Below are 58522 nucleotides of genomic sequence, written 5' to 3'. Positions count from 1 at the left end.
AGATCCCCCCACCCCGCTGCCTGCAGCCGCCTGTATCAGAGCCTCTTCCCCTCCCGGTGCCTCACCCCGCTGCATCTTAGGGTCTCATGTCCCTGTCTGCAGGCTGGGATCCCATCTTCTCCATTCCCCTTCTCATCCCAATTTCCCTTATCTCTTGCCTCTCCCCGATCCCACCAGTGGCCACCCACCACCTACAACTGCTCATGGTGCCTCAAGGTGTTTTGCAGTGTGTAAACTCCATATTGCAGGGCAAACAAGTGCAGAGCAAACAAGCCTGCTGTGTCCTCTGCAGCAGCAAAGGCCCGGCAACTGCCCCAACACCAGCCACTCAGGACTTTGATTTTCCTGAATCAGATTTTCCCATGTGCTCCCCAAAAAATGGGTCGATGCTTGCTGATGCCTGGAGCGTTTCCTGGTTTGGGGGTACAAGTAGGGAGTTGCTCTCCTCGCACAGACAAACAGCAGAAGGACTGCTTGCAGCACTAGGCATTGCTTTCTTAGGCCAAACACCATGTCTGCATTATGTATTAGAGCAGTTTGATGTATTTTTGGTGCATTGTTTATCCAAGATATTTTGTAGGTCATACTTCGTGCTTACAAATTAGAGGATGGATGAAAATATAATGAGTTTTTTTCTCAACACTATATTGAGAGGCATCTCTTCATTACATGTCACTTTTACATGGCAAAGCTGCAGCTGTGGCACAGTGTGTTCAAGCTTCCTTCTGCAATCAGGAGGACATTTTAAAATGGAGTTTCTCTATGAGGTATGTCCAACCTAGTGCGACGGCATGTGGTGGTGCAGTGCTGGGCAGACTGGGATAGCCGTGCAACACAGCTCCGTGTGAAGGTGTTAATGCAGGTCTGGAACTGATGCCTGGAGAATTCCTTGTCAGCAGGGCTAAGAGCATGGGCTTTATCCATCAACAATGTGAGTCCACTGCTGCTAGGTTTCTAGACCTTACTGAAGTTGTGGTCATGGTGTGATACAGGCATACATGTACTCACTTGAACTTAAGAGACATCCTCAAGGAGAAGCAAATAGCATCATACTTGTGGTAGAAGTATAATTTTTGGAAATACTTGCTTGAGAGAAATTAGAGCTAAGACATTCAGCAATGATTACATGATTTCAAGAACTTTGATTTCCAGGTGTCCTACGAAACACATCTTCTCAAAATCTGCATGGAAATGGGTGCTTAGCATTTTCAGGTACCTCAAGCCAAGAATAAGACAAGTTACTTGCAAATCTTCCTCAAATTATGTGTGATCTAGAATCAGGAAATCCTGGGAGGCAGGTGTGCTGGTGGTGGGTATTAGTCACAGTTGCTAGAGTGAATTTGACGTGTGGGACCTGAAAATTAAGGAAGGAGAATTCCTGCTGGGTCATTCTTTAATCTGTCTGCTAGTCATATTGCACAATGTATGTTTAAGTCACTTCGGAGGTTTCGTTGTACCATTATTGATTGCTGTTCAGAAGAATTCACAAGGACGATGCATGTCTCTTGTGCTGAATCACTGACTTTGCCAGAGGAAAGGAGATTGACACAGAGGTTTAATTTCTCAGACCTGAGTAGCTGCGAAAGCAATCAAAGAAGGAACTTGGAAGGTGGTATGGCAAAGTGACTTAGGGAGTTAACATTGCTTCCCTCTTTCTTGGTCTAAGCACATGGACATACATTGTTGCCCAGAGTAGTGGTGGATACCCCATCCCTGGAGACATTCAAGGCCAGGCTGTATGTGGTTCTGAGCAACCTGATCTAGTTGAAGATGTCCCTGCTAATTGCAGGGAGTTTGGACTAGATGACCTTTGAAAGTCCCTTCCAACCCAAACTGTTCTATGATTGTATGATTCTATGTATGGTAAAGGAGTCACTGAGACATCGATGACTTTTCCTTCTCTCATTCTCCCCCCTCCCCCCCACCTCCCCCAGTTCATTAGCCTTCAGGAAATCTTGGAGATTTATTTATTTGGTTACTAGTCAATAGTGGATGTTTGAAACAAGCTATGCAAAGCTGAAGGTTTCTTACAGAAGAGTCTGGCAGTGGTCACTGCCAATTTGGGCGCAGATATGGTCAGAGAAGGTCACAAAATATTGACAAAACTGTGTACTCCTTCGTTATGAACTATACCAAACATACTAAACTGCAGCTTAGTCACAAATGCTGCCTAAGCACCCAAAAGAGTTTTCCATCTTTTAGTTCTTCCAGAAATGTCCAAGCTCTCTTCTTGACAGATTATTGGTGAACATGAAGAGGAATGTCATAACTGTGTAAATCCCAAAATAGATGACAACGGAAGTGTTGGTATGATTGCTGTTTGTTGGCCAACTTAGTCTCTATGCTGATACCAACATAGTATCCCTCAGCTGAAAGCAGCATCTCTCAACCAGAGAATTTAAAGCTGTCATAATATTTGTGCAGGATGACTGCCAAGGGTCAGTTTATCCCATCAGCTCCTTCCTCATAGAGAGGAGCTAAGTAATGTGTTGGGTGTACTAAATACATCACCACATTAGTCATAGATCACCACGTTGACTGTTCTTGCAAGGGACTGCTTTTGTTTCTTTTTCAAGGGAAACATGGTGCTTGAGGGAAACCATGAGAAACTATCTCCTTGATGTGATGTCCAGATCTAAGTTTCAGCTGCCTAGGACCCAGCTTGAAAACCTGTCAGGAACCTGTCAGAAAGCATCACAAAGAATAGTTTTATATATTATATAGACAGAGTGTACTGTTAAATAAGGCACATATTCAGATAAAATAAAACCAGTTTGCAGTCATTATCTGTATGTCATGAGATGAGGTCATGGTATTGGTCAGTATTAGCTGTCATGCCTGTCTTTTGTCCAACAGTGAGGGGTTTTTGGCCACAGACGAAGGTGCTTGCCTGGCTCATTCTATAATAGATGGGGTGTGCCGGTCCGTCTGGATGCGACCAGGTGCCCTGAGTGTCTAAAACTGTCTGGGTGTGCCTGTCTCCTCCTCTGCACTGAGATTTCCCTAGCACATTCCAAAAATGTACACTTGCATTGCTCAATTACTATTATTATTATGATGATGATTATGCAGCAGTCACATGCCTCATAGGGATATTTTAGGATCAGTGACTCACTAACCCGTAACTTTCTGCTCAGAGGTTACCTGAAGAAAATCGTCTTTGCAGGGTCCTGTTCATGGCTAGGAGATATATTCCTGGGTGAAACTGTAAAAACTGAGAAAGGTGCTGGAGACAGAGCTGTGAGATCTTCAGACTCTAGCTGTGATTGTTTCTGTCTACCTGAGAAGATGATGAATTTACAGGCAGATAGGACAGATTTCATACATTTCAGGACAGATTCATCTCATTGCAGGACAGTGCTCTAAAGAAACTGGAAAAGCATATGAGGAGAGCTGAGGAGGCTGAGCACCTGGGCTCTGGCAATGCATTTTTCTAGCTGGATGTGAAGCTGCTGTAGCATTTATGCTGCTGGGTGAGATTTTTTATAAATTGAAACTCTAAGGGCCACAACGAGGACTCAAGTCTATAAACATTCAAAACCAGATATCAATTTGGAAAGCAGTGTAGCCTTTCAGGCCTTGCGCCAGTTCTCCTTGTGCATTTATTGGCATTGATAGGACTGTTGGCCATGTGCGACTTGTTTCATCAAGCCCTTCATGAACACAGGGGGCAAACTGCAAGCTTCACCCTTTTCTGAATGGGCCAGAACCAGATTGTGATGAAAATGGTATCAAGCCTTTGTGAACAGGAGAAGAGACCACTCACCGCCTCCGCTCAGCTGCAGAATTCCCAAGCTGCAGTCAGCTTCCAGCATACACAGCTGCTGCTGCTGCAGTTTGTCACCAGGTTAGTCAATCATCCATTATTTATTTCCAAATCATATGTAAAGCTCTGCACCATAGCCTTTTGTCCATGCACAAGGAAAAGACAGAGCTTCTGCAAAACCTGGAAACACAAAAGCAGAGAAGCGTCTGAAATCCTTTGCTTTGGAGATTGTCTTATGTAGTTATAACCAAGGAAGAGAAGAAAAGGAAATAACATAGTATCCAACAAAAATTTGTTACCTTCATACAAATTCCTTTGATCTCTCCATATCATTTGTTGCAGCCAACAATTCCTTTTAGCACAACAGATCCTTTGTTTATGAGTATTCATCAAATGCAACACACTTACTGTGCATGTTTTCTTCCATATCTGGGTTGTGTCATCAGTCAGTTGATCCTGCTGAGCTGTTTGAAGCCTGATGATTGCCTGGTTAAAAACAGTTAATCTGGACTACAGTGAATTTCACAAGAGTAGCATACAATAAAAGGAAGAACAGTCAACAGAAGTATTTGCAGGCAAGTAGGAGTGCCTCTGTAGCAATCCATTCCTAGGATGCGTGTATGAGCAGCATCTTTCTCACAGAAGTGTTTACTGTTCAGGAATATTAAGAAGTAGATGGTTAAACAGAAGAGCTGTTTGAGATTAAAATGACTATTAAAAATTCTAGTTTTAGCATACTGGTTTCTTTCTGCCCTTTTCATAAAGATGATAACAAATTGCTAACTAAGAGGTTTAGCCATGGAGGCTAAGGGACCTGGGACAGGCCAAATCAAAACAACTTATCATCATTCAGGTTAGGCAGTGTCTTGAGCAACCTGGTCTATTGGGAAGTATCCCTGCCTGTTGCAGGGGGGTTGGAACTAGATGATCCTAAGGTCCTTTCCAACCATTCTGTGATTCTCAGTGTTTCTTTTTGCACTTTAATTAAAAATGAGTACTTTGATTTGCAGAATGGTCACACTGGGAAGGAATGCTGCCAACAAATTTGAGAAACACTTTCAATCTCATAGAATCGGTTGTTGACAGTCCTTCTGCAGGCTGCACTTATAATATCTGAGGTAAATCCTAGTGTTCTGAGAAAGCTTTTGCACTTTACTCAGGCTGGACTGAAGAGCAGCAAGGTTTATTCCTCTGTTGTGTGTGAAAAGAGTAGATTTGGGAAAAAAAAACACCCACCTTTCTTTTCAGGCAGATATTGAGGATTGCAAAGTAAGCACTCCTCTATCTTTCAGCCCTCATTTTCCCCTCTATCTTACCTACCAGCATCCAAGGCTGTCCTAATTCTGAAGGCACATCTACACCAGGCAAAGGAGCATGGTGTGAGGGTTTTGAGTTAGCTATAACCTAGGTCTGAATTGAGAACAACGCTTTTAGCAAGACCCTGAGGAAGCAGACCCTCACTCCATTGTCCCAGTTACTGCTGCACCAGGGAGACCTGCAGAACTGCTTAATGCTTTTCATGGCAGTATGGGCTCGAGTCACTGTGCATCAGCCACTCCACCATGTCTGGCAGGGTGCCTGTTCTGACCCTTTGTGAAGGTGAAGACACTCATTCCTCTAACAGTGAAAGACTGCGTATTATGCTGCATTAGAGGGGAATAAGGGACTGCACAGAAGCAGTTTCTGTAGGGTTGCTCCTGTCTAGCATCCTCTTACTGCCTGGTCTTATGGTGAGTAATTCAAGGTTAGTAAAGATCATTTAGCTCCAAGAGGTGACACTTGGTGTCCAGATCTGTACAGGAGTGTGGAAAAAGTCATTTGAGTCTAATCAGGCAGCATGTGAGTGTAACTGGAAATTGAATTACTGAACAATATAAAAAGAACCCTAAAATGCACTCACTGCCCATAAATGTTGCTGGCACTCAGAACTGAGAAACACCATCCAGTGACCCCCAGCAGTAAAGCCTGCTCAGTTTATGTGAACATTAGGACAGCTACATAATCTTTATGTCATTGTTACACCTTCAGGATCAAGCAGTGATTGCAACTGCACTCCAGGATATGTGCATATTTATTATTACTTGCCCATTACCTACATAACTAACACCATCATCCTTAGGTTGAGTTCACACATATGGCTGTAACTCTCATTCAGCTGAATTCTTTCATGGTAACATATAGACACACATCAAAGGTGCATCTAACTACCCCTAAGCTCAAAAAAACGCCTCTCTCTCTCAGTTTTGTAGCTCAGTCTGTGTTTATGAGTCTAAAAATGAAGCGTGGGAGCAAATGGGGACACTTGTGCTTCTAATTGCTTGCTTTGTGCAACAGCCAGATAGTGTGAGGCACAGCTATTCCCAATCCTTCTTACAGCTGAACTGCAAGAGGAAAACTGTGAGCGCCCATTTTACAGAGCAAGCAGACCTGCTAGAGAAGTGGCTGTCTTTTTAATATCTGTTCCAGTGATGTGCAAAGGAGCTAAGACCCTGCAACAAGCAGAGTTGTCTGGAAAGTTCCCAGTTTGGGGAAATTTGACAACCAGGGCTTACATGAATTGTCTCAAGCGTGGCATACGTTTTTGTTGTCTTACATGTCATGGAGCAATCTTTGCTAAGGTGAAGACTCAATGCTTACCAAGGTAGTCATGCCTTATGGGCACCAAACCCTGGCCTCTGGGGAGGTTCTTGCTGTGTGAGATGTATCTGACTGGGCTGATGTCAAAGGGAAAGTTTCTACCATTTTCCTGTCTTGTCTCATAACTCCCTGTAAGTTGTAGATGGTGATCAGTGGCCTCCAATAAGAAACAGGCTATTTCAGGAAGTGTGCCTGATGATGCAGTAAATGGTACTCTTCCCTAACTCTCCCCTAAGAGAGTACTTAGCCACTCTGTCGGCAGACTGGCAGGCCCTGCAGCTCAGTTAGCTATGCTATCTTTGGAAGAGAGGTGAGATGAAGGTGTTTTATGCTCCTGACCTTTAATATGCTTGTGCTGTTATTGAGTTTGAAGTGTGAGCTGCAGGGCGTGGGTAAAATTTCAGTGTAAGTGCATTAATACTTGCTCTTCCAGTTGGATATAGTTATTCTGCTTGCTTTTCTCTCTCTCCCAACATGCTGAAGGTGCTGCAGTGCACAGCTAAGCAGATGGCTCACTTCATCCTAGAGGCAGATCCATTTATGAGCGTAGGGATCCTTGTATCTAAAGAAGTGCTTGAGTAAAACCACTCAAGTGTAAGCTGCAGTGGAAACTGAAGATTTTTAAGGTCATTTACCACATGTATGGGTGATTTGTTCGTGAGAAAGTAGAAAAAGGGAGTAAAAGCTCTGAAAAAGGAGCACTTCTGCTGCATCCCAACATTAATCATCATGCAGCCTGTAGGGTTTTCCTGAGGACATGCAATCCCAGGTTTGCTAGGAATAAATTTGTGAGGTCTGGTGAGTGCAAAGCCCTGGGCAGCATGGTCACAGTCTTACCATGTCTGTGGGATCCTGGTAGCATCAGGTCTGCAGTTCACATGTGGCGTTCTCAGCTTTCTTCTTTTGTTGCAAAAATGGTTACATTCCCCATCCAGGCAGCTTTCCTGAGCAGACTTCATCTCCCCGGACACTGCAGTGGTGGAAGATGGCCAGCACGGTGTGGTATCAGTATAACTCTGTCTATACTGGGCGCTTAAGTGAGCTTTAAGTGAGGAAACATCACTGCTCCATCCTGCAAAGAGATGAGAAATTCTAATGGACCTTGATCTATGAAAGCCTTTCAAACTCATTTAGAGGGGCCACGTGGTATTGCAAATGTAAGGTCCCAAGTGTGGACACATAGAGATTAGTGCCATCACCATTTAATCGAAGCTCACTGAAGATTTCACTGGGGGAAATTTTTGTTAGTGGTTCCTGCAACACACTGTTGTTGCACTGTTACAAACTTTGAAAAGGTATTTCTTTCCCTATGAGCTGTTGTGCACAGCTTCTATAACACCCTGAGGAGATTCTGCAGAGCAGGCTGTATGGCTCTACTTGTCTGTACACAGCTGCCATGATGATGTCTTAGCCTTGATCAAGTGTCCTGGCAGCTCAGCTCAGTAAAGGAAGGCTTCCTGATCTTGAGGAGATTATGGCTGCTGCCTTGGCATTTAAGTTTTCTCTAATGTTTCAAGACTTTTTTCCTTGTTGCTCCCTGCCTTGGGCCTTTTCTGTGCCTTTTCTATGATTTCCTAATTCACTTCTGACAGTGAAATGTTCCCTGGCCTAGTGACTTGGCTCCCAAACGTCATTGGCAGGCAGTATATGAAGACTTTGGATGAAGTGTCCTTGGTTAATGCAGAAATGCATGTCCTGCATATTTATATGTGTACATGTACTTACACACACAGGAATCAGAGTCCTTAGCTAAATCAGCAGCAACGGGAATACTATCCAAAGACTTTGGTTCTTAAAATAAACAGTTGCCATTATAAAGTATCATTTTCAACGTTACTCTCTTGGAGCTCTATTTGGGCTAGTTCTAAATTAGGCCATCTAAAATGTGGACAAGCTGTAATATGGGCCTGTTTTGCCTGGGAGAAAGTATTCTGTACAAGTTGTGTCCCTCAGGTAATACAAGGTTAAATGACACAAAGCTTGAAATACTTTGTATATGACTGCTAGGGCAATATTAAATACACTTCCTCAGAACACACCAGGTAAAAAAAAGGTAGTTTCAATACAGTGTTACCAAATTCCTCACACAAAGAGGGCCAAGGTAAGCTATATTCTCTACCCTGCACTTACTTGCCTTAGAGAATCAGAGTATGAAAACCACTAAAAAATACAGCATGTGTTGTCACGCAACTGTGGGAAATTGCTGCTTTGAGCATGTAGAGCTGGAAATTTCTCTGTCTTGGCCAGCAGCTATGAGCTTCCTGTCTTGATATATCAATATTTTGTTTCCTCCTTCATAATGTCTTATTTAAAAACTTTAGCAAATACAATACATAGTATTTACTAAAACCCGAGACATAGTCCTGATTAATGTTGGATATGGAGGCTGGAAGTAATTTTTTATTCAAATGCAATGTTTCTGTAAAATACTGTGTGGTTTCAAGGCAGGTAACAGTTAAATACTAGGTAGGTAAAGTGGGAAATGTATTTCTAGCAGAGATTTGAAAAATGGAGAATCAGTGGTCTAGAAAGCATCGGATGGATGCTCCAGAGAAGTAGCTGAACAGGAGCTTTGAAATCAGAGGCAGTGAGAATATGAAAGAACAAAGACAGAGTGGAAAGAGCATGTCCTGGGTTCAGCAGTAGCAGTCATGTTTTTTCCTTTGTGTTAACTGGTGCAGTGCTGTGTTTTGACTTCTAGTTTGAGAACAGTGTTGGTGAAGCCGATGTTGTCGGTTGTTGCTAAGTGATGTTTACCCTGACCAAGGACTCTGTGAGGCTCATGCTCTGCCAGGGAGGAGGGGAAGCTGTGAGGAAGCAGAGACGGGGCGCCTGACCTGGGCTAGCCAGGGAGGTATTCCATACCACAGCACGTCATGCCCGGGGTGGGGGGTAACTGGGAGTTACCCGGAAGGACAGGAGCTTCCGGGTGGAACTCGTTTTCTTGGCCGGTGGTATCGTATTCTCTTCCCTTGTTATTTTCCCTTATCATTGTTTTAACTGATAGTAGCGGTGGTGATTTGTTGCTGGACTGTTCTTGTCTCAACCCGTAGGAGTTGCACTCTCTCGATCCTCCTCCCCGTTCCTCCGGGAGCGGGGAAGGGGAGAGCCCTGGTGCAGGGGGGGGGGAGACGGACACGGACCTTGATTGTTGTCAGCTCGGCACCACTCACTGGGAACATTCAGAAACAAGTTTTACTTGTAAACAGGGAAAATCCTAGCCATATTCCAAGGCACCTCTCTGGAATATGCAAAAGATGAAAAAAAGGATGCCATGGATGAGGAAGAAAATGGAAAATACTACAGTAAAACCAGTACCTTTGCACTTCAGTGAGGAAGCAATGGATGTTTGAAGATGGAGCTGGTGGCTGGAACACCTGTAACAAATCACGATTCCTAGGGCAGGGACAAGCAGAGGCCACAGCAGCACAGGAGTGAGGATGCAGAGCTAAATGTCAGCGGTGAAAAATCCATGTTGAGGCACAAACAAGCAAAATGTACAAATCCCTTTTATCTGTTACCACCCTACAGGTTGCATTTGGTATTCAGGTGAATGCTGTCTGGATAACCTAATTTAATCCTAAATAATGTAAAAATGGTCAGCCTTTTTACAGTAACCCTTGTGACAGGAATAGCGAGCAGAATTTGTCTGAGCCGTGACTCACTGTTTTCTCCAAACGTGTGAAGTGACACACCGTGATTGTTTTCCAGACTGCACCAGAGGTGGATTGTAGTCTCCAAAGGTATGGATCTCTGCAAATGAAAGAAGGAAATACTATTCCCAAATGAGTAACTAAACTTACTGAGATAGGCACAATGGAGAAAGTTGGTTAAGGAGAAAACTCTTTCTACTCAGGGACAAAAAGTTTTAGGGGCTTTATCTGGTCCAGCTAAAGTCAGTAAAACACCCCTTTTACAAAAGATGGACCTGCAAAATCCCAGTGGCATAAATTTAGAGACTTGTGCATGTACCAGTGAAGTATGTGGCCCTATGGGACAGACTTTCTGAGATTTTGTTTACAAACCTGCAAGATAGAGAGTAGATAACAGATGTTGCAGGTCTCTAGGATTTTCTTGTGCCAAAGTCAGGTGCAGTTTATGAGAAATTAATCTGAAACCATGATTTTCTTGCCCTCAATATTCTCATAATATCTATTAACCAAATATACACTGATTGAACAAGAAAAAAAGACATTTTTCCTCTAAAATGAAAATATCTGTGTTAATATAGATTTATGAAATTACTCATTGACCATGCCTCTGTTTGATTCTCTGATTGCATCTCCAGTCAACTACCCACTTCAGTATCCAGAGTTCATTTAATTCTTAGCCCATTGGCTTTCAATTAGAGATGGTTTTCTCATGAAGATCAGCCTATAAAAAACTCCCACTGGGCTGTTGCCTTCCTTTATGAAGCTGCACAATCATTGGACTGTTTTCATCACAGTGCTAGGCTTAGAAATACAAGTACTGAAAAATGCAAAGCAGTTAGAAGAATAAGCTATGCTTGACCTTATTAGCAAGATCGCGCTTTCTTTATTGGGAGGCTTTGGGGATGGAGGAAGTTCTGCCAATCTGCTGGGAGTAACAGGGTATGTTGCAATTGTCCTTGTGTTTTTTGCTTCCTAACCCATTTAGGATTTGGGTTAGTTTGTTGATTATTTTCTTTGTGTTTAAGGGTTCTTCTTACTGTAAATCATATATATATACATCTTACATTACTAAATGTGAAGTGCTCCACGTAAACCAAACAATTCACACAAATTATTCGTAGATGATGCCCTCTGTAGTTTGGTACCCATGACAACAGGAGAGACTGCCACCAACCCATCAGCTGATACACAACATGGATGAGCACATGCTCATGAGCAGCACACAGCTCTCGAAGCTGCTGATTTTAGAGACTGACTCCTGCTGCATGCCAGGGCATTAACCTCAGGTGGCAGGGTTAAAGTCCAACCTTTTAGCAACAGCTTTGTAATTCTCAGGTGAATTACATTCCCACCTCTGTCCCCTGAGTGTCTTCCACTTACTTCCTGTGACACAGCCCCTCTGACGTCCCACAGCAGCACCTGCTGTGGTGAGGATCTTCAGCTGCATCTATCCCAGTGGCTGGGATTAAGGCCAATATCAGAGTACGCATGAAGCCACCTGACAAATGTATGATGTATTTTTAGCATTTTCCTAGTGAATGTTTAGAATTTTCCAGGGGGAATGCAGAGATTACAAGCATGGACAAAATACTTGGGAACTTGCTTCTAAATATTTACCATATGCATTAAGAGTGCTATAAAATGAAGATGGATGCATAAATTAGATATCTGAGCGGCATTAAGGATATAGGAACTTATATAATTACTTAGTGTCATGCTCACATTACAAATCAGGTCACTGTATAACAGAGTCTTCTATAGATTTAAGCAGGTCACTTACATAGCAGCAAATATTTATGGAAAGGTTGGTTGGTGTAAACAAACTGGGTAAGCAGCAGCACCTTTGTGGCTTCATTGATGGGTTTTTTCTTCTGTCTGAGAGGTGATATTCTGACAGACCCTTGCACTCATGAATCCAGTGTTTATCTGCTCAACTGACTGAGTTTTCATGGTTACAGAAATAAGAAGCACAGCTCTTAAAAAGAACTGTATTCTCCATGACACTGAGACAAGCTGTTGCACTGAAAACTGATATAGGAGATGGTGCAGTTACGATTTGGAAAAGGAATGTTGTATATAATCAGTAAGGCTTCAGTACCATTCACAAATGGGAAAGTCAGAGTCTCCTGACCTGAAGGGTGTGAGGTCTTTGGGATAAACTCAAGAATTTACAACATTTAATATATTCTGCATTTTTCCTGTAGACAGAATGAAAGAGATAGTAAAATGTAGTGGTAAATATGATAATGACTGTAAGACATAGGTAGACATATGAATTTTAACAAATGAAATTCATATAGATAATGTGTGATGAATACAGCTTTTCACATCCACGTTTGTAAATGTATAAAGGCAGAGGAGACATTTGCTCAGCCGCAAAAGCCAAAAAGTGGATGAGAAAGTAGAAAACCCATGAGCAACACAAAAATTCAGGCTAGAGCTTTTGTATCCTTGATACTCACCTGAAATACAGTTTGAAATGATCAGTTATTCTGCCCAGAATGGAAACCAATGTTTCATATCAAAGGCTAGTAAGTCATAGAATCACAGAATCATGGAATAGTTATGGTTGGAAAGGAGCTTAAGATTGTCTAGTTCCAACCCCCCTGCCATGTCACCCAAGTTTCTGTTCAACCCAGCCTTGAACACTGCCAGGGACAGAGTATTCGCAACCTCCCTGGGAAACACATTCCAGTGCCTCTCTACAGCAAAGAATTTCCTCCTTATATCCAATCTAAACTTCCCCTGTTTAAGTTTGAACCCATTACTCCCTGTCCTATCACTACAGTCCTTAATGAAGAGTCCCTCCCTATCATCCTTATAGCCACCCTTCAGATACTGGAAGGCTGCTATGAGGTCTCCACACAGCCTTCTCTTCTCCAGGCTGAACAGCTCCAACTTCCTCAGCTTATCTTCAAAGGGGATCTGCTCCAGTCCCCTGATCATCCCCGTGGCCCTTCTCTGGACTTGCTCCAACAGTTCCATGTCCTTTTTATGTTGAGGAAACCAGAACTGCACACAATACTCCAGGTGAGGTCTCACAAGAGCAGAGTAGAGGGGCAGAATCACCTCCTTCAACCTGCTGGTCACACTCCTTTTGATGCAGCCCAGGATATGGTCAGTTTTCTGGGCTGCAAGTGCACACTGAAGCCGGCCCACGTTCATTTTCTCATCAACCAACACCCCCAAGTCCTTCTCCGCAGGGCTGCTCTGAATCTCTTCTCTGCCCAACCTGTAGCTGTGCCCAGGATTGCTCTGACCCAGGTGTAGGACCTTGCACTTGGCATGGTTAAACTTCATAAGGTTGGCATCAGCCCACCTCACAAGAATGTTGAGGTCCCTCTGGATGGCATTTCTTCTCTCCAGCGTATCAAATGAACCACACAGCTTGGTGTCATCGGCAAACTTGCTGAGGGTTCACTCAATCCCTGTCCATGTCACCAACAAAGATGTTGAACAAGATCGGCTCCAACACCGATCCCTGAGGGACACCACTCGTTACTGGTCTCCAAATGGACATTGAGCCATTGACCACAACTCTTTGCCTGCGGCCATCCAGCCAGTTCTTTATCCACCGAGTGGTCCATCCATCAAGTTGATGTCTCTTCAATACAGAGACAAGGATGTCGTGTGGGACAGTGTCGAACGCTTTGCACAAGTCCAGGTAGATGACATCAACTGCTCTACCCCTGTCCATCAGTTCTGTAGCCCCACCATAGAAGGCCACCAAATTGGTCAGGCAGGATTTCCCCTTAGTGAAGCCATGGTGGCTGTCACCAAGCACCTTATTGTTTTTCATGTGCCTTAGTATCCCTTCCAGGAGAATCTGCTCCAAGATTTTGCCAGGCATGGAGGTGAGACTGACCGGTCTGTAAATCCCCGGGTCATCCATTTTGCCCTTCTTGAAAATGGGGGTTATATTTCCCTTTTTCCAGTCGTCGGGAACTTCACCTGACTGCCGTGATTTTTCAATTATGATGGACAGTGGCTTAGCAACGTCATTTGCCAGCTCCTTCAGGACCCATGGATGGATTTCATCAGGTGCCATAGACTTGTGCACATTCAGGTTCTTAAGATGGTCTCAAACCAGATCCTCCCCTACAGTGCGCCTAGGGTCTTCATTATCACAGTCCCTATGTCTGCCTTCCAAGACCTGAGTGGTGTGGTCAGAGCCTTTGCCAGTGAAGACCGAGGCAAAGAAGTCATTCAGAACCTCAGCTTTCTCCAAATCCAGGGTAGCCAGTTCTCCTCATAGCTTCCGGAGAGGGCCCATGTTGTCCCTAGTCCGTCAACATCCCTGTATTCTTCCCAGGCTGCCTGTCCCTCTTTACACCTTTTATAAGCCTCTTTTTTCTTTTGAATTTTGCTCAGCAGCCCTCTTATCCATCTAAGGAGGTCTCCTGGCCCTCCTGCTGCAGTTCCTTCTAGTTGGGATGCAACACTCCTGAGCTTGTAGCAGGTTATGCTCGAATATCAACCAAAAGTCTTGGGCACCCTGCCCTCTAGGGCTATATCCCATGCAACCTTACAAAGCAGGTCCCTGAAGAGGCCAAAGTCTGCTCTCTTGAAGCCCAGCGCAGTGAGTTATAACTAAGGTATAACACAAACCACTGCTGCTGCCACCCATAATAATAACGATAAGGGAAATAACAAGGAAAGAGAATTCAACCGCTCATCACCCGCCGACCGATACTCAGCCTGACCTGAGCAGTGATCTAGCCCATCCGGGTAACCGCCCCCAGTTTATATAGTGGGCATGACGTGCTGTGGTATGAAATACTCGTTTGGGTCAGGTGCCCTGTCTCTGCTTCCTCCCGGCTTCCCCTCCTCCCTGGCAGAGCATGAGACTCAGAAAGGCCTTGGTCAGAGTAAACATTACTGAGCAGCAACTAAAAACATCGGTGTTATCAGCGCTGCTCTCGGGCTGAAAGTCAAAAACACAGCACTGCACCAACTACTAAGACGGAGAAAAATGACTGCTACTGCTGAACCCAGGACAACTATGACCCATTGATTTTTCCTGGCAGCACCAGTAGTGATCTTCTTTACCAGTGCATCAGCTGGTTGTTCATGTTGCAAGTGTGTTTCCTTGTTAGCCCCCTGCAGAACTGCAAAGCGGCTCTGGGTGGGGACATCAGATTAGGAGGAAGCCCCTTGCTTTTAATTGTCCTCTTCCTCTTTTTTGGGGGTCGTTTTTTTCTTTGCTGTTTGTTTCTTTGTTTTGTTTTGGTTCTTTTGTTACTATTTCCCAGCTTCTTGGGTTAACGGCCTCCTTCTTTCCTCCGTGAGCTACAGGGGCCGCTCGAGGCCCCTGCACAGTTTGGGCCTGGAGCAAGCTGCCCTGCTTCCTCTCAGCTTCCCTGACATCTCGCTGTCTATTGACAGCCTCCTGCAGCTCAGCCCCTGCTGCAGGAGGACCTCCACCAGGGAGCACCGAGTGCAGCCCTGCCCATTGTGCACCCTCCCCTCACCAGACCAGTGCAGGCACTCTCCTCTCTACACCCCGAGCTCTGCACCGCAGCCTCCCCTCTCACTCATCGGCTCTGTCTGGGTGCCTCCGCTGGCACCGCCGGGGCAGCCAGAGGAGAGCTCCCGGGCCGGGCCCTGCTCACACGCCGAGTGCTCACCATCCCGCCCGCCAGAACCGCCCCGACCCGCCCTGTTCGCCGCGCTCCCTGGGGCAGGTTTTTAACCAATCAGGGCTGGTGCCGCTGCTCCTGGCTCCGCCCCCTGTGAGTCAGCTGCTCGCTCTCGTCAGCTGAGCTGCCGGCTCTGAGCAGGTCCTGTCGAGGACTTGAGGCTCCCTCGGTGGCTCTCGCGGCTGTGAGCTGAGGCTCCTGGACGCTGATCTCCCCCCGCTCCGGTGTTGAAGGCGCCCTCTCTCGAGCCGCTCACCTCAGTAATACAAATAAATATAAGTACTATAAAAAATAAACAAGGACAACATTTACTCTGCATTTAATGATGTCACATGAGATTAAAACTGCTCAGAATGTGTTGAATTATTTTGATGAATTATCAGCTGGCTCTGCTCAAGGGAGATTCCCCAAGAACATCCAAAGCTACTGCTTGTTGGTCTTCAGGAAGTGCTTTTTTGGTGGATTTTGACTCGCCAGCAGGTGTTCTCCTTTAGGAGCAGCTGTATTTGAAATAACTTCTATCTTCTTCTGTGTAATTGGGCTCTTTTCCTCCTAAGCCATGGCACTATTTGCTGTCGATAAATTATAATAAGGGTTACTGCAGCAATAAGGTAAAAAAGAGTACTAAATAGTATTACTCCTCTTCTTGCTCTCCGAAGGAGCCCCCTGACTGGAGGAGGTCCACTGTCAACACTACCTCCATATCCTTTCAATTTGCAATACGGAGGAGCCCAGCCATACCTGCAGTGGCAGTTCTTATGATTGTTACATACTCCTCTGTCATGACACTTTGTCATGTTACAGTTGTAGTTCAGCAGTGATACGCTGGCACATGTCCTGTTGATACAAAGCATATCACGACCACATGGCGCGCCATCTTCCACAGCTCCCACATCATCTACTGGTATCCCTACATGGTAGTCAAGACCCCAACACTTTTTATGTCCAATAGGGGTTTGGACTAGCGTTACGTGGTCCGGCAAGAAAGGCAATTCGTTTAGGTTTTCACACTGGATCCTACCACATAAGATATTCTCAATACTGCATTTTGTAAAATGGGCACTGTCACGAATCCCACAGTTCCCAAACCGGTCACCTTGAGTATTCACTGCTTTGAAGCAATCTAATGAAGCAGCTCTGGCCTGTTTGCCAAAGAGACGCTGGCACTGTTTGTGGTGGGTAGAACATTTTCCTCGATAACAATAAGCCCCGTCTTCACAAGGGGCTCCATCTTGTATGTACGAATCTTGTGGGCACTGAGGGGAAGTCCCATTGCAATACTCTGGCAGGTCACAGACACCAGTACTTGCTCTGCAGACCTTTCCTGCTGGAAGGAAATGACATCTCTTGCAGCATTTTCCAGAAGCACAGACTGAATTTGCCGTAAACGTACAATTTGGGTGACAACAAGGATCCTTTCTGCAGTTTGATTCTGAGCCACAGTCACACTGCTCTCCGTTTTCTACTATTTTATTCCCACAGTATTGACGCTTCATGGCGTAGAAAGTACCGGGCGCTGGTGGTTGACGAATGCAGTTGGAACCACGTGCAACAAGGTCAAAGTAGTCTTTGTAACTGCAGTCACTGAATGCATCTGTGTCAACATCAGTTTCGTACATAACGCATCTCTTTCGCCTGCATTTACAGCCCGGTTTATCATGGTGCATCCCAAGATTATGGCCCAGCTCGTGGACAAATGTGATAACAAATGAGGACAACTTCCTATTACTGAAGGAATCAACGGCTGCTGACCACTGGTTATTACATATGGACCCTAGGTACGCCAATCCCAGGCTCTTTCCAAAGCCCTGAAATACAAATAAGTGAGCAACATCATGACGCATCCGTGGAGACAGGTCTGACCTTCGCCATTTGTTAAAGGCATAAAGTACATGACCAATAGAGTTAGTAATGTTTATAGGATTGCTTTTGGTCCAGATCTCCAATCCCACAAGAAACAGTCGAACAGAAAGCTGTTTGTACAGAGAGTCCCCAGTGTTGATGACTTCTAGGACTTGCCTCAAGACCTGGGATTCATTCCTGCCTGACCTCACAAACCATGCATTGTCCACCACCACTGCTATCTTCACGTACCTGACGTGTGTCCACCATCCCTCCAACGCCTCTTCGTCCGCCTGCACTGCCTGGGGCTCCTTGAGCCAGGGCAGCAAAGCCTCTTGGTGCTGCAGCTCCTGCGGGGTCAACCCGCAGGTGGGACCCACGGGGTTGCTGGCCTCCATGCAGTAGAGGATGTGCCGGAAGGCCGGATCGTCGGGGATGGGCTCAATCTCATAGATGTCATCCTCAACCCAAAGCATGCCATGGAGACCCCTGCCGCAGTTGCTGAGCGCCACCATGGAGCCAGGGCTCCCCTGCACCTCTCCCTGGTAGAAGCAGTTGTCATGAACGAAGGGGTGCTCCTCCCAGCGTGTCCCATCCTTGCCGTAGGTGACCAGGGTGAAGGGGTGGGAAATCAGCCCTCGCCTGGGCCACAGGCGCAGCACCCAGGGCCGCCCAGCCACCTCCAGCCAGTAAGAGACAGCCAGGGGTTTGGTGTCAGCCCGAGCACTCAACTGCCGCGGCACCGTCATCCACATGGAGGTGACACGCAGACCCCCGGGCAGGTCCCCTGGGGCCGGAGGGAACCCCACCAGGCCCAGCAGCATCAGCAGCCTCAGCAGCAACGGCAGTGCCTCCATGGCTGCTGCCCGGCACTGCCCCACACCCTGCTTTGTGAGGGTATGGAACCTAGAACCACGCCCAGGTAACCACCCCGAGGCCTCCAACGGCTCCTCGGCAGAGAGGAGCAGTATCATCGTCACAGCTCACTTTGCCTTCTCCCTGTGCAAATCTTTGCCTCCTCCCTGTGCAAACGTACCCCCAGGCAGCAGGGTGCCATCTCATTAGCTTGAGACATCCATCCCCTCCTCTTTGAGCAAGTACAGAGGTTCTTGTGGGGAGGAAGACCAGAGATCTTGGTCAGACCTGATCTCTGCTCAGACCCATTAGTTGGTTAGCCTGCCACAAGCACGTTCACAGCTTTTGTAATCTTAAATTTCAAATTAATGGATGTTTCTCCTTTCTGAGCAAATATAGCAAGGAGGGGCCCCAGCTCAGCTTCACACTCCTGGTCAAAGATGTTTGTGTTGAGCAAAGGGATCGTTTAATTAGACCATCTTGTAAGCCATAAAATGTTCCTCTCCACTCACCTTTCCGTTTTAGGAAGAAACAATCATATTGAGCTGCATAGGTGGATAATACGGATGGAAAAGATACTCCGGTCAACCTGGAGCTTAAGTCTGAAGGATATTGCTGTCGCCACAGCTCTGATAGTGGATTTTCAAAGATAAGGGAATTAATTTAACCCAACCTTCCTTAAGTCAAAATCTTTTTATAATTTGTAAACAAACAAAACAAAACAAAACAGAAATTAACATGATTCAGATATTTGGTAAAGCAGCAGAGACTAAACAGGGGTTATTCTGGGGCTGGGTGAACAAGACCGTGTAGCTTGGTAAGGCTCCTGATATCCTTTTTCAGTACAAAGCCCAGGCTTATTGTGTAAGAGCATTTTCTGTTGGGCAATGCTTACAGATGCAGTACTTCATCTGTGAATGAAATACTTTACTGCTGATTTGAGCCATACTGAGGAAATCTGTCCTGGATAAACAGCCCTATTGACAGAGGGTGCTCGTTGCCCTGCCTTACCATTTGTTCCATCAGACAACAATCCCTCAGATTCACGGCACTGAATCAAGCTATGAAGGCCAGTCATGTGGTGTATTGCTGATGGTAAATATTAATTTTTGACAGATTTGTAGGACATCTAGCTTGTCTGTATTCATCTCCTCACATTCCTGTTATCATTATTTAGCGCTGGATCATGATAGCTTCTTAGTCCCAGTGGAGCCCCACTGTGTTGAGTACTATAGAAACACATTCCTGGCTCTGCTGTTCTGGCTTCACTCCAGTAGATCAGCTATATTTGTGTATCGCCTGCCTTGCTATTCTGATTTTTCTCCTGCTCAACAAAGGGGATATTTAAAACACTGGGGAGAGGAGAGTGGGGAGAATGAACAAATAAATTCTTTTGCTTGTTAATCTGTAAGTGTCCTTGCTCCACTCTCTATTGCGCTGATAGAAAAACATGACTAGTTCTTTGCTGGATGTGCAACTATCCCAGCATATTCTGTAAGTTGCCACATACCTACAGACTTCATTGTGACCTGCAAAGCAGAATGGTGCTTTCAGTCATACAGATGAAGCTCTGGTATCAGTGCAGGTTTGTCAGTTGTTTGGAGCACAGGCTGAATCTCTGTGATGTGAATTTACTTTATTTAACTATTCCTTCCTGTCAAAGTATGGTGTATAATACTGGCCCACTTCTGGCTGTTGTGGTCTTACGTGCAAAATGTACTGGCCAGTGTCTTCCTGCTAATTGAGATTGTTTCCAGCTTTGTACATTGTGAGGTCAGGGTTACAAGTACAGCCTCTAAGTTTCTGTGAAGTGGCATAGCAAGACTAATCTCAGCCTCTGATGATGTACAGTGCAGCACCAGCATGATGGGCTGATATTGTTCTGATATTGATCAGAACAATATCAACCTCACTTCTTTGGGACCATACTGAAGTAAAAGATGAGATAATCTGTACTTGGGGAGCAAATTTTAATTTTAATGTGGCTTGTGACAGGAATTTTACAACTACTACTCCTGCAGAGGGCAGATGCTCCTGAGTATGGAATTCCTTTGCAAATTGCTGCACAGAGCTATTTGAGCTATGCCCCTGTGTTAATTCTCAGAGCCAATGCTGAGCATCGATTCACTAGAAGTTTCCTCACAGAAGACCTTGTAACTTAAAGTCTATAGGACAACAAGATGAAGCCTAGGTGACACTCTCTGCAGCAGCTTCTCAATGCAAAGGAAGAGGAACCCACACCTTCTCATCCACATTTGCAGCAACTGAGTAAATCCCCCCTCTGAAAAATGCCTTGTGCAGACTAAGGAGGCAAAAGCCCCATGTAGTTGTTGAGCTGAAAGACCCCATAAACTCATGTCACCTCTACCAAACCAGAACTTCTGTCTCTCCAAAGCAGCATCCAGTTACCTTGCAAATAACCTTTGATAATGCAGCATTATCCAGCAGAGAAGGAACACTTTGCTATAGCTCATTTTTCACAGGCCCAGAAGATGGACCAAGTTCCGTACCTTAGGTTAGCTCAGTTGTTAGCAGTAATTCATGCTCCCTCTGGGCCTTGGGGATGAGCAGTCAGGGTGGAAATGACGGATTTTTTTATCAGTACCTGCTGAGGGGGAGCACGTAAAATTCCTGGGAAGGAAGCAGAGGTGTTAGGGTTACCAGGCAACCAGCGCTAGTAAAAAATAATGTGGAAGACGCACAGGGAAGAAGGGATCCAATCAACGACCTGCCTGGCCAATTAGGTGCCTCAGACAGTGATGAAGTGAGCACACTAAGATTTCGCAGTAGATGAGGAAATCTGGTTTAGGTAGACAGAAGGTGCAAGAAAAATACCATATGTGACTAAATGGACAGAGTAGAGATGAAAATCCTTCACTGGCATTAAATAAGCCCCTTTATTTTAAGCATTATAAGGCCTATTGTTCAAGCAGAGGGTTTTTTTTAGGGTTTTCATTCATGTTCTGCCACCGATGCTGCTCGTTGGATTTTGCAGCTCCCTCCAATCTTGAAACGCCGAAATTAACCATTTGTTTTCACTTCCTCATCTGGTCAGCCTGTCCATGTTTTACATCCTCCCACTGGGTAGCACAGGGCTCACTGTCAAACCAAAGCCCTGTTTTTTAGCAGAAAATATCATAAATCATGAAAGCAAATCCTGATTTTGTTCATCAGACTGGGGAGATGCTTTGTTTTGTTAAAACCTTCTATCAGATCAACCAAATGCCTGACTGAGGGCATAAGAAACAAGTACTTTGCAATTTGGCTATGTTAGGGTATATAATATACAGTAAAATGATGGCATTCAAAGCTTACTGAGAGTTATTCTACAAACACTAAATCTGTGATACAGTCCAGAGATTAGGATTATTAGGCGTGTGCAATAAGGAGGATGCTTGGGAAGGCAGTTGGTTTGCTTTACTTTCTTCCCTTTCCTGGGCAAGCCTTGGCTGTCAGCAGTCACTGCTGACAGCAAGCAGTGCCAGGGCTCTGCTCCAGGGCCCTGATCTGCCCTTTGAAAACTGCATGGGAGTAAAAGACCAGTTGATTCTGAATTCAGTAAACAAATGCAGACAAGTAGAGCTGTGCAGGACAGAGACCATGATCCAGGGTTACCTGACTGCACAATCTTCCTCTTCCTGGACATTGATCTGCATCTGACCCATGTAGCTCTCAGGACAGGGGGCAACTTCTGCTTTTCCCACCAGTCCCCTCTGGGTGATCCAATACCTGCAGACTGGACTTGTAGCATCCTTCTTTGCTGTGGGCTTTTGTGTTGATAATGCCAATGCAGCAGCAGAGATGCTAAGATCAGAGGTGCCTGAAGATACATAAAAGCCAGCATCTAGAGCTTCAGCATGTTTATAATAGGTTATCATGTGCGAGATGACATATCTGGTGCTTCTTTGCTTGGGACCTCATCTCCCCTCCTGCCTGCAGTTTTAGTAGCCATGTAGCATCCTGACATTTCATCTTTATTAACTTCTTCACAGATAGCCATTTGGGGTTTACTGGGAGATTAATTGTTTTCAAGAAGCTTTTAGACTGTTAGCAGGGTTTTGTCTTTTTTTTTGCCCCATCCCTTCAAACAGATGACTATAATAAAGCACTGTGAGATGTATTAAAATGCCCCAAGAATGCCAGGACTCTTCTCACTGTCCCCCAGTTTTTCTGTTTCTTGCAGCCCAGAGCTGAGAGCAACAAGGGAGGGACCCATTTTTTGAAGAGGGCACCAGCTGCAGCTATCATTACCGTCAGTTTAGTTAGATCTTCCCCATGGCATTTTTCCAGGAGAAAAAAGAGCACACAAGCCTGGCTATTTTTTTCTATAGTCAATGCATGTGATTAGGGGTATTTATAAAAACTGTGCAGAAAACAGCATCTCAGGAAAAGGAAAAGTACAGGCAGATGCACTGAAGGAAAGAAGAAATTAACAGACTTTGAAGTCAGCAAAAGTGCCTGATTAAGGATTTAAACACCAGAATTTTACAATTTTGCTGTGCTGTGGGTTTCTAAAGCACAATTCAGTGATGGCTTTTGAGGTCTGTTGGAAGATATTCTGTAAATGACTGTATGTGTAGTGCCATCTGAAAATACTGGTAATGTTGGCTCTGTTTTCAGGGTGGAAAGAAGGAAACTTCACCAGCAAAAATGTTAAAACAAAATAAGGGAGCTCAACTCAAAGCAGCTCACTCAAACCTTTCCATTCCCTCCTTTGAAATGTTGTGATTTCAGCATTTTCCTTGCACTGCCCATAATTTTCCATCACTGATTTGTTCATTTTTTTATGTCCTCCCCCCAAACCAAAGGTAAGCATTTAAAAAAACATTTTCCTATTTACTATAAAACCAGTAGTGAATCACTCATTTTCTAAGTAATTCAAGGCCAGCAATTTTGCATTAGTGTAGGAATGTGAATTTCCCTTGTGCTTCACTGCAGAATTAGATTTGCCCAGAACACAAAATGGGACTTGGAGCTTTTTACTATTAATCTGAGATTTCACATGCAGGTTGGTAGAATCCAAAGTGCTGTGATTATATCCTTGTTCAGCAGCCTCTAATGCATTTTGGAAACTGCCCAGAGTATAATGAAAAGGATACATGCACAATAGTTTTCACCTGATGGAATATAGCTAGTTTATTTGTTCCATCTCTGCAGACTGCTAGAGGTGCTCACAGAGAGTTTTCCTTCCATCTGCAGACATAGTCCTCTCAATTTAGCTGTGTTTATTTGAGACTATAAAGGGAGTCCTTGGTAGCATCCCCACTGTACCCATAACGTGGTTGGAGGGCTCAGTGCTACAATCTTGCATCCTGGAGCTAACAAACATTGTAAATTAAGGGCAGTGTCTTTTGGTATATGTATGTGTAGTGCCTACAGAAGGGGGGCATAGGAAAATGAGATTCCCCATTAGTTCTGATCACAGAAATATATAAATATAATTTCACTGGGGGGAGGGTGACACTAACATCCAAACACTGGGGCATGAAAATGTGCCAGTTTTTATCCAGGTATTTAATTATTTTTAAAACACACAAATGTGATGAATACACCTAAATATTCATTGCCTAATATGCCTTTGAGATGAAAAGCAGAGTGCATAAATTCCTCATATTACCTGATAGCTTCCATTAGCTCTCCATTTGTAATCCACACCTCCTGCTAAAAAGGACAGAACTCATTAGAACTCTCCCTTTAGAGGAAGCCAAGCAAAAAATTCCCAGAGGTTTATGCTATAGAAGGTGAAAATGTTACCAGATGAACAGTTCTTCCCAGTGCTTCACTAGTCTCACCATGTAATTGAAGATTTATTGTAAGTCATTGAACACTATTATTACCCATCCAAGAGTCTTTGCTTTTCAGTCCCTCACTCACCCAAAGACATCCTTGCTGAGGAAAAGTGCAGAGTCAGCAGGAAAGGTGGATAACATGAATAATTAAAATGGAGGTTGAGTTCCCCTTTGCTACTGAAGAGAAATGGTTTGCACAAAAATAGAAGGGTGGCTGCATTGTCTGTGGCATTTCTGCTCTCTGGGGGGATTGTTCAGGGCAAAGGTATTTAAATATTTGATTTAGAACAGCAACCTAACATAATAATACTATAATATTATTTCTAAATAATATTATTTGGAAGCACTCTGCTGTGGATAACGCTAAAGTGGTATGTCTGGCAAGGGTAGAAACTGCTAACAAGTAGCAGTTAATTAATGAATGGAGATGTGCAGTGTGCACATGTGTATTTATCCGCTGGCAAAGTATATTGCACAGAATATTATCTCTGTAACAAAGACAAGCACTCAGAAATGAGAAAATTGGAAAATTAGGGTTAGCTTTGATTTTTAATATAGTTGGGTCATTAAACACTATCAAGTGCCATTTTTTCATAGCTTTCTTCTGCCTTCAGTGTTAAGGATGGACAGTGCTTGCTGCTCATTACTTTGTTTTATTCTACTGTTCAAGCATTTTTACTTATTTTTTGCACATCAGGCAAATCCTTTTTTGAAGAGGGGATTATAAATTTCCTCATGACACTAACCACCCCAGCATCATATTTTGCAGAGATTATAATATTTATTTTCATAAGCCACTGAGAGCTAAGGAACCTGTTATCATCCTCCTTTTAGAGATGCAGTCTTGAGGCACAGCGATAACAAAAATCTTATTTTAGGTGCTTAAACTGAGAGAGATTTCAAAGAACTTGACTTCTCAGAGTGCAGAGTTATAAAACACAAAGAATGACCACTTTGCACCAAGGGCTTAGCATATCTATAAATTGGATCACTGTGTCAGTCTCCAGCAAATGAGGAACTGAAATTACCAGACAACTGTGAAATGTTAGGTTGAAAAATACTTAATATAATGTATGACTATATCACTGGCAAGAATAGACTTCAGTCCTCCAATGCAGCATTATTCTGCCTTAACTCCTTGATCTTGTCACTTTCTGTAACCTTCCAAAGCTCTTGTCACTTTCTGTAACCCTCTCCAAAGGCTCAGGTGAGGAGGATGCACAGAGTTCTGCTGTCGGGACAGGGGGCCATTGGGTGCTCTGTACAGTAGATGAGTAGATTGTGGTTGTCAGTCTAGATAAAAAGCTCATTAATCCTCAGTGTATGAATGTTGTTCTTCATGCTATAAATGACCAATGATACCACTAAAGAGTCAAAATTCCAAGGACCAAACCTCAGGATAGGATCCATGCAGTGTTCTGATTGTATGACCTCAAACATCCCATGTTATTCCCACATGGCAATATAAATCAGGGCTACCCCAGCCAATGCAACCAAGATGGGTGTGATGCTCAGCGGGAACCTGCAGCCCATGTCATTTTCATTATGAAAGTGACTGGCAATTGCCAGAGAGCCATGGTCAGTTGAGGATGATTGTGGAACACCTGCACCTCTGTTTTTGAACAGACAGCTCAGAATTAGCATTAAAAATGCATTCAGTTTTCATCACTAATGCCATCGTTCTGGTTATGCAACACCCATGGGTGAGGAGCAGGTCACCTTGCACTTGTAGTGGGAGGCTGGGGCAGCACAACCCTTCGCTGCATGCTTATGTTTCCCTGCCCAGTAACTGTGAGCAGGGACAAGGGATGTTTTCCAATCCCATCCCATCCCCATCTCCATCCTCATCCCACCCAATCCCATCCCATTCCCTCCCCATTCCCCTCAATCCCATCCCATCCTCATGCCATCCCATCCCAACCTATCCCATCCCATCCCATCGTATTCCATCCCCACCCCAACCAATCCCATTCCATCCTCATCCCAACCCACCATCCCATCATGATCCATCCCAACCCATCCCGTCCCATCCCATCCCACCCCATCTCACTCCATCCCCACCCCACCCAATCCCATCCCAGTTCCATCCCATCCCATCCTGTCCTGATCCATCCCATCCCATCTTGCTCCATCCCCACCCCACCCAAACCCATCCCTGTCCCGTCCCATCCTATCTCTTCCCAACCCATCCCATCCCGTCCCATCTCACACCATCCGCACCCCACCCCATCCTATCCCATCCCGTCTCACTCCATCCCCACCCCACCCAATTCCATCCCATCCTCATCCCCCTCCCATCCTGTCCTGCCCCATCCCATCCCGCCCCATCCCACTCCGTCCCCACGCTACCCAATCCTGTCCCATCCTCATCCCCGACCCATCCCATCCCATCCAGTGCAGTCCAGTCCAGTCCCACTCCATCCCCACCCCACCCAATTCTAACCCATCCTCATCCCCATCCCGTCTCGTCTCGTCTCGTCTCATCCCATCCCATCCCATCCCTACCCATCCCACTCCATCCTCACCCCATCCCACCCCATCCCTTCCCGTCCTGTCCTTCTCTATCCCCATTCCACTCAATCCCGTCCCATTCGATTCCTATGACCATTCCCCTCCCTATCCCCGCCTTCACGCCGGCTGGCCCACCCAGCTGCCGGAGGCCCCGCCCTCGCCCCGCCCCGCCCCGCCGGGTGTGGTGCCGCTCTAGCCTCCCGTCTCTGTTGCCGGCGCCGCTCTACCCCTCTCCCCATCCTCACCTGCTCCCAGTGCCCGGTGCCGGGCGGAAGTGAGTGGCGCGGTCATGGCGGCTGTGGACATCCGAGGTAGGGCTGTGCCGTGCCGTGTCGTGTCGTGTCGTGTCGTGTCGTGCGCGGGTGCTAGTGGCTCCCGGGACGCGGCGCTGCTTGCTGGCCGGGCATCACCTGCTCCGGCACCTCCATGTCGAGCCGTGCGCCCTGCCCGGCGGCCGGGGCTGCTCTCCGCCGCGAAGGGGTGTGCTCCCTCCGCGGGCAGAGCGGGCGGGCCTGGCTGCCCTGAGGTGGTTGGAGCTTGCTGTGCTATCGGCGTTCGCTCCCACGAGCCTCCCAGTTACGGGACGGTGCGATGTGGCCAGAGGTGTGAGGATAACAGAGCTGCTGCCTTTATTAGTGCTCTGTAGGGCAGCGGAGCTACTGAGTTGTATGTCTTTGGAAGCTCCGCACAAGGGGTTTAGTAGCGTTGGGAATGTATCTGTATCCCGGTAAGGGACTGGGATCAAAACCTGTCCAAAAAGCAGTTTTGTCATGGGCTGGGAGGGGATGTGTGTGAAAACAAGCATCCCTTCTGCTACGAAGCTTCCTTTTCAGGTGGAATGAGGAGGTGACATGAGTGATCTGCCAAAAAAGAGTTTAGTTCTGGAGTGTGAAGGGAAGTGGGAAACACTGTCATGTGTGGGGACCTGGACAGGACCAAAGCAGTGAGTTAGGCTGGTGATTTTAACTGGGTTTCGGGTGGATGGGATGAGCCAGGGCGGGTGTTAGTTAAGTCAGAAAGAAGGCTGAAGTAACTGAAAACAAGAAAGGTTTGGGTAAGAATTCAGGGATATTAATGGGATGTTTTGAAGAAGGGGTGGTACTTCAATGAAGTATTAAAGAAGGTTTATGCTGTAACAAAATACAGCTTAAATTACTGTGAAGAGTTTGAACTTTGTGGGTGAAAAAGGGGGTTGAGAGGGCATGGCAAAGGAAATTGTTGTTCTCTGAAAGGGTGTCTGAATGGGATCATACTGAGACTCTCTTGTCGTGGAGTGTCAGGGAATGGCCAAGAGCAGGTATGTAGGGAATCTTGTGAGGGTTTAATTTTGATCATGTCATAGAGATTTCTCCCTTTTTCTTCAAAGTCTTACAGTCCTGTTTGCTTTTCTGACTGCCTTGTTTGAGATACAGCAAGGACAGTTGATGGAGGAGTGCTGTACTAAGTTATTAGCTGCTGTGAGAACCTTCTGTCTTAATCCAGATAATTAAAGCTCCCTCAAAGTTTTGTGGTTTTTGTTTGCTTGTTTTTTTTTTTTAATTATCTAATATGGTTCAATATATTAAGTAGATTTTGAGGCATATTTACATTCTTAAGCTATAAAACTATTTTACTGTTCCTCTCAGTCTATCAAAGCCTCATGTTGGGCTATCTATCTGGCAAGGCCAGGCACAGGACATTGTGTGAATTGCTCTCCTCTTTTTTTTTTTCACCATGGTTTGCTGGATCATCTCCCAGATTTTCTTGATGTTCATGACAGATTGGCAGTATTGTCACAAGCACTTTCGCATCTCTGATGCAGGAACACCATCCATTCTTTCTTATACCCAAAGTAAAGAGAAGTACTCCCTTCTTGGTGGGAAGGAGTGTCAGATTCAGGTTTGGTTTTGTTCTTCCTCCCCTTTTTTCCAAGAATAGTGTAAGAGAACAATCTTACTTGTTATAAAGCAATTATAGATACTGGCACTAAGTAGCTATGGATAATTGAGCCTTTGAGCCCAGCTTTATATTCTTTTTTATAATACACTTAACAATTTATATGCAGCATTATAGCAATAATAAAATAAAAACAATAAAGCCTGTCTGACATCCCTCTTGAGAAATGCAGTCATTGTTAAACACACAGGCAAGAAAAGTTTGTATTTGAAATGCAGTGTGAACATTTATTGTGGCAAGAATGCAAGCACTTCAGATTGTGGGGTTTGTTTGGAAGGAAAGCTTTTCTTATGGTCCTGAAAAGCATTTAGGATAATCAGCACTAGCACAATCTATGTACTTAATAGTGAATCTCAGTGCTGTGATTCTGAGATTTCCTTTTTTATAGTGAGGAGAGACAATAGTGTATGTGACATAACATGAATGGCTCTAGATTTTTGTTCTGTGAAAGATGCTGGCAATGCTGAGGTTAACAAGGCAAAAATGATCCATGTGTGACTATTTGCACTGCATTTTCCTTTTGCTAGGCAGATAGTGTTACTTTATTAACTGTTCCTCAGAGAAGCTACTAATAGTGTATGAGCTGGCATTTTTGGAACTGATCCAGTCATCCTCGAGCATGCTGAGTTGTCACAGAAGTAAAAACATATTCACAATGAAATGCTAAGTGGGAGTTCTGGGTACGTGTATAATGCTTGATCATATAATGTGTTCCTGAAAGAGGGGAATTTCAGTTCAGTCATTAATCACTTCTCACCAGTTACGTTTTTAATTCTAAGCCTTTGTTTCCTGCTTTCTTGTGTCTTGGAAATTCTTGTTTACTGCTGCAGCAATTGAAAATGGTTGAATTTCAGAGTGCTTTTCAAGATGATTTGTGGATCTTCAATGTTAGTAGATTGTTGACTGTGGAACCCATTGCTGGTTTCTTTGGTCTGGAACATGATTTTGCTGCAGTATGATAGTAAAATCCAGGGATTTTAATTCACATGTCCCCAAATCTGTAGGAACTGAACTAGCGTATAATGATTTGACCTTTACAGAATATGTTTCATTCAAAAAGCTTGCTTTTTTATGCAATTGTTTTTACTCTGTAATTAGATTTCTATAATACCACTGAGTTATGGAATAAGTAATTAGCTGCAGGCAATTTGGCAGATTAATTGTAGTCAGGAATAAATCTCTTGTTCAAGATTACTGGGAAACATCTGCCCAGAGATAGCATCTTTGTCTGCTGTTTTGGTTTTTTTTTGTTTATTATAGACTTCACCTACATAAAAAAATAGCATCTTTGAAACGTAACAGTATCAGCTGCTGTCATATCATAGTGATATATGTTTTAATAACAGAACACCTTAGAAATGTTACCAGTGCCACTGTTTTGCTTCACTCAGTAGTTTGCTCATTTACTTTAGCAAAAGAAAACTCTTTGTTTAATTAGTAGATCTCTGCAGTGTTTTACTTATTTTGTAGCATTGTTTTTTGCAGCTTTGGAACTATTTTTTCTCAGAAATAAATTGTTCTAAATATGACCAGGCTGAGGTTGGTCACATTAGGAGGGTAGGCTCACCCTACCCCCCCCAGCTGGTTCTGGAAAGAAAGAAAGAAAGAAAGGTGCAGTAATTAAGAAAAGACTGTATTTCTGTTGTGTATCTACAGCAGATCTGCAGAAGGTTAAAGAATATCAGTTATTATTTGAGCTCTCTGAAACACATTTTTGATTAGAACTGGTTTGTGTGAGGCAGTGTTGCACTTCCTTCCCCTGCTGTAATCAATAACTGGTAGCAATATACTCCTGGACGTATTTGCAGTGCTTCTGGCTGCTTTGGTACTCAGTGTATGTTTCTCTTCTCAGATAATCTCTTGGGAATTTCCTGGGTTGACAGCTCCTGGATTCCAATATTAAACAATGGGAGTGTTTTGGACTATTTCTCAGAGCGAAGTAACCCATTCTATGACCGAACATGTAACAATGAAGTTGTCAAAATGCAGCGGATGACCTTAGAACATTTGAAGTAAGTTGTCATTTAGAACTGCTTCCTGTACAGCATCCTTTGTCCCTCCATCCAGAGACTTTGATGATTGAATGGAAGCATGCTGGGAACCTCTTCTGTTCTGTGCTTTTTAGTCCTACCACTTGCTAGGGAGCCCAGCTTTTTTTGTATTTAGATGTCTTCTACTTCCTCATATGCCATTTAAAGGAGGTGTTCATCATGAAGCAATTTATGCATGTTCTGAGATTCCAGTAAATCGCCTTTTAGATGTTTGCTGTCTTCTCTCATCCTTCCAGCTCAACAGAACCTGAGTAGCATTAATAGAGTTAAATGTTTTTCTACGGTGAATAGGGTTTCTATTAGGGGATACTTTGAATTCAGAAACAGTTTGTGTTTCTGTATCCTGCTGGCTATGTGCCATACTTAATTTCCTTCAAAGAGCTAGCTTTTTAGTATGGATAACAAAAGTAGTGATTGTTGTAAGTAAACTGATCACAGATGGTTGTGTAATGAGATTACAGCATGCACAAGTTAACTTTCTTTGCAGTTCCCCATCTGCTACACTAAGCACAAGTGAGATGTTTGAGAACTATGTAAAGACTCCACAGTATGATGGGGAGTGTGCAAACTGAGCTAAAAGTTCATTGGTAAAGTCATTTATGCTCATATGTGGTTGTAGAAGGGTTTACACTTCAGACACACATGTTCACATCATATGCCGGTCCTTTGTGTTTAAATGACATCTTTGTGATGACAAGATTGTTATCTTTCTTGCTATTTATTTGTTAACATGTTCTACTTAGATACTGTGTTAAGTTGTACTGACTCTTTTTGTATTTGCAGCTACGTTTTGATAGCTACCTCAGAAAATTCTATCCCTTTATTCACTGCACATTATATAGAATTGCTTCTAGAGCATCAGAACTTCATCCGTTTACCGCCAGGCCCTTTGGTAGCTCTTCACATTCTACAGATTTTGCTTTGAGGAAGATAGTTATTCTGGTTGCTTCTTTTTCAGCCAGATGATTGGAGTGGAGTACATCCTTCTTCATGCTCAAGAGCCCATTCTCTTCATTATCCGAAAGCAGCAAAGGCAGTCTCCTACACAAGGTAAGGTCACAATTCTGGTCACCGTTGAGAAGGCTGATCAGTTAGTTGCTTTTGTCTGTTCCTTATTGGTGTTTAACCACTGCTATCTCTATCTTAAATCTGAATAAAAGGGTATGAGGATTTCTGGTGGAGTGGAGATACTTCTGTCTAGCAGAGTGACCTCTAGTGCGCTTATAGCAGAGATTGCCACCTTGTGGTGAAATATGAAGAGTGCAATGAGAAATTGCAGCTCTGTGGTATGTTTTGCCATGGAAAATGGATAATAGCATTCACACCATATCGTATTTATCTGTTAGGCTGTGCAAAAGCTTTCATTTTAATTATTTGACTATAAGGCTAACTATATCTTTGCGTGGGGCTGATGAGCTTAGTTCAGTTTTAGCTAATCATCTGCAGTGGCTAGTATGTCATTTATGATTCTTCAAAACATAGTATCATTAGGTTGGGAGAGGGATCATTCATGCTTCCTTGTGTGTCATATCACTTTCTTGTTCTGCACTATTTCCAACTTTAGCTGTGGGTTGGCTATACTGCTAAGTAGGTTCTTACAGTAGAAGAGGGTTTTTTCCCCCCTTCTCAGTCTGTGGCTAAGGTACAAATAAAACACCTTGAAGGAAAAGGTTAAGAATAGAAAATTTGGTCATGAATATTGTGATTTCTGCTGTTAAAACTGAAATTCAGCAACAAATACCTTGTCTTCAGCCACAGCTTTTAAACTGATCCTGTCTCTTCTTTTTTTTTTTTTATTTCTTCCTCCCCACAGTTATTCCACTGGCCGACTACTATATTATTGCTGGAGTGATTTATCAGGCACCTGACTTAGGGTCTGTCATTAACTCCAGAGTTGTAAGTGTTTCGTCCATTTGATGGACACTGGTTTGTACCTGCTTTTACTTCTGGGTGTTCCTCAGGCTGTTTAAATCCTTCCTTTGCTGTTTTGAGGAAAGATCTTGTGTAGTACACAGTAACATAAAACAACACCACCAGTGAATATGGTGTACATCCCACCTGGAAATGGAAGATCTTGCAAGCGTGCAGTATGGTCCAGAAATTAGGATATGCTGTTTAAGGATGAAGGATCAGAATTAACTGAAGCTACACAATTAGCAGACCAGCATAAGGTTTGAATAATCAAAAGAAAAATTACATCACAAATGCATGTGAAATAGTAATTAAATACATAGTGAAGCTTGCTTTGGAATGTCACTGTTAAGGGAAGGTAATACTTCTCTTTAAGTGAGGCTTATGTTTTTAAGTTGATGTGGTATTTCTGTTTGAATTGGGCACTTGTGTTTGTTTTGTTTTTTTCCTTGTTCTAGTAAGCAACTGCTTTTGTCAGTTTAGAAAAGCACTTCAGAAAATGTCTTGTAAGAGCCTATTGAAGAGACTACATTCTTGGTCCAAATGTCCCAAGTTCCCTTCCCAGAACAAAAATAAATACAGAATACTAATTTTAAAATCCGTTTTTTCAAAGTTTTATACTGTATTTTTTCCTTGAACTCTGAACACTTCCTTATGTTCTTGTTCTGAAAGCTCACTGCAGTGCATGGAATTCAGTCTGCTTTTGAAGAAGCCATGTCCTACTGCCGCTATCACCCATCCAAGGGCTACTGGTGGCATTTCAAAGACCAAGAAGAACGAGGTATGAATCCTAGTTGTTCCTGTGTACTTTGGTGGGGGAAGGTAATGTAGAAAACCTTGAGGCAATGCAAAGTGATGGTGTAGAGATAAGGTTAAGTGTCTGTCTGATGGGTAAGTTAGTGCTCCCTGTCAGGAATCTTGCTCTTCTGTGCTGGTGGGGATGGACATTGAGGCATGGGTGGGAGATGAAAATTGTGAGCTGTGTGTCAACAAAGTGGGGAAATCTTCAATCCACTGGAGACCAGAGTACATCTTCAGAAGCCAGACCAGTTTATTAGGAAGTAAGAATTGTCCTTAATGTGTCTTCCACAAAAAAAAAAAAAACTGATGTCAAAGGGAAGACATAGGTGAACTTTAGAGGAGGGATGAATACCAGCTTGTCATACAACAAAGTGGACAGAACTTCTAATACAGCTTTCTCCTACATTTCTGTGACTTGTAGAGAAAGCTAAACCAAAAGCCAAGAAGAAAGAAGAACCAAGTTCTATTTTCCAAAGGCAACGGGTAGATGCTTTGCTTTTAGACCTAAGACAAAAGTTTCCACCCAAATTTGTTCAGGTATGATGCTTACAAGCCATAGTATTTCTGTAACTTAGAATGTAAGGCAGTCAGAAGCACTTTAACAGCTGAAACTGAATGGGAATTCTGTGTGCTTTCTGCAATGGTAGCATGGGTTAGATAATAAATTTGAAATGTAAGGCTCTGACTGGAGCGTAGGATTCCCCTTTGTAATTGCAGGAGTCATTTAAGACCTTGGCAAAACTGTGAGGGTGAATTTTCTTACACAAATTCCTTACCTAATCACAGAGGGTCTGTTCTTGTCAGCTATGGGGTTTTGCTCCTGCTTCCAGTTTCCTGCTTTGTGAGCTAAATCAAGCCACCACAGCTATTTTGTTTTAGCTACTCTATTGTTTTTGAGGCTTATTAATTAGTGTGGAAATTCTTGGCATTCTGTGAAGTTGTAATTACCTCTGATCATCTCTAGTAGACGTTTGTTCCACCAGGTCTTCTGCTTGGGAAGAACAAATGATGTTTACAGCAACTCACAAAACTGTTTACTCCTCAGATGTGGGAAAGACTGGCTGTGTAATTTTTGCTTTAGTGCTTTTCAGTTGTCAGCAGAAACTGGATGTTATAAAATGTTAATTGGATTTTGTTTAAAGTGTATTTAGTGATTCATTCTACCATCAACTGTTATGTATAAGAGTGTATTTGCTTGGTATACGTTCCTAAATGAATAGTAGGCAGGTTTAAGAACTATTGCCTTGGTCCGGCTAATGTGTTGTTTTATTTTTTCTTCCTCCCCCACAGCAAAAACTTGGAGAAAAGCCTATCCCAGGTAAAACTCTAATATTCTCACAAGACTTAAAAAATAGGCTCTATATAGCAATGTCTTCCAGTTGCCATATAAGCTCCTTGCTGCTGCTGAGCTGCTTAGGAATTCTGGCATTCCTAAACTGAAAATTTTCATTGAGAAAAATGTATGTTCAACTCTTGCCCTTTCTGTCTGTAAAACTGTATTGCCTGAAGGTCCAAATGCAGGAAATGGTCTTTGAAAGCAGAAGGAGAGAAAATAAGGGAACAGTTTAGTCAATCCAGCATCTTAGTGATTTTTGAATGGTGCTATAAGCTCAAGAAAGCATGTGAAGGCTTTGAGTTGATCATAAGCAACCTCAAAACAGGAAAACAATGAACTGTATCTCTTCAGTCTGTTCTGCCTTTTTACCAGTATTGGTATGAATTTAATCTTTGGTTATTCTTAAACCTTTGAAATTAATTTTGGCTCTTTGACATCAACTGTATTTTCAAAGTACTCCGAGTCGTGTTTTGGGAATAAAAATTGAAGGTTTAACTTTCTTTTGCTGTTACTTCTTAAGTGGATCAAATCAAGAAGGAACCAGAACCAGCCCCTGAAGCTGTCAAGCAAGAGGAAAAAGAGACTGTAAAGAATGCTCAGCAGAGTGCTGGTGCTAAAGGACCACCGGAAAAACGGATGAGACTCCAGTGAAGGCAGAAGTTGTTGCACGTCTGGATTGGTACCTGGAAAACAGGATATTCTTGCTCCCCTTTCTTTATATTTAAGCCCTCCACTGAGACTGATGATTCAGGGCCTGAAGTCCCTGTAACATCTTTTTCTATAGAACCCTGCCACTCAGATGTTAATGTCAGGTTGTGAGATGCCTCAAAGAAGGTGTTTTCAGTCTCTTCATCTGATTTTGAATGTTGGCTTCTGAGAATGGTTTTTACACAGACATGTTTTGCAGCTTCCTGAAATCTTCACAGGCTCTTGCATCGCTTGTGTCTTGGTTTCCTGTGTAAAAAAAACTTTTATATATATTAAAAAAAGAATTCTTGGCAAATAAAAATGCTGGTTGCTGGAATGCCTTTCTTAAATGCTTACTTTGTTCGTAACGAACGTGCCATATGTGCTAGCAGCTTTCTTTCGCTTAGATTTTGGAATATATTCTGTGCTATTCTGAGGGGAAAAAAGTTCAACTAGAGGATTTAGGCTGCCTGCTATAAATTGCTGTGCCTTTAGTGTGCTTGGAATACAGGTAAAAGATTTGATAACTGGAGGCTCAAATCCATGTAATTTGATGTCAGACTGCCCTCAGTCTCTAAATGTTCCTGGCCACTCCTTTTACTTAATAGCTAAGCTGGTCTTTTATTGTAAAAGCTAGTAGTCTGTGAGAGATATTTATGATGACTTAAACCAGGCTAAAATGTCTTGCTGTTGCACATTCAGTGACATTGTTTATATTTCTTTTTCCAGCGTAACTCGAATATATGTTATGTCTGTTCCTCTGTATTTCTAGCACTTTCTTGCTGCATCTGCTCTGTGCATACTGCATCTGATCACCGTGATTTAGTCATCTGCTTTTTAGACCTGAGGAGGTAGGGCAGTTGAAGAGAAACATCACTGACAGCTATACACTTTGCTGTTTTAGCATGTGGCCTACACAAACCAAAGAGGATGGGCTTCTGGTCTGATCCCATTTGAGTTAAAGTGCCAACATCTAAGCTATTGAGAGGATAGAAAATGGTTTCCATACATGAAACAATGCATTTGAATGTGATAAGCCTCTTCTGGGGAATGATCTTTTCCTGAGAGAATAATACAGTGATAAAATCATAAGGGATGTTACCAATGGTCAGTTTGTTAGTAGGTGTCCTTCAGTGCTGAAGGTTTGCCATATGAGGGGATGAGGAACTGAAATATCTTCTATTCTGTTACTTGCTAACAAGATAGTCCAAATAATTTTATCAGCTAAGTGCACTTTGTTATTAACTGAAGCGACGTCAGATATTACTGTTAAATTCAAAATAATTTACTGTCAAAAAGCTATTAAGCAGCTATCTTGTAGTCAGTAATGTTTTTCAGTGTGTGAGATCCTAAGCCTCTGGTATTTATATACTGTCTCTTGGTTTGGAGCCTGAGTTCTGAAGTCCAAAGTCCTTCAAAGGACCTTCAGTATTTGTAAATCTTACAGATAAAAGAGAAATAAGTAAGCAGTTCTGCAATTTGTCCTGTGTGTCACTTTCCTTTGCATAAAGGAGATTTGGTTTTGGTTGCACAGGAGAGCTGTCTCTACTTTTTGCTCTTACGTAGTAACAATTCAGACTTCAAAAGGGCTTTTCTTGGCTTAAATCACAGGGTAGCAGGAGCTAAAAATTACCTAGAACTCTAACATAAATCTTCTCCTGAGAGCCTGAAAGTGCATAGAAATGTGTATACACATGAACAGGTAGGTATACAGGTGTATATATACACATACAAGCAAAAGTCCAGCCAGATTGTCGGAAGAACAGCAGTCTGGCTACCTCAATTCACTGTGTAAAGCTAATGGTGTCTCATATACAGCAGAAATACCATTGTCTTCAAGTTTTCACTGAGTAAGGTCTAACCAGCCTGTGTGTTTTTCCTGCCTGTTCTTCTTTGCTGCTCTCCCCACATACTTTATATTTTTATAACCTTTTCCTAGCAAAGGAGTAGGATGCTGTTTGGACAGTCAGTACATGTTGTTTGCCAGAGCAAAGTTAGAGGGTATAGGCAATGGGAGGGACAAGGCAAAGGGGGAGACATTAGCTTTATTTTGAGACATGGAGGTTCCCTGTGAGAAAAATGGTGAAGATGTATTACGCAAATAGATTGTACCTTCACTGAACCTACAGATGGCTTTTGAGCAAAAAGCCAGTGTGATGCACTTCTTTCCTTTTTTTTTTTGATACGTTTTTCAATGTCAAAGCAAATGCTAAGTAGGCATTCAAGATTCAAGTCAGTTTGGGGTTGTTTTGTTTTGTTTTCTTGGAGAGGAAGGTGAATTTTTTGGTGAAGTGTTGCTTTGGCCCTGTAATCATGCACAGAACAAAGAAATAGTCCCCTACATGACAAGTGTTCTTCTGTAGCCTAATGTGGATCATAGATGGAGGGGTGATGGAAGAAATTTTCTCGCTGGCATTATTTATGATGTATAACTGATCTCCCAACAATAAGAAGGCTTCATTTCTTTCTGCCAGGACAGTGGATTTCAGCCTGCAGTTCACAAGGCTGCTGGGGTTTTGTGTCCAGTTCCTAAAAACATAAGGTGAGAAAAGTAAACCTCTTGCTGGTAGGATTAAATTCCATAGAAGCTTGCACCTTCACTGAAAGTTTTAGGGGACTACAAGACTGAAAAACACTGATGCATTGTGAGAATGCCAGTTACCCCTGCTAGATGTTTCTGCAGTTGAAGTATCTATGGATTGCTGTGATACCTTTTTGACTGTAAGGTGAGTCATTTTTCCCTGCTGCCATCTAATGGGAATCCTTCCCTCTCTCCTCTTTGATGTTTACCTTATCAGAGTACAAAAGTGCAAGGCTCTGGTAATCTGAACACAACAGTCTATCTCTTTTTATGTAACCTCAGTGCTGAAGGGCTTGTTAAAGTGCTCAATGCAGTGTCACAAACTTAGGCTGACGCTTCCCCTCCAAGAATAACCTGACATGAGTTCGACAATGAAACCAGAGTACTCTCTAGTCCTAACTATATATAATTATGTTCATATTAAAAGAGAAAGTAGCAGGCAACCTTGGGGGGAGGAGGGATAAGACATGTCTCTAGCAAGTTGGCAGAGTGATTTAGTAGGGCCTTTCCTATAACTTAAGGAACGAGCATACAGCAGAAGTATGCATTTAAAAATAGCATTCCAGACACTGCACACAAAGATTATGCAACAGGATTTTTCTATGATAGTTATACTTGCTTCAAAAGACATAATTTGATGTAGTTCAGAGCTCTGGAATGAAAAACTGATACATGAAAAGTAGCAGACAATTATTAAACAACTAATTGTTTCTGTACTTTTAAAATTAAAACCAGTAACAAATCTAAGACTTACATAGGTCGTGAGTTTGTTCAATTTTAGGTAAAGCAGTAATAAATTTCAAATACACAATTATCAGTATCTAGGAAGGTACTAATAGAATCAGGCATAATCCTGTTTTCATTCGTTTTATCTGAGGTACTGTATTACAAGGTGTCCACTACTCACGCTGGCCACGCTTGCAATGAATGAGCAAGGTACCAGTTCACAACATCTGAAACCCTTTTGGTCAACTGTTGGTAGCCTCCACGTCTTCTGGTTAGGTCTGCCATGTGTCCAGCTCAAGGTACCAGCCTGCTCACAACCCTGGGGCAGGAGGGAGCAGATGGGGGTTGTGAGTGGTCTGCCAACTGCTTCTCTCAGTGCTTGGCCTTCTAAGAGGCAGTGCCTGTCTCAGGCTGTTTACAATGTTAAGTGCTGCTGCCTGTACCAGGGTGATTGATGGTCAGCACCCAGAAGCTGGTGCCAAAAGGCAGGATCCCTGAGATGGAGATGGGGTTGTGAGAGGCTGCACCTCCTGCAGCTGAGAAGGGTAAGGGCCATAGCAGGTTTGACTCGTCCCAGATATGGTCTCAGTGCTTAAAGGAAAGTTGTGGAGAATACCCAAAAGGTAACAGAGCTGTGGCTATGTTGAATCCCAGCACTATGTGCCTAAAAAACTGTGCAGAGCTGTACCGCACAGGAGATCGTGTTTTACCACAATCCAGATCACTGTCTTATGATATGATGGAGCTGCTCCCCAAAACATGGATGGCAGCTAAGTGGCAGATGTACCAGTAAGCTCTCTTGCTAGTGCTCTGCGAGCACTTAACTTTTAGAAAGGCCATGATACGGAAAAATGGCTGTTGCATCAGTGCTAGGCTTTATACGTTCATCCTTCATGCTGTTAGTTAGCCTCTATGTTACTGAGGACAGTGGAAGTTAATTCCTCCCTGGTTCTACCTTTCTACTTGGTGTGGATGTGTATAGCAGCAGTAGCTATAGTAACGTACATGCTAAGAAAAATGTTCTAAGGAATTCTATGTCCTAGTAACCAGTTAGGAGACTAGTATTTCTGTACTTTTCCATTTCAGACAGTAAGATTGTCCAAATACTCTTTTGAGCTTGAGAAACAGTCTGTTCCTGATTTCCACTCACAAATTACCCTTTAATAAAAAAAGCGAGCAAAGCCAGAACTAGACTTTGAGCTATCAAAACAGGTTTTACTCTCTGTGGTCTAATTAAACAATCCCTTTGCTCAACACAAACATCTTTGACCAGGAGTGTGAAGCTGAGCTGGGGCCCCTCCTTGCTATATTTGCTCAGAAAGGAGAAACATCCATTAATTTGAAATTTAAGATTACAAAAGCTGTGAACGTGCTTGTGGCAGGCTAACCAACTAATGGGTCTGAGCAGAGATCAGGTCTGACCAAGATCTCTGGTCTTCCTCCCCACAAGAACCTCTGTACTTGCTCAAAGAGGAGGGGATGGATGTCTCAAGCTAATGAGATGGCACCCTGCTGCCTGGGGGTACGTTTGCACAGGGAGGAGGCAAAGATTTGCACAGGGAGAAGGCAAAGTGAGCTGTGACGATGATACTGCTCCTCTCTGCCGAGGAGCCGTTGGAGGCCTCGGGGTGGTTACCTGGGCGTGGTTCTAGGTTCCATACCCTCACAAAGCAGGGTGTGGGGCAGTGCCGGGCAGCAGCCATGGAGGCACTGCCGTTGCTGCTGAGGCTGCTGATGCTGCTGGGCCTGGTGGGGTTCCCTCCGGCCCCAGGGGACCTGCCCGGGGGTCTGCGTGTCACCTCCATGTGGATGACGGTGCCGCGGCAGTTGAGTGCTCGGGCTGACACCAAACCCCTGGCTGTCTCTTACTGGCTGGAGGTGGCTGGGCGGCCCTGGGTGCTGCGCCTGTGGCCCAGGCGAGGGCTGATTTCCCACCCCTTCACCCTGGTCACCTACGGCAAGGATGGGACACGCTGGGAGGAGCACCCCTTCGTTCATGACAACTGCTTCTACCAGGGAGAGGTGCAGGGGAGCCCTGGCTCCATGGTGGCGCTCAGCAACTGCGGCAGGGGTCTCCATGGCATGCTTTGGGTTGAGGATGACATCTATGAGATTGAGCCCATCCCCGACGATCCGGCCTTCCGGCACATCCTCTACTGCATGGAGGCCAGCAACCCCGTGGGTCCCACCTGCGGGTTGACCCCGCAGGAGCTGCAGCACCAAGAGGCTTTGCTGCCCTGGCTCAAGGAGCCCCAGGCAGTGCAGGCGGACGAAGAGGCGTTGGAGGGATGGTGGACACACGTCAGGTACGTGAAGATAGCAGTGGTGGTGGACAATGCATGGTTTGTGAGGTCAGGCAGGAATGAATCCCAGGTCTTGAGGCAAGTCCTAGAAGTCATCAACACTGGGGACTCTCTGTACAAACAGCTTTCTGTTCGACTGTTTCTTGTGGGATTGGAGATCTGGACCAAAAGCAATCCTATAAACATTACTAACTCTATTGGTCATGTACTTTATGCCTTTAACAAATGGCGAAGGTCAGACCTGTCTCCACGGATGCGTCATGATGTTGCTCACTTATTTGTATTTCAGGGCTTTGGAAAGAGCCTGGGATTGGCGTACCTAGGGTCCATATGTAATAACCAGTGGTCAGCAGCCGTTGATTCCTTCAGTAATAGGAAGTTGTCCTCATTTGTTATCACATTTGTCCACGAGCTGGGCCATAATCTTGGGATGCACCATGATAAACCGGGCTGTAAATGCAGGCGAAAGAGATGCGTTATGTACGAAACTGATGTTGACACAGATGCATTCAGTGACTGCAGTTACAAAGACTACTTTGACCTTGTTGCACGTGGTTCCAACTGCATTCGTCAACCACCAGCGCCCGGTACTTTCTACGCCATGAAGCGTCAATACTGTGGGAATAAAATAGTAGAAAACGGAGAGCAGTGTGACTGTGGCTCAGAATCAAACTGCAGAAAGGATCCTTGTTGTCACCCAAATTGTACGTTTACGGCAAATTCAGTCTGTGCTTCTGGAAAATGCTGCAAGAGATGTCATTTCCTTCCAGCAGGAAAGGTCTGCAGAGCAAGTACTGGTGTCTGTGACCTGCCAGAGTATTGCAATGGGACTTCCCCTCAGTGCCCACAAGATTCGTACATACAAGATGGAGCCCCTTGTGAAGACGGGGCTTATTGTTATCGAGGAAAATGTTCTACCCACCACAAACAGTGCCAGCGTCTCTTTGGCAAACAGGCCAGAGCTGCTTCATTAGATTGCTTCAAAGCAGTGAATACTCAAGGTGACCGGTTTGGGAACTGTGGGATTCGTGACAGTGCCCATTTTACAAAATGCAGTATTGAGAATATCTTATGTGGTAGGATCCAGTGTGAAAACCTAAACGAATTGCCTTTCTTGCCGGACCACGTAACGCTAGTCCAAACCCCTATTGGACATAAAAAGTGTTGGGGTCTTGACTACCATGTAGGGATACCAGTAGATGATGTGGGAGCTGTGGAAGATGGCGCGCCATGTGGTCGTGATATGCTTTGTATCAACAGGACATGTGCCAGCGTATCACTGCTGAACTACAACTGTAACATGACAAAGTGTCATGACAGAGGAGTATGTAACAATCATAAGAACTGCCACTGCAGGTATGGCTGGGCTCCTCCGTATTGCAAATTGAAAGGATATGGAGGTAGTGTTGACAGTGGACCTCCTCCAGTCAGGGGGCTCCTTCGGAGAGCAAGAAGAGGAGTAATACTATTTAGTACTCTTTTTTACCTTATTGCTGCAGTAACCCTTATTATAATTTATCGACAGCAAATAGTGCCATGGCTTAGGAGGAAAAGAGCCCAATTACACAGAAGAAGATAGAAGTTATTTCAAATACAGCTGCTCCTAAAGGAGAACACCTGCTGGCGAGTCAAAATCCACCAAAAAAGCACTTCCTGAAGACCAACAAGCAGTAGCTTTGGATGTTCTTGGGGAATCTCCCTTGAGCAGAGCCAGCTGATAATTCATCAAAATAATTCAACACATTCTGAGCAGTTTTAATCTCATGTGACATCATTAAATGCAGAGTAAATGTTGTCCTTGTTTATTTTTTATAGTACTTATATTTATTTGTATTACTGAGGTGAGCGGCTCGAGAGAGGGCGCCTTCAACACCGGAGCGGGGGGAGATCAGCGTCCAGGAGCCTCAGCTCACAGCCGCGAGAGCCACCGAGGGAGCCTCAAGTCCTCGACAGGACCTGCTCAGAGCCGGCAGCTCAGCTGACGAGAGCGAGCAGCTGACTCACAGGGGGCGGAGCCAGGAGCAGCGGCACCAGCCCTGATTGGTTAAAAACCTGCCCCAGGGAGCGCGGCGAACAGGGCGGGTCGGGGCGGTTCTGGCGGGCGGGATGGTGAGCACTCGGCGTGTGAGCAGGGCCCGGCCCGGGAGCTCTCCTCTGGCTGCCCCGGCGGTGCCAGCGGAGGCACCCAGACAGAGCCGATGAGTGAGAGGGGAGGCTGCGGTGCAGAGCTCGGGGTGTAGAGAGGAGAGTGCCTGCACTGGTCTGGTGAGGGGAGGGTGCACAATGGGCAGGGCTGCACTCGGTGCTCCCTGGTGGAGGTCCTCCTGCAGCAGGGGCTGAGCTGCAGGAGGCTGTCAATAGACAGCGAGATGTCAGGGAAGCTGAGAGGAAGCAGGGCAGCTTGCTCCAGGCCCAAACTGTGCAGGGGCCTCGAGCGGCCCCTGTAGCTCACGGAGGAAAGAAGGAGGCCGTTAACCCAAGAAGCTGGGAAATAGTAACAAAAGAACCAAAACAAAACAAAGAAACAAACAGCAAAGAAAAAAACGACCCCCAAAAAAGAGGAAGAGGACAATTAAAAGCAAGGGGCTTCCTCCTAATCTGATGTCCCCACCCAGAGCCGCTTTGCAGTTCTGCAGGGGGCTAACAAGGAAACACACTTGCAACATGAACAACCAGCTGATGCACTGGTAAAGAAGATCACTACTGGTGCTGCCAGGAAAAATCAATGGGTCATAGTTGTCCTGGGTTCAGCAGTAGCAGTCATTTTTCTCCGTCTTAGTAGTTGGTGCAGTGCTGTGTTTTTGACTTTCAGCCCGAGAACACCGCTGATAACACCGATGTTTTTAGTTGCTGCTCAGTAATGTTTACTCTGACCAAGGCCTTTCTGAGTCTCATGCTCTGCCAGGGAGGAGGGGAAGCCGGGAGGAAGCAGAGACAGGGCACCTGACCCAAACGAGTATTTCATACCACAGCACGTCATGCCCACTATATAAACTGGGGGCGGTTACCCGGATGGGCTAGATCACTGCTCAGGTCAGGCTGAGTATCGGTCGGCGGGTGATGAGCGGTTGAATTCTCTTTCCTTGTTATTTCCCTTATCGTTATTATTATGGGTGGCAGCAGCAGTGGTTTGTGTTATACCTTAGTTATAACTCACTGCGCTGGGCTTCAAGAGAGCAGACTTTGGCCTCTTCAGGGACCTGCTTTGTAAGGTTGCATGGGATATAGCCCTAGAGGGCAGGGTGCCCAAGACTTTTGGTTGATATTCGAGCATAACCTGCTACAAGCTCAGGAGTGTTGCATCCCAACTAGAAGGAACTGCAGCAGGAGGGCCAGGAGACCTCCTTAGATGCATAAGGAGCTGCTGAGCAAAATTCAAAAGAAAAAAGAGGCTTATAAAAGGGGTAAACAGGGACAGGCAGCCTGGGAAGAATACAGGGATGTTGACGGACTAGGGATAACATGGGCCCTCTCCGGAAGCTATCAGGAGAATTAGCTACCCTGAATTTGGAGAAAGCTGAGGTTCTGAATGACTTCTTTGCCTCGGTCTTCACTGGCAAAGGCTCTGACCACACCACTCAGGTCTTGGAAGGCAGACATAGGGACTGTGATAATGAAGACCCTAGGCCCACTGTTGGGGAGGATCTGGTTTGAGACCATCTTAAGAACCTGAATGTGCACAAGTCTATGGCACCTGATGAAATCCATCCATGGGTCCTGAAGGAGCTGGCAAATGACGTTGCTAAGCCACTGTCCATCATAATTGAAAAATCACGTCAGTCAGGTGATGTTCTCGATGACTGGGAAAAGGGAAATATAACCCCCATTTTCAAGAAGGGGAAAATGGATGACCCGGGGAATTACAGACCAGTCAGTCTCACCTCCATGCCTGGCAAAATCTTGGAGCAGATTCTCCTGGAAGGGATGCTAAGGCACATGAAAAACTACAAGGTGCTTGGTGACAGCCAGCAAGGGGAAATCCTGCCTGACCAATTTGATGGCCTTCTATGTTGGGGCTACAGAACTGATGGACAGGGGTAGAGCAGTTGATGTCATCTATCTGGACTTGTGCAAAGCGTTCAACACTGTCCCACACAACATCCTTGTCTCTGAATTGAAGAGACATCAACTTGATGGATGGACCACTCGGTGGATAAAGAACTGGCTGGATGGCCGCAGGCAAAGAGTTGTGGTCAATGGCTCAGTGTCCAGCTGGAGACCAGTAACGAGTGGTGTCCTCAGAGATCGGTGTTGGAGCCGGTCTTGTTCAACATCATTGTTGGTGACATGGACAGGGATTCAGTGCACCCTCAGAAAGTTTGCTGATGACACCAAGCTGTGTGGTTCGGTTGATATGCTGGAGGGAAGGAATGTCATCCAGAGGGACCTTGACATGCTTGTGAGGTGGGCTGATGCCAACCTTATGAAGTTTAACCATGCCAAGTGCAAGGTCCTACACCTGGGTTGGAGCAATCCCAGGCACAGCTACAGGTTGGGCAGAGGAGAGATTCAGAGCAGCCCTGTGGAGAAGGATTTGGGGGTGCTGGTCGATTAGAAAATGAACATGGGCCGGCTTCAGTGTGCGCTTGCAGCCCAGAAAACCAACCGTATCCTGGGCTGCATCAAAAGGAGTGTGACCAGCAGGTTGAAGGAGGTGATCCTGCCCGTTTACTCTTTCTTGTGAGACCTCACTTGGAGTATTGTGTGCAGTTCTGGTGTCCTCAACATAAAAAGGACATGGAACTGTTGGAACAAGTCCAGAGGAGGGCCATGAGGATGATCAGGGAACTGGAGCACCTCCCGTATGAAGAGAGGCTGAGGAAGTTGGGGCTGTTCAGCCTGGAGAAGAGAAGGCTGCGTGGAGACCTCATAGCAGCCTTCCAGTATCTGAAGGGGGCCTATAGGGATGCTGGGGAGGGACTCTTCACTAGGGACTAGTGGTAGGACAAGGGGTAACAGGTTAAAACTTAAACAGGGGAAGTTTAGATTGGATATAAGGAGGAAATTCTTTACTGTAAGTGTGGTGAGGCACTGGAATGGGCTGCCCAGAGAGGTTGTGAATGGTCCATCCCTGGCAGTGTTTAAGACCAGGCTGGATGAAGCCTTGGGTGATATGGTTTAGCGTGAGGTGTACCTGCCCATGGCAGGGGGGTTGGAACTTGATGATCTTAAGGTCCTTTCCAACCTTAACTAGTCTATGATTCTATGATTCTGTTCTGCATCCAAAAAGGGCTGGTTACATTATGACTGGATACTAAATACAAAGGATGTGATTTACAGTTCTTCATGGCTTTCTGTCTAAAGGGAATGAGTCTTTAAATTGTTATCTATATTGTCTGGGGAAATGAGGTAACACATTCTTTCTTCATCAGGCTACCCTTATTGTCCTGAAACAATGTGGATGGCTTCCATTAGATGAACAAAACTTAATCCTGTGTTTATTCAAAAGACAGGATAACTGTCCCTTGACTCACTCCCCAGATGTATTCCTTATAACCAGAGACTTTTTGTTTTTTTTTTGGGTGGGGTGGTGGTTGTTCCTCCAAAAACTAACCGTCAAACTAACAATGTTGAAAGCAAGGTGACAAACAAGGGGGATGCAGATGAGGGGAAAGATGGAGAAAGTAAAAAGTACTCCAAGCACTACAGCCAGCACCTTCCAACTGTAGCAATGCACAACTAGTAAAGACTGGCAGACTTATTTTATTTTGCTTTTTAAATACATAAACATCAGTGGTTGAAGTCTGAAGCTGCCACCTTGATGGCCTGCTCTTGCTCATTGATAGTATACCATAAATTGCTGAGCACAGGTCTATGCTGAGATCAGAGAAACATTTAAGAGAGAGTTCTTATTTACAGACCTGCATACTGAAGAGACAAAGATGTAAATAAAAGCACAGTTTAGCTTATAAAAGCTTACTTGCAAATGCAGTTTTGAAAGAGACAAAGCAATAAAACGCCACAATTTACATTTTTCTCTCTGTTTAATGACTGATCTAAAAAAACAGGACTTAAATGGGAGGAGGCTTTCAGCAAGCTCTGGACAGAAGTATTTCTGTGCATTTTGTTGCTTTTTCTGCTTAGGGCCATGTGAGCAAGATGAGCATGAGTCCCAACAAACCTAGCGTGTGTTGTATAAAATGTGCGAGTTCCCTCCCTAAGTTTTTCCCATTGAAATATTGTTGTATCTGATTTCACCATAGCACCCAGGCTGTCTCTCCCTGTTAAATTCAGGAGTCCATAAGTGCAAAGAATCTTGGAATGAATGCAGTCAAAAAATATTTGTTTATCCGCTCTACAATCTAGAACAAACAAACTGCTAGGGTTACACTGACGATCAGAGCACCTGGTCCTCATTTTCATCAGAAAAGTTCCTGTGTAGATGTGGCTGTCCTAATAGCACCAAGCAGTTAGGTGATTAAACTGCACCAGGCCCTCTTCATTGCTTCCTGTTGTCATTGTCTGTATTGCTACGCTTGCAGCTTATGCTGAAATAGAGGAGGATAAAGTTTAATAAGGAAAAAAACAGGGTAAGTTTTGCCTTGCTATCTTTTTCCTAAGAATTCCCTGAGATACAGGAGTCCTGGTTTAAGGAGCCTCTGGTTAAAGTGGTTCCTCTGTTAAAGTTGAACTACTTTGCCATTTATATGTAGGTAACTCCCTGTTCTGTAGAGTTTTGAGGAAATTTCCCAAATCCTCAAAGTGAGCACCTTCTGCAAGACATAGTTAAGTATGTATTGTTTCCAGCATTGGTGGTCAGTACAGCAGTTCAAGTGCTATTTGTGGTTCTGAATACAGGGCTACTACTGCATTGCACTGCAGGATAACTAGGAGTTGGCATAGATGCTGTCCATGATACCTGTCTGCATTGGGCTTTTGCTTCTGCCTGTAACTGTCTGATCTGATGTAGTGGAATAACCATCTATGGAAATGTTCAAGAAACATGTAGATAAAGCTCTTAGTGGCACGGTTTAGTGGTGCACTTGGCAGTGGTGAGGTAAAGGTTGGACTTGGTGATCTTGGTGGTCTTTCCAACCTATTTGATTCTATGATTCTGTTTGCTGCGTGGCCAGTTAAGAGGTCTGGGAGCAGGGCACATCTCTCCTGCTCCTTAACCTGTGCAAGCAGCCCACCCTGGTGTGGGGAGCAAAGCGGTGCCGGGCAAAAGTGATGTATGGGGCAGGAAGTCGCCGTGCCGTGCTCCCCGGTAGGCAGGGAGGGCTCCCCAGGGCACGGCCCTCTCCCGCCTCTGCCGGGAGACCCATCACGGGCTCTGGAAGGAGAAGCCCCGTTCCACAGGCCATCCCGGGCCCTCCGCCCTCAGGATGTGCCTCTCTCCGGGCGCGCACCCGGCACCGCTCCCGATGGCGCAGCCGCCGCGGCAGCCCGGCTGGTTCGGAGGGCCGGGCCCCGTGGGCAGAGGCGGGTGCTGAGCCCCGGGGTTCCGCGCCGCGTGCCCGCAGCGAGCCGGGCGCTGGCTGGCAGTAGGATTCCGTCAGCGGGCGGCACGGCCGGCTGCGGACTACAACTCCCAGCGCTCCGCGGCGTGGCCCTCCGGCGGCGGCCGAGGAAACGAAAGCGGCCGCCCCAGGAGCCGACTTCACCTTCAGGCCGCAGCATGAACGGCAGCGTGGCGGGCGAGGGCGGCGGCTTCTCCGAGGAGATCATCAACCTCACCCGCAGATCCTCCGGTAAGCCGGGGGCAGCTGCCCCTCGCCGGGGCCTCGGCAACGCCCGGGCCGGATCAGCCGCGCCGAGGCCTGCGCAGCCCCCGGCGGGGCGGGGAGGCCGCTTTGAGAGCGCGGCGGCAGTGGGGCTGGGGGAGCATTAGCCCCGTTGGAACGGCGGTGGCCGGAGGGTCCCGGCGGTGCGCACAGTGCCCGTTCTCCGGCACCAGCGCGGCAGCCCGGACGGTCCCGGTCCCTGCGGCCTCTCCTGCCGCTGCGTGCCCGTGGAAACGGCCCGTGGCGGAAACACCGCTGCGGGGAGAGCCGTGACGTGCGTAAAGAGAGCTGGCTGGGGCAGGCTTTTGTCTTCTGCGAGCGGTGTCTGCGGAGGAGCAGCTCACGGCTGGGTTTCCCGGGACCTGCCATCTCCGGGGCAGCTCCTGTTGCTCTCAAGTGAGGTGGCAGGCGCTCAGCCTTGTGGACACCCGAAATAAGGGGGCGTTTTGAAAAGCATGAGTGAAAGTGATCATACCCTATGCTTTCAGCGTTGTGGGGTTTGGGGTAGCATTAAGGAGGGCTTCAGGGCACTGAGTGAGAGGAGTGCAGGCTGGAAGGGAGAGGGGATAGGGCAGTGTGTGGGGCATGTTTTTGGCTTTGCTTTTCCTGTCACAGCAGCGTGTGCTCTCACGGAAGCCTGGAGGAGCCTGTCCACGCTTGTATTTTCACAGGATTTATGATGCCATTCGAATGGCATTTCCAAAAGTGCAACAAGTTAGCACCAAGTGTACAGCTCCGGAGCAAAAACCTGGCTCCAAAGAACCGCAGGCTCCAGCGAGGTTTTGGAGCTAGAGCTGCACATCGGTGCGTGAGGCCTGCTTAATTAAAATGAGCATGAGAGAAAATGTGGCAGCGCTACTGTCTGCACCACTCCTGGGCGCGGCTGCTGGCTGGCCTTGGCTCTGCGGGTCTCCCGGGGACCTGCAGCACCCACATTGTTGGTGTATGTGCCATTTTCCTCTCTCGGGAGTGCAGGTAGTTCTGTGCAGGGCTGGGATCGGTCCTGGCCCCCGTGCCAGCAATAACACCCAAAGGGTGAGCCTGGCGGGCAGCCCTCTGCCTTCTCTGCTCACGGCAGTAGGCACCTGTCTGAAGGCTGCGTAGCACTGCCTGCACAACCTTGAGCTCAAGCCATTGAAGCTATGCTTGTCAATGAAAATTCTATGCTAAATGAAGCTGGTTGTGATGGGAAAGCTGTTTCCATACATTTTGGAGCCTAAAATTTTGAGCTAGTTGAAAAGTGTTGAAGGGTCATGGTTTGAGAAGTCTTGAATGCAGCCATAGCAATTGAAATCTTATTACCAGGAGTACCATTTGTCCCATCATTAAGATGGGCTGTGTCTTTTTAGTTAGGTTTCTAGCTATGTTACTTGATTTGAAGGTCCTACAGCCCCTTAAAACCTTGATACTTCTACTGTGTGAGCTATATCTCCTTTCTGTGAAGAAACACAGCGCTGTTGGTTGTAAAGTACAGCGTAATCCCAGAATCTCTCTAATTGGAGTTTTGACTACAGTTTTTCAGAATAGGTCTGATACTAAATATCCCTGGCAAAAGTTTGCTGAGGAGGTGAATGTATGTACAATGGCAAGGCAATGTGTGCATGTCTCTTCACTGTTTCAGACTTTTTCTGAAGTACTAGGCTGAAACTAGGCAGAAAACTCTGGTTTTATGGAAAACTAAGTAACTTCATTGGTTCAATTTGTAATCTTGTTCCCTAATCCTGCCAATCATAATTTTGTAAATTTCTGTTTTTGAGGGATTTTTTTTAAGTTTAAGGGGTTTAAATGAGGCATAGGGAGGTCTGTAGCCTCAGGGAGGGTCAGTTTGGCCCAGAGCCTGCTTTTAAAAACTCTGCTGTTTCACTTCTGGCCCCTTGTAAGCATTTAAATCCCTTGTAGGGATTTAGCACTGTGTGCTCTTTTCTTCCTCTTGCTGCTTTTCTCCTAGTTCTGCTATATTGCTTTTATAGGTGCATGAACTGGAAGGAGAAGAATAGCAGAGCACTCAAGGAATTATATTTTTAGGGGAGAGCAGAGCACTCAAGGGGAGATATTTTTAGCCAGACTGGAAGTTTAAGTGCTGGAAAGGAAATACACAGTGAACAAGCCCTGTGAATACTTAACTTAGTCTAGCATGAGCTGCTGCTTCTTTTTGTCATGAAGATCTACTTCTATCTCAGGGTGCCTCTTCTGATCAATGCTGTGACTTTTAATTATTTATCCAACTGTGGGTGAAAACTTGCAATATATATATGTTTTCAAGGGGCAGTGGGTTTAAATATAAACAGGAGAAGTTCAGGTTAGGTATTAGGAAGAAGTTCTTTACTGTGAGGGTGGTGAGGCACTGGCACAGGTTGCCCAGGGAAGTTGTGAATGCTCCATCCCTGGCGGTGTTAAGTCCAGGTTGGACAGAGCCTTGGGTGACATGGTTGAGTGTGAGGTGTCCCTGCCTATGGCAGGGGGGTTGGAACTAAATGATCTTAAGGTCTTTTCCCACCGAAACCCTTCTATGATTCTGTAATTCATATGTGTATATATATGGGTTTTTTTAATATATGCAAGAGAGAATGTATTCTAAAACTGTTTCCTTCTTTCTGGCTTTTTCATAAGTGTTGATTAAACTGCATACTTTCTGCAGTATTGATTTCCCCCTCTTCCCAGATTATTGGTTTTATGGCAAATAATTTTATGTTTGTGGATTTTAAGATTTATTTTTTAATTCCCACCCAAGGGTGTATTATTGTGCACAGCTGTCCCTTCTTGGAATAGTTAATATCTACCTGAAATGTCAGTGTTTCTTCAGTCTGCTGCCTCTTCTATTTTCTTCCTTATTTGAAGCTTCCAGGAAGGAGGTGGGGGAGAGAGGGGGAGGTGTGGCAATATTGCTGCTAATATTTCTTTACTTCCCAGCTTTAGATGCATGCTTAAAATAGCATGACTCATCTAGTACATCCTTTGATCTCTTATGACTGATTTAAAGTGCTGCTTCCCAGCAAGGCACCAGGTGGTTTTACTTTTATTTGCAACTCTCCTCCGAGTTTCAAGTCCCAACTTTGAGAGAAAGTAAAAAAGAAAGAGAAAATAAATCAATCAACTTGGCTGAACATAGGGAGAATTCACCTTCAGCTGTTCTTGACAAGAGGTTTTGGATGACTGGTTTATATCAGAAAAAAGAGGGTTCCCTCTCCCCGTCCCCCATTTACTTTGATTGTATATTTGTTTTGGTGAATTTTTTTTGTCTTTTCTTTCTTCATTGCAAGCCTCTTCTTAGGGAATCTTTCCCATCCCTTGTCATATATAATTATTTACTGAGAGACTTAGCTGCATGAAAAGTGGGTAATGTGCTCTCATTCCCTGTGGTTTTTCAATTTTAATTCAATTTATTCTTCTCAATTTTGATGAAACAAGAAGTCTTAATCTTAACTGCACTTTAATCCAGCAGCTGGTTCCAGTTAGAAATCTGTAATCAAGGCTTACTTTAAAGAACAATATGAAACATAACAGAAATGTGGACATCAGTTCTGTTTAATGTGTGCGTATTCTTTCTTTTGCTTTAAATCTGAGAACTTTGTCTTTATTTCCTTTCATGTTTTGAATCCCTGAAACAGAAAAAAGTGATTATATACAATGTGAAGTAGTGCATCTAAGCTAATCTTATTCACGGAGATGAAGGATGCCAGTCCCAGCTCCTGAGATGTGGAAGGGGATCTTTCTGAGCTCTCAGTGACCTCAAGCTGGTAGCGCAGCTCTGCTTGCCTGCTTCCTTATCTGTAGACAGGATCTAATGCTCCTTGCCTTTCCTAACTCTGTTTTCCAGCTCATGACATGCTTGTCAGGCATGATTTCTTGTTGCTCAAAGGTAATAATTTACCATAGCCTCCTGTGAAATGTCGAATTCATTCTTTTCATTTCCTGTTGTGCTGAAGAGGTATATTCCTGCTGAGGGCTGAATCAGCATCTCAGAAACAATGGCGTGTCCCTCAGTATTCTCCAACACCCATCTCAAAATGGCTCATTGGTGCTTTATGGAATGAAGCATCTGGGCCCTCAAGCATTCAGGGTCTCTTTTCTACTTTCAAGATAAGCTTCATGAAAATAACTTTTCTGGACAGTGATGGCTGGCAAGGATGATGCAGATTTGTGTGCTGTGAGTTTTAGTATGGTGGAGAGAAAAGGACAACTGGGAGGGTGCAGTCTCCAACAAGAGCAAGAATGTCTGAAGCTTTGAGCTTTTTCTCATCAGCTTTCTCTTTGGCTTACCTTAGGGCTGGGCTTCAACATTGTTGGTGGGACAGATCAGCAGTACATTTCCAATGACAGCAGCATCTATGTCAGCCGGATCAAAAAGGATGGGGCAGCTTACCTTGATGGCCGATTACAAGAAGGAGATAAAATTTTATCGGTAAGCCCTTTCTTCTGTCGCCCCATGTGTTCTTGAAGTGCTGTGATCAGAGATGATCAGTGATGTGATATGAGATGTGGGTTTGCTATTGCAGTGCACAGAGAGGGAAGGTTTGATGAATACAGTTAGGTGATGCTCCTCTGTGGAGGAGCTATCTTGGGGGTCTGGATAGAACTTTGAACACTAGGGAGATGAGTGCCTCTACACATGGGCCCATCTCTTCTGCATTCTTGATTTGTCTCACTCCTTGGTGCTGCATTTATGTTTCCTCTGACTTGGTTCCCGGAAGTTTTAGATTCCATCAGACCTTCTCTTGCTCACAACAGATTGTCATTGATACACATGTAAATAAAGGTCTTCCATCTCTTAAGATTCCAATTTTTTTACTGATCCTTTTGCTCAGCGGGATTTTTAGGCTATAAAACTTCTAGGCCATAAAACTCTTCATTTCAGCTGATCAGGAATAATACAGGCTGGTTCCCCTTTTAGAAAAATGTTTTAAAGTGGCTGAGGTTCAGTCCTGCTCATTCTTCAAACAGTTGGCAATCATACAAGACAATATGATTTACAAAGTGATTGGGTGAAGATGTAGTCTCTCCTAGTGTGATGCATAGTCTTTTAATACTGCTTAATTTTATTTTATACTTACTATGTTCCACATGTAATCATTTAGCCTCTACAGAGTGCCTTGCAGTAGTTGGAGCCTGTTATTGATCCAGAAAGTGATACTAAGTTAAATAGAGAATATTATCCTATCTTTTCTTGACAGCTTAATATTTATGTACTTGTGTTTGGGGAGTCTAAATACCAAGAGAAAGGAGGCACTGGGTATGATCTCAGGGGATATAGTTAGGGGTAGTGGGGATGAAAAAATAAAATTAGGATAGATGTCATCAGTTAGTGAATGAAATCAAATAGGTTATAAAACCTATTGCCATATTATTTTAAATAAAGAAAAATGCTAACACTTTCAAGTGACTGCCAAAATGTATGTAAGTCTTTTTTTGTTTTCCTGTTATGTCACTGTGCTTTTAAATGTATGTTTACCATGCTATTTCAAACATAAGGGTTTCAAAGGGAGAGCAGCAGAAGGAACAATGTGGGAAAGACACTCATAATAATAATTTTGCTGTAGCTGCTTTTTTATTTTCATTAGCTGTCAGAATTACACCTTTGATTTATTGCCAGTAAAGCAACAGTATAAGAGCTTGCTGTTGGCACAGCTGTCATCTTCTATTCTGATTTTGCTTCTAGGTAGTTATTTTCAGTACTTCTGTGTTGTGGCTTGGGGTTTCTCATGTAATCTCTCAACAGATAAAAATACATCTATAATATGAATGGATGAATCTTGCTGATTATAGTATCATGCCCCAAATGCATCATTTTATGAAAAAGGAAGAATTATATCTCCTTCTTGTGCTAGCCCGCATCATTAAAAATTTGCTTTTTGCCCTTCAGCAACTGGTTTTCCTTTTCTTTTTTTGCTAGGTCAATGGCAGAGACTTGAAGGATTTGCGGCACAAGGATGCTGTGGAACTGTTCAGGAATGCAGGCTGTGATGTGTCTTTGAAAATTCAGCGCAGGGTAAGCTTTACCTGTTTCTTAGGGTTATTTCTGTCTCAGCTTAGACTGGTTTCTATGACTGATAGGTTTCTATATCATGAAGCAGAAAAATATGTCCAGGTGCTCAGTGTGAATTATACGTACAAGGATTTTATAGAATCATAGAATAGTTAGGGTTGGAAAGGACCCTAAGATCATCAAGTTCCAACCCCCCTGCCATGGGCAGGGACGCCTCACGCTAAACCATATCACCCAAGGCTTCATCCAGCCTGGTCTTAAACACTGCCAGGGATGGACCATTCACAACCTCTCTGGGCAGCCCATTCCAGTGCCTCACCACACTTACAGTAAAGAATTTCCTCCTTATATCCAATCTAAACTTCCCCTGTTTAAGTTTTAACCTGTTACCCCTTGTCCTACCACTAGTCCCTAGTGAAGAGTCCCTCCCCAGCATCCCTATAGGCCCCCTTCAGATACTGGAAGGCTGCTATGAGGTCTCCACGCAGCCTTCTCTTCTCCAGGCTGAACAGCCCCAACTTCCTCAGCCTCTCTTCATACGGGAGGTGCTCCAGTCCCCTGATCATCCTCGTGGCCCTTCTCTGGACTTGTTCCAACAGTTCCATGTCCTTTTTATGTTGAGGACACCAGAACTGCACACAATACTCCAGGTGAGGTCTCACGAGAGAGAGTAAAGGGGCAGGATCACCTCCTTCAACCTGCTGGTCACACTCCTTTTGATGCAGCCCAGGATACGGTTGGTTTTCTGGGCTGCAAGCGCAGGCTGCCACCTCATGTTCATTTTCTAATCGACCAGCACCCCCAAATCCTTCTCCACAGGGCTGCTCTGAATCTCTTCTCTGCCCAACCTGTAGCTGTGCCTGGGATTGCTCCAACCCAGGTGCAGGACCTTGCACTTGGCATGGTTAAACTTCATGAGGTTGGCATCAGCCCACCTCACAAGCGTGTCAAGGTCCCTCTGGATGGCATTCCTTCCCTCCAGCGTATCAACCAAACCACACAGCTTGGTGTCATCGGCAGACTTGCTGAGGGTTCACTCAATCCCTGTCCATGTCACCAACAAAGATGTTGAACAAGACCGGTCCCAACACCGATCCCTGAGGGACACCACTCATTACTGGTCTCCAGCTGGACACTGAGCCATTGACCACAACTGTTTGCGTGCCGCCATCCAGCCAGTTCTTTATCCACTGAGTGGTCCATCCATCAAGTTGATGTCTCTCCAATTTAGAGACAAGGATGTTGTGTGGGACAGTGTTGAACGCTTTGCACAAGTCCAGATAGATGACATCAACTGCTCTACCCCTGTCCATCAGTTCTGTAGCCCCACCATAGAAGGCCACCAAATTGGTCAGGCAGGATTTCCCCTTAGTGAAGCCATGGTGGCTGTCACCAAGCACCTTGTAGTTTTTCATGTGCCTTAGCATGCCTTCCAGGAGAATCTGCTCCAAGATTTTGCCAGGCATGGAGGTGAGACTGACTGGTCTGTAATTCCCTGGGTCATCCATTTTGCCCTTCTTGAAAATGGGGGTTATATTTCCCTTCTCCCAGTCATCGGGAACTTCACCTGACTGCCATTTTATTTGAACTGTAGCCTCTCTAGTTGACCACAGCTGTAATCATCCATGCATTACTTGTTTGTGTCAATATCGTGGAAGAGGTGAGTTTGGAGAACTCCCCAGGTCTTTGTTTTGCTGGAGTATGATGTGTTTTCTCAGACATCTCCTTACTCAGAGGCAAAGGTTTGTCTGTGAAGGCAAAATCTCAAGTTCTCCAGTTTTCCAGTTTTGTTTCAGAGGCCAAAATCTTACTGGAGGCAGAACTCCCCATTGTTTCAGTAGTCATCACTTAGGTTAGTGTCGAGATGTGTGTGCAGCCCACTAGTACAAGAAAGACATTAAGGTGCTGGAGCATGTCCAAAGAAGGGCAGTGAAGCTGGTCTAGAGACAAGCCTCATGAGGAGTGGCTGGGGGAATAGGGGTTGTTTGCTCTGGAGAAGAAAAGGCTCAGGGGGAGCCTTATCTCTCTTTACAACTTCCTGAAAGGAGGATGGAGAAAGGGGTTTGTCAGTCTTTTCTCCCAAGTAACAAGCAATAGGACAAGAGGAAATGGCCTCAGGTTGCACCAGGGGGGTTTAGATTGGGTATTAGAAAAAGTTTCTTCCCGAAAAGGGTTGTCAGGCATTGAAATGGGCTGCCCTGGGAATGGTCGAGTCACCACCCCTGGAGGTAATTAAAAGATGGGTAGATGGGGCACTTAGGGACATGGTTTAACAGTGGACCTGGCAGTGCTCGGTTAACAGTTGGATTCCATGATCTTTGAAGTCTTTTCCAGTCTAAATGATTCTATGAAATGTGGGCTTCTATAGTTTGAATATACTGGCATCATTTTGGATATAGAAAGAGAGGAATCCTTAATGCACTGTTGTAACTTGGAGCTAGCACAGAAGCTGACAAAGCCTGAAGCATGCTGGTGGGGAGAGGTGCATTGAGGCCCTTTTTCTGCTCCCTTAGTAAAGGAGTAAGTGTTCTGGACTAGCATACAGGGCAAGTACAAATAAAAAAACAGAGAATTAGTGATGTCCTTTTCCTTGTAAAGACATCAGGAAATGGTGTGGTGGGATGTGCATCAAGGGATGACTGGGAATATATGTCATTGCTTCTGCTGTATTAAATGTACCCAGCTCCAGCTGTTAGAGTGCTAGTTTACCAAGTGGCAGAGAAACATGAGGTGCCTGGTAGTGACTGGGAGCCCTGCAGTAAAGCTCAGTCAATCCAAAGCCATTCTAGCCCTCCCATGTGTGGAATGTACAGGTATGTGGGGAAAACATCATGCACATCCTCACAGAACCACCTGGTCCTGGCACAAAAGTGGGTGCTCTCCTGTGATGGGCTCTGACGCAAATACTTTTCTTTCCTTGTAGTTGCAGCCACAGAATGGCCCTGTGGGTCATCAAGGTGATGGAGAATCAGGTGGGCTTCCTCTAGCAGCCGTTCTTGTGCCAGGCCTGGCGCTTGCTGCGGCAGCAGTCTGGATCTTGCTGAGGTATCGACAGCGGATGTGAAGAGTTCACGTTTTGGATATCACTGCATATTTACACAGCTATGACGTAATTTAAAGATAGAGAATCAACGATCTTATCACAGACTGATGTCAAAGAGGATCACTGCCTATCATAAAGCTGCTGCTGATGTTCTCTATATATTGATTTTGTTGCAGGGTGAATGGAAGCAGAGAGGAAAAGGGGAAGGGAGATCACTCTGTTCACATATAGGGTGAGATAGCTGTTTTTTTGACTATCTGAGGAGGTTTTGACATCTCCCTCTATTTTGCACCATGAACTTTCAAACACTCATCTATATCATGTTTTAAGATGTGATTTGGTTAAACAGCATGGGGGTTGGGGTGGTTTTAAATCACAAACATTTACTAGAGGCTTTGCCTTGTTTCCACTGTATTTTTCTTGAAACTAATGAACCCTGTCTGAACCATGAATAAAGAGAAGCAACACAGAGGGTATATTATCTTTTTCACTGAATTTTTGTTGGTTGTTGCTAAATGAATACCTTAGGAGAAATGTACAAAATCCAATGTGTGGCTTCACAGTTAAAATCATCAGTGTAGCTGCTGATTTAACAGCAATGTTCTGTATTGATGAGGTATTCCACCAGTTCTAGGAAGACAAAAGATAGCCTGCTGATCGACTTCTCACTGTTGGGTCAGAGCTGTAAGAGAAAACTTTCCACAAAATGCTAGCATACTGGAGAGAGACCGGCAGACAATTGAAGCACA

General features: G+C 44.7%; 4 protein-coding genes and 1 long non-coding RNA gene across 6 annotated transcripts; 4 read left to right on the top strand and 1 right to left on the bottom strand.

Moving 5' to 3' along the window:
* Positions 1–16022: 16022 nt before the first annotated feature.
* LOC133274018 (disintegrin and metalloproteinase domain-containing protein 20-like) lies at positions 16023–18511 on the bottom strand. The gene has a single exon (XM_061462763.1). The coding sequence runs from the start codon at positions 18509–18511 to the stop codon at positions 16214–16216; it is 2298 nt and encodes a 765-aa protein (XP_061318747.1). The 3' UTR covers positions 16023–16213.
* An 8344-nt stretch (positions 18512–26855) lies between these two features.
* MED6 (mediator complex subunit 6) lies at positions 26856–36882 on the top strand. Of its 2 annotated transcripts, none has more exons than XM_061462635.1 (8): positions 26856–27003; positions 30480–30639; positions 31637–31728; positions 32492–32574; positions 33262–33370; positions 33812–33927; positions 34681–34708; positions 35247–36882. In XM_061462635.1, exons 1-8 carry the CDS (start codon positions 26982–26984, stop codon positions 35375–35377), a joined length of 741 nt encoding a protein of 246 aa, XP_061318619.1. In that variant the 5' UTR covers positions 26856–26981; the 3' UTR covers positions 35378–36882. The 2 variants fall into 2 exon arrangements, with proteins under 2 accessions (XP_061318619.1, XP_061318620.1); XM_061462636.1 differs by lacking the exon at positions 26856–27003 and adding an exon at positions 27389–27419.
* A 3492-nt stretch (positions 36883–40374) lies between these two features.
* LOC133274004 (disintegrin and metalloproteinase domain-containing protein 20-like) lies at positions 40375–42794 on the top strand. Its single transcript, XM_061462754.1, has one exon. It carries the CDS (start codon positions 40422–40424, stop codon positions 42600–42602), a length of 2181 nt encoding a protein of 726 aa, XP_061318738.1. The 5' UTR covers positions 40375–40421; the 3' UTR covers positions 42603–42794.
* Positions 42795–48434: 5640 nt separating this feature from the next.
* On the top strand, positions 48435–58249 carry SYNJ2BP (synaptojanin 2 binding protein). The gene is made up of 4 exons (XM_061462638.1): positions 48435–48714; positions 53013–53149; positions 54638–54733; positions 57654–58249. The coding sequence occupies exons 1-4, from the start codon at positions 48642–48644 to the stop codon at positions 57792–57794; spliced, it is 447 nt and encodes a 148-aa protein (XP_061318622.1). The 5' UTR covers positions 48435–48641; the 3' UTR covers positions 57795–58249.
* On the top strand, positions 55398–57283 carry LOC133273934 (uncharacterized). The gene is made up of 2 exons (XR_009744961.1): positions 55398–55466; positions 56881–57283. It is a non-coding gene; the product is annotated as an uncharacterized LOC133273934 (long non-coding RNA).
* Positions 58250–58522: the final 273 nt, after the last annotated feature.

This window comes from Pezoporus flaviventris, unplaced genomic scaffold (assembly GCF_033815535.1).
Source record: "Pezoporus flaviventris isolate CSIRO_AGI_PZ_B2104156 unplaced genomic scaffold, CSIRO_AGI_Pfla_v1 ptg000035l, whole genome shotgun sequence".
Classification (NCBI taxonomy): domain Eukaryota; kingdom Metazoa; phylum Chordata; class Aves; order Psittaciformes; family Psittacidae; genus Pezoporus; species Pezoporus flaviventris.
Note: the sequence above shows the minus strand (reverse complement) of the source record. Positions and strands in the feature narration are given on the sequence as shown.

Excerpts from the sequence above, each read along its gene's own strand:
- SYNJ2BP (XM_061462638.1), top strand. The coding sequence starts at position 48,642 with ATGAACGGCAGCGTGGCGGGCGAGGGCGGCGGCTTCTCCGAGGAGATC. Across the intron at positions 48,715-53,012 it reads CCTCACCCGCAGATCCTCCG|GGCTGGGCTTCAACATTGTT; the intron begins GTAAGCCGGGGG and ends GGCTTACCTTAG. Across the intron at positions 53,150-54,637 it reads AAGGAGATAAAATTTTATCG|GTCAATGGCAGAGACTTGAA; the intron begins GTAAGCCCTTTC and ends TTTTTTTGCTAG.
- LOC133274004 (XM_061462754.1), top strand. The coding sequence starts at position 40,422 with ATGGAGGCACTGCCGTTGCTGCTGAGGCTGCTGATGCTGCTGGGCCTG.
- MED6 (XM_061462635.1), top strand. The coding sequence starts at position 26,982 with ATGGCGGCTGTGGACATCCGAG. Across the intron at positions 27,004-30,479 it reads GGCGGCTGTGGACATCCGAG|ATAATCTCTTGGGAATTTCC; the intron begins GTAGGGCTGTGC and ends TTCTCTTCTCAG. Across the intron at positions 33,371-33,811 it reads CAAAGACCAAGAAGAACGAG|AGAAAGCTAAACCAAAAGCC; the intron begins GTATGAATCCTA and ends TGTGACTTGTAG.
- LOC133274018 (XM_061462763.1), bottom strand. The coding sequence starts at position 18,511 with ATGATACTGCTCCTCTCTGCCGAGGAGCCGTTGGAGGCCTCGGGGTGG.